The 72089-nt window shown below is 44.6% G+C and overlaps 1 protein-coding gene across 1 annotated transcript; it reads right to left on the minus strand.

Moving 5' to 3' along the window:
- Positions 1-10991: 10991 nt before the first annotated feature.
- On the minus strand, positions 10992-50447 carry CCN4 (cellular communication network factor 4; the record flags this gene model as incomplete). Its single annotated transcript, XM_082014811.1, has 5 exons — positions 10992-11291; positions 11791-11984; positions 13779-14036; positions 17669-17948; positions 50400-50447. 5 exons carry the CDS (start codon positions 50445-50447, stop codon positions 10992-10994), a joined length of 1080 nt encoding a protein of 359 aa, XP_081870937.1.
- Between the last annotated feature and the right edge of the window lie 21642 nt (positions 50448-72089).

Below are 72089 nucleotides of genomic sequence, written 5' to 3' on the forward strand. Positions count from 1 at the left end.
ATTTATAGACCTTCTAATTCATTAGTATTCAAGCCTGTTTTCCTATGTACAATAATATACTACTAAAATAGGCGATTTTAATGTGACTTTGAGACGAACTAAATCTTTAAGCTTTTTTTATTTCATTCTTTTGAGATTTAGTCCCAGTCTTCCTTTCCTTCCCTGCTCCTAGACCCTAAAACCCCCTTAGCCAAATGAGGAAAGGATTTAAATTTAATAAGCAAGGTAGCATTTCCTGTTTGGGATCTTGGGCCAAAGGATTTACCATACCGCAAAAGTTGGTGTAGCTGTAACAAGTAGGGTAGCCATACATGCCAGCAAAGCAGAAACAGCTTGATTTTTCCTTCAGTCAGCTTCTTATCTTTGCAGCTCAAGTTTTTGTGTCCAGCACAATTGTGATAAATTCGGAATTCTGTAAGCGAAGCCAGATCCAGCTGTTCTTTGTCAGGAGAGATGAATAACTGTGGGATGGCATGTAATTAGATACTGTACATTCAACTGCCACTAATTACTAGATTTGAAACTCTTACTGGTGCTGAGAAGTGTATTCCACAAAGTGATGGAGCAGCAACACTGTATCTGTGAAATACAGTGTTTAATGACTGCATAAATGTAGTAATCTGCTGGTTGTGCATCTTTATGTAGCCTCCTGATACCCTGGGTTACTTTCTTCGATGCTAATGGCTTGATACCTTTCCGCCAGTCAGATTTTCATGGTTGGGTGTTCTTAAGTTTGTCCTTCCATAGGTAGCGGGACAGGATTTCCCAAGCTCCAGTGCATACCTGCTGCATTGCAGTCCTCACACAAACAAGAAAACTCAAATGCCGAGCAGTTAAATAGCAAATGTTAATACTTTGGGATTGCTTGTTCAGAAGAACACAGCCCAGGTTACTTTATATTGACTAACTTCAGCTCTTGTGTAGAATATCCATAACGGTTTGTGGGAAGAGCAGACAATTTCCAGAAAGAATAAAGCTATTGTGTAAAGTCTATCAAGAAAAGTTTCTTAATGAAGTATTTGTATTTATTTCAAAACAAATAAATTTGTAACTTTGCAATGTCTGGTGTCTTAATGTTTTACCAAGAGTACAGTAGTCTTTCTCAGTCAGTGTAGTCTTGTCACCCCTTTGTATCAATGGAATCTTTTTTCTATTGCTCGTATCCCTGCCATTCCCTACTTCTGTGCTCACTATTTATACTAAGAAAACACAACACACTTCAGTATTATTACTGGCTATTCAAAGTACTAAAGGATAATTTTGCTCTAACAAATATCTTAAAAAAAAAAAAAAAAAAAAAAAAAAATTGAGCCTCAGTATGGAGTAGTATATATTTGCTGTTTGACATTTTCTTTCTCTCCCTAGATACAGTACTGTCTAGTGCATAGATCTGTGGTCTGTATGCTGACTTCCTCCCTGGGGTTGGTGCCATGCTCGTTGCACCCTTCCTGTTCCCAATCTGATCTGTAAATCCATTGATATGTGTGACATGTGCCTCACCAGTCTCTGGAGGTATTTGGACCTCTTGACTGAAATTGCAAATGCCACTTTGAGTTTCTAGAAGGTGTTCTTTTTGGACCTCTTGCAAGAATCTAACTTCAGAAAAGTAGAGAAGTTTAACCTTTCACAAATAAGTTTTAAAGGCACTCCCCAAATACAAGAGGGAGAGGAATCTAAAGGTGCAGGAAAGAATTAAAATGCTGTTTAAATAGCAGAAATAGTTGTCCTCTTTCACCTTAAGTTTCTGTCTATCTCAATGGTTTCCTGTTAAAAGATTGGGGCTTTTTTGTAACTTAAGCAGTATCTGCCCTTCATGGGGAAGCATCCCTCTGCGGGTTTGGAGGATCCCTTCCGTGTGTTACCAGGGGCTGGGAGCACTGATGCTGCTCAGTGTGGGGGGTGGTTAGGAGATAACGGAGTCTGGTCACTAAAATGTGTCTGCTGTGCTTTCTGCATTGGGACCTTAGTGAGGATGTGATGCTCTTACCTCGTGACTGACTTAACATACTGGGGTTTTCAGGGGTAGGTGGGTTTGTGGCTTTGCTGGAACTCTTTTGGGCTGCTCCTTCCTCCTGTATCTCAAAAAAAACCTGTGATAGGAAAAGGCAAAAGGAAATATTTGGCATGTCTGAGCCAAGGCTCTGCTAGATGTGATGATTCAGCAGCCATGCTTGGCCTGATACCAGCAAAGGGCTTGATTTGGTTAACCACAGCCTCTGCCAGTGCCAGTGGAAAAGGGAGGAACCTGTGCCAACTCATCTTACAAAAGAAGGGCAAAGTTACATTCTTTGCTGAGCTTTTCTGGGAATGGCTAATCATTCCTTCCACAAGGACAGCATGGTGTGCCTGTCGAGCCTAGGCAGTTTATTTTTGTTTAACGGGGAGGAATGCATCCAAGCCTTCTTGCAGCACAAAGGGATCTGCGAACACTTCTGAGCAGCGAGGAGTTGCTAGGACCACTGTAAATGTCAGCTTTGCAACCAAAAGTATTCATTTGGCAAGGAACAGTGTGTACCTGTACGGAAAAGCTGGAGGACAGGACAGAGGAGTGGTGTCTTACCTTTTAGAAGGAGTTAGGACTCTTCTTTCCCTGTAGTACTAGTCTCCTGGCATCTTTAAGTTGTGCTGTAACCGAAGAGATGTAAGTGCCTTGCAGATTTATTAGAAATTTTTATAAAATCCCTTCATAGAGCTTGAAAATGCTGAGTTCTGCATTATTCTTGGAGACAGAATTAGCCTGGATACTGTAGTGTCATTAAACCAGAAACGACGAGCTGACGTTTCATCTTTTTCTCAAAGAATGAATGGCCACCACGGAGCAAGGAGCTCCTGTGGTGTAGAGGCAATTCAGACTGGATAATGGGAGGTTTCCAGAAAATAAACATTTACCCCTCACAGCTTTTGGAGTTATAAAGCATGGAAGAGGTTATAAAGCATGGAAGAGGAGAGAATAGGGTCTCGGGGACCAAAAGGCTTACTAATTGCATTAATGTATCTCAATACCAAATCTTTGCTGTAGCGGTGCTCTTCAAAGCCACTGGTAGAAAGGATGTCATTGCTGAAATCTGAGTTCTTTCCACCTCTGCCGGGGCCTCGACATCTGCTATACAAAAATCTGACTAAACTTCAAGATGGTTTTCCCCCTCCATGCAGAGGAGGACTGGGAGAGGACGTGCCAATACCACGTCGTGGCAGCAGGACTTTTGTGCTGAAGGATGCTGCTTTCCTCTTTAAAAGTCTCTCGAGACTAAACAGCTGGAAACTTTAACCTAGATGTGTTTTGGGGGTTTATGATTAATGTCATGTGTTGCAAGCAATGGACTGAGCTGCAGAGAAAACAGTTTATAGCAAAGCTGCTTATTTTTTCTCTCCAGTGCTAGAATCCTCTTCCTGTCTGTTTTTGCATCTTGGGCAGAGTATCTGTTGCAATCGTCAATGTGCTGGTAGCACGGTCTGTTGTTTCTATCAACGCAACACATCGAACAGTGTCTCGCCAGTGCTGCTTGCAACTCGGTCCTCCCCCTTCCCACATGCTGTCTGCTTTTTTTGCACTATTTTGTACTCTTTCGCGTTCACTGGAACTGAAGGTCTCTCCCGGTCTGCAGATACGAACAGCTGTTTTGATGTGTGGATTTAGTGTTTCCACAGAGCCAAATACAGGCTTTATGTTGATAGCCGATCACTGCTACGCCTAATGTTTAAATAACTGAGGGAAAGGATGTCAGGGTATTTTAAGAGATCAGCCCTTCCCCCGGCCCTTTGTGACAGACAGACACAGCCTCTCCCTGTTTCTATCTATTGCCTCATTAAGGGCTCCATTCATTGTACAAACAACACAGCTGCTGACCAGTGTTGGGGGAAAAAAAGGCTTCTAACTGCAACTGCCAAACAGTCCAATGTCCGTTCCCCGCAACTCAGCATGGGCATCGCTTGCTCACCCAGCACCTCGCCGGGGCTGGAGGAGAGCTGTTATTTGGCTGTGATTAAAGCGGCAGCCCCCCGCCCCACACATCCTGTGTATCTTGGGCGCTGGTGGCTGCGGGGTGCACATCAGGCACCGGATGCAGACATCACTGGGCCCTCCAGGAGAGCCCCAGGGGTGAGCGAGGGGACAGCAGGCAGCTCCTCCTTCCCGAGAGCACCGCCACGGTGAGCCGAGACCCGCAGCGGAACTGGAGAAGGTATCCTTGGGTGACCCGCCACGCTCTGCGATTGCTTGTGGCTGAAGTGGATTATGGTATTGAGGTCAAGGTCAGTGCGCGAAGCGGGCCGGGGGAGGGACGGGCTGTGTGCTGGGCAGTCGCGCTGGGGGAGGGCTGGGGCAGCTCCAGGCGAGGCCCGTGTGAGCGGCGTCGCTCAGAGGAGAGTAAGAGCCGCCACCAGCCTGGACTTTACAGCCCTCGGCCCTCCGTGCGCATACGTGCGTTTGGGCGTACGCGTGCGTGCGCGCAGGTCCCGCGGGGCTCGGCACCCTGCGCACAGCAAGCTGGGCGGGGGGGTGAGGCTGCTGAGCTGCGGGTTTGCCCCACGTGGCAGACCTGGCATCGGCACGGGGCATGGCCAGCCTGCCCGTAGGGCTTGGCAAGGCCGTCCCGAGCAAAGGTGCCGCCCAGCGCCTCGCACATCGACGGGAGGCACGCAGTCAGACACCTTTGCCTTACCTCGGGCCTACACTTCCAGCTGGGAAATTGTCATTTATTGACTGATTGCAATGTGTTTTCATTTATTTTTAATGATAACCAGTGACCAATTCCAAAAAACACTTAGTTTCCTACCACCAGCTGCCAATGTTAAACTTCGATCCGGTGGCGATTCCCTCCCTGCTGCTCATGTTGGCTTGGGGCAGGGCAGATCCTACAGAAGCAGAGCCCAGCACAGGGTCAGCACTTCATTTGGAAAATGCAAAGTCCTTAGGAGATGATGTGTTTCCCAGACTGGTCCAAATGCGGTGGCTGAGAAAGCAGCCAGGAAGCCCTTCCTGCAAGATCGTGAGTTTGGCAGCTGCCACGCGCAAGCAGAAGATGCAGAGGCCAGATGGGACTTCTGGTGCCTGTAGAGGCAGCAGGGAAATGTGCTGCCTTTGCTGACAGCTATCGCCAGAGGCACAGTTGGCTGGAAAGTACTTAAAAATGCAGAGGACTTACCTTCCCAGCAAACAAAAAAAGCACACTGAAGGAGAAGGCTGGGGAGAGGGTGCTTTCTTACCAGGTCATAGAATCATAGAATAGTTTGGGTTGGAAGGGACTTTAAAGGTCATCTAGTCCAACCCCCTGCAATGAGCAGGGACATCTTCAACTCGAGCAGGTTTCTCAGAGCCCCGTCCAGCCTGACTTGGAATGTTCCCAGGGATGGGGCATCTACCTCTCTGGGCAACGTGTGCCAGTGTTTCACCACCCTCATGATGCAAAATTTCTTTCTTGGATCTAGTCAAAATTTGCCCTCTTTTAGTTTAAAACCATTACCCATTGTCCTAGAGGTAATTTTTTTTTTTAGCAGCAGGCCCTGCTAAAAAGTCTGTCCCCATCTTTCTTAGAAGCCCACTTTAGGTACTGGAAGGCTGCAATAAGGGCTCCCCAGAGCCTTCTCTATGTCCCAGTAGCCGTAAGGAAGCCCAGCACAGACCCGTCACCATGCAGGACAGGAGGCCAGTCAAAGTGTTTTAAGTTCCTACTGGGGCAGATAAACTACTTCAGGCTGGAAGGCAAACTTGATTTGTGGGAAAACTCTACAAGTATTTTTTTCCAGAATTAAAGGGCTGAATCCTTACTGGGGTTAGCTCTGAGCATATGTAAGTGCAGGGATATGCAATAATGATTCTTGAATTTAAGTGCTTTTCCCCATATCTTTAATAACCTTGTTTGAACAATTTCTGTCTGTATGGGTGCTGCAAACAGGTTACTCCTGCAGCATCTCAAGAAAGCTGATAAAGAAGTCGTGCTTACGCAGGTTGAATAACACATTCCACTTTGCTCAGAGAATCCAGACAGGCTATCCTATGTCCAGTAAGAGAGCTGGGGGGAAAAAACAGCAACAAATGTAGTGCCAGAAACAGGCCAGCAAACAAGGGCATCTGAGTTGAGGAATACCTGACTTTCCCAAGCTGCCAAAATATTCACACTGAAGGAAGTGCTCTCAGAGCATCCTTTTTTAGCATATTACCGGTACTTTATTTTATTTTTTATGTGTCCTCCAGTTCAGGGCATTGTCACAGATTGTAAATGCACACTTGGACACTGGCCAGGCGAGGAGGTTGGAAAAGGAAAAGAAATGTCAGTGGCAAACATATTTCACCTTCTTTTGCTTGCCTATGCTTCTAAATGAGGTGTCAGTCATAGATTCATTAATAATTTACGCTTATGAGGTTATTTAATATCTTTAAACCATAGCAGCAGCATGACACCTATAAAACCTCACCATGATGCTGTACGAACAAGTAATGTGTTACATGTTACATAGCTGGAGTAACTCAGAGTGACACTGCCAAATCAATCTGTTTTTCCTGTTAATTTTTCAAATATTTCAGCATATGAAGCTTACCAAAATAACTCTGTAGAACTGTTTAAATTGGAAAGTCACAGTTTGAAAAGGTATGTGTATGGATATGTGCAGGTAGTTAATGAGAACACTGTCTCCATCAGCTTAATAAAATGCTTGTCTTAAAACTCCTTCAAAAAAACTGGAAGAAAAAATTCTCAGGGTTTAATTTAGAAGATGACACAGTGGTTCAGAATATTATGGTCTTCTGGAGTATTACATATACACAGCACAATCCTAGTGAGCACATCAAAAATAAATCAACTGCACTACACCCTGTTTGTAGTTGCATGCACACTGAAATGGTGTTTTAAATTCTAGTCAATGCTCCATGCAAAGGCATTTTTAAAAGTTACATGCTTACTTCTTCAGTGAGTGGATAACCTCCTCTCTGGGGCTCCCAAACAAGGCAGCTTGAGCCACCATCCTGAGTTGGGAAAAGTCCCTGCAGAAGGCTAATGGCTACGGTCACTGGAGCTAGGTGGGATCTTGCCATTTGTATCAGCATGAACTGACATTCAAAATCCAATCCTCCATCCTCGTCCCAGCCTACAAGGCCAACAGGATGATTGTCATGAGCAGGATATGTGTTAAACTGTCTCAGCTTAGCCTGGATTACAAAATTGTCACTCCCATCCTTTCTCAAGCCTTTTCCTGGACCACTGCGTCAGAGGGGTCTAGCACCAGCTCGGATCCTGGTATCTTCTCAATGCTATTATTGTTGCTTTCTTGGATGATGGCACCACTTTCAGGTCCCAGCACAGACCTGGGCCCATTGTATGAGACACTTTGCAAATGTACAGTGAGCATCAGTTCCTGCCGGAGGAGTTTTCACTTTCAACAGAGGCAGTGAACAGTAGGGCCTTGTTGTTCTTGCTCTGAAGAACTGGGGAAAAGCCAAGCAAAGGGCTGGAACCATGAAAGCCTTTGTGGCTCTAGATCCTTGATGTATTTAAACAGTAACCACAGAAGTACTTTTGTAAAGATACATGGTTAGCCCAAGTGCGCAGGGAGCTAAGGAACTGAATCTAAAGGCTAGTCTATTGCCTTAGTCCTAGGGCTAATCTTCTTGTAAACATCCATTAAAACAAAAGTTCTCTAATGCACTGCAAACTGCAAGTCAAGTTCACTGGCTACAAGTGTTGCTCTTCCCCTCTCAGTGTCACCAGACACATACGCAGTTGCACAAAGCAGTAGAGCTGAGGCTTGGTTTCCTATAGATTTGTGTCCAGTGTCCCCACAAATCTCCTTTACAGCAGTGTAATAACCACTGCTACCCATCCGTGATGCCTTCAGCTCTCCCTCCTCCATGGCTGTTTGTTTCCAACTGCCACGTTTGTTCAAAATTCCTTAATGCTGCTGTTGTGGCTGGGCCATGCTGCAGACGTGTTGGACATGTTGGCTGCCTGGCAGATGTCTATGGGCTTGGTAGGGGCAATGTGGTGGGCCTCTTCCCTGACCTGCTATTTTATCTTTTTTTTTTTATTTCAGGAATTGCAGTGCTTCTGAGATCTTTACTCTTCTACCTACTTTGTTTGACATTTCCCACAACAGGACTGACTGACAGACAAACAAGTGGTCAGTATGGTTGCATACGCCTTGTTCCCTTAGGAAACCAGGCTAGAAACAGGAACATCTTGGGTGCATTGGGCGAGATCCGTGGTTTCCAGGCATTCACTTCAATAAAAACTGACACGCACTGGAGCTACTGGTCATGCATTAGCTTACAATAGCTTCTTTTATCTCGCAGTGAAAGCTGTGTGTTTCAGCCACTGCAGCATTTGATTACGGTGGTTACAGTGTGAGCTAATTGCAAAGCAAAGCAAGCTTATTAAGTGCCACAGTTTTGGGTATGTGTTCTGATCCTGTTTTCTTGTTTCCTTACGTGTACGTATGAGACAGAGAAAGACTGATTATGCATATAAACCCGCGTTATATATGGGCTGCATTTTGTGCACCACAGGCTGCACCATAGGACTATGTGTATGTAAATATATACATACGTATTAATGGATATGTTCATATATGGTTTTAGGTATAATATTATATACATCATTATATAAATGCATGCATATAATAACTATATGCATACATGTACATGTTTATATATGCATATATGCATGTACGTATATATATGGTATCTTAAGATGGGCAAGAACTAGAACGCAGGTTTCCAAGTCATATTTAAGGGACCTGATTGATTGAGAAAGGTCCTAGTATGGCTTCCCTGCCAAGCGCCTTAATACAAACCATTTCCCCTTTCAGAAGACATTGTCAACTTCTTGGCCAAGGCCTCTTTTTATATGTTTCCCTGCACCTTTTTTCACCAAGTGATGGAGTTTAAAATGTAACATGGTCAGTCTTGCAAGTGCTCGGCTTTCATTTGGGTGGAGGGGAATAGTCAGATGTGACCTCTCCTGTCACATCATCCAGGCCAAAGGCAGTCATGAGGCTGAACCTTGCAAAGTGTTGGTGTCTTCAGGTCCCTTATCACCAGAGGAACAAACCGGAGAGGCGTTTTGCACCTGCACTGGAACGTGCAGGCAGGGATCACTCTTCTTTTCTGACACTGGGGATTTCATGGAAGCTTCAGAAAAGAAATAGTAAAAGCTCTGAATTAAGGAATGATTCAGTTTTATGAAAAATTTATGGGGCAAATCCTTGTATACAAACAAAGATGCTATTGAAGTTAACAGCTTTTGAAAGGATAGCATTTTTCCTAGATGCTTTTACACAGGGATTGCAGTATTTCCAGCCTACTCACAAGAAGCTTTAATTTGTCATAGCCAGAAAGATTTATGTCTCCCGGAAACTAATCTAGCTTCCTCTGGGTTATCAAGATGAAGACAGACAACTTGCCAACTGAAACTAAAGCAAAATAAGTGACTGATTTAAAACAGTTGCATCATCTGAAGTTCAGCCCTGTACTGGTCCAATCTCCAGACCACGTGTCACTCAGCAGTTCTGCTCCGCCACCAGGGATTTTGGAAGTAGGTATTACAGTTCCCCATGCAGAAACACATTTCTACTCCCCCAAGTAAAGCAACAGTGAAAGTGCTATGGTGCATGGGTGCTGCACTAACAATATATGGGAGAAAAAACTGGCTCCATCATCCTTCAGTGATGATAAATTTATTGTCTGGAAAGGAAATGACAGTTGTTTTTTTTTCTCTTAGCTGACATTTGCATGTGAAACCACTTCTGCAGAAAATCTTCACATTGATGTTTACTCTAAGCAGCAGCCCAGTTGCAACTAATGCACCAGAAGCTATGCCAGGGCTTGTCCTCTCCTTCTGCATCTGCTCATCCACAGAGCTGATGGGAAGACTAACACCTGCTTTCTCATTTAGCACGTGTTTCCTTTCCTCTACCGCAGCCATGTAAAACAAAGGTATGTGTCACTGGCAAGGTGGCAGTGGGAGGCAGGACCTGTGTGCTGGTAACACCACAGGGAGGATGAGGAGGCGGCGGTCCCCAGGCACAGACCACACCATTTCTCTGTGAATAAAGGGGCATGTGAGGTGTTGGGTTGATGGTTGGATTTGATGATCTTAAAGGTCTTTTCCAACCTTAGTGATTCTGTGTGATCTCTCACCTCACTCTCTACATTTCATCCTTACAGAGCTAGCCTAGGAGCAATACATAATCCATGGATAAGAGCATCTATCCTGAAAATATGAGCTCTGAGGTGGCCATTTTGGATTCAGAGCATTCAGGTTGTTCAAGATCAGAGCAGGTAGAGAAACTGTGAAAATGTACCTGGCACAAGATATTCCAAGAGACTGAGGTGAGTCCAAGGAGAGCAGGACACAGAGGTTCTTTGACCTAGCCTAGTGCAGTGAGAGGTGGACTCATCACACAGAGATTTCAGGAGAAACAATCTTCTCCTTAGGCTTTTCCCATGAACTGCACCATGGGGTAGGATCTGTCTGAGAGGGGGAGTTCTAGGACTGATCTCAGTGTGACAGAGACTAGAACCTCTGAGGGTCAGCAACATCAAAGACTGAAGTCTAATGTTGAAAATAATAAAACTTATATGCCAATGCTCATTTTCCAGCTTAGACCACATTATTCAAGACATGACGGTAATGATGTCTGAATCTCATGTCTAAGCTATTGACAGCCATACTTTTGCTGTCATACTAGTGTACTATTCTTTCCTTTAGGCAATTAAACCGCTGGCCTAATAAATGGTAGTGCCAACAGGACTGTCATTTAAGTCCTGGAATCTGTGCACAGAGGAATTTCTGGCTGCCATTAATTGATGGAGGTCTATTAGAATTGAAAATCCTGCTTGTTCAAGGCCTCTCCAAAAACAGTGTGGCAAAACAAGGAAATTTAACATCCTAACTCAGGAAAAAAAACAAATTGTACACTGGCAGTAGATGAAGATTCTCCTTTTATTTTAAAACCTCTGTAAAATCAGAGCAATGGGTCAATTCCAGCATTCAGCCAATTTAATTAGCAATTTCAGAGTAATCATGGTAATGAGCCAAGTCAGCAAAGATGTCATTGGGGTTCTTGCAGTTCAGGTTGCAAAAACAAGCATTGATCCGCATGATTTTCCAAGAAAACTCAGTTCCATCTGGGCATTGAAACCTCACTTCAATAGTCTTGGACTTGTAGGGTGTGCAGCACCGGTTGTCTGTGCAGATGCCACAGTATTTGGGTCTATATTGACTTTTGCTCACACATCCTGAGATGGTGTAGTTCATTGGTTCATTGGCCCTGTAGACAGCCAAGCACTTCTTCCCAGGCTAAAACAAAGAACAGAAAAAGAGATAGGTTAATATTCATTGCCAACATAGGTAGGACATACAAAACACCTTCCTAACGTTTAAAGGTTTTTGAAGCTGTTAGGAAATATCTTACAGCCCTGATCTAGAGCATGTGACAGATGTACACGTTTAGACCCAAAAGCTGCAATTAGGATACTTGCAAAATACAGTTCATAGCCATGGCCTGCAGTGCACCATCGCTTTTCCACTAGCCAAGTCACAGGTCTGTCCGGACTAGCAGCAAACACAGTGGACTTGGCTTGTCTTTCCTTGCAATGACATTTTGGCTGGAACTAAAGCTCTCAGGAGAAGGTTTTCATACCAGCATGTGGAAGCACAGGGAGGACACATTTGTGACCTCTGCAGCACAGTAAGTCCATGTAGCAGTGCAGCCCTCAGAGGCCGGAACGCTGCCAAACAAAGGCTGACCCCGTTGTGCAGGCAAAGCTCGAGGGGCATGCGAAGAAGCAGTCCCCACCTTAATGTGCTTGGTTATATCCACCTCGCAGGGCCGCATATTGCACAGGCGGCTTTCCTTCAGCAACCGGCACTGGTCGTTGTCATTGGAAATCCTGGTGGAGATGCCCAGCCCGCAGGTCTTTGAGCAGGGACTCCAGGGTGAGGTGTGAACGATGCAGTTCTTCTGCCAGGCTTCATCCTCTCCCTCATACGCTGCAGAGACAAGATTAACCACAAGTTATTCAGCCAGGGCAGCTTTCCATATTAAACACCCTCTCCCCAGCTCATTACACATTCAGGCCACTAACCCAAATAATTAAATCACAGCGAAGTGGCTCAACGTTCCTGTGAACCTCCTCATGCCACCCCCTTCGCCGCTGACCTACTTGTGTCAGACCCTCCAGTACTGTGAGCGCTTGGGGCCAGGGCTCTTTTCTTTATTTCCCTTCACAGCCTCGCACAAGGGGGTCCTTGTCTGTGCCCCCCAGGTGCTGCCACAATACAAACACTTAATTACAGAAGCCTGTGCCAGCCAGTGCAGAAAAAGGATGAGATCTGATCTCACCATGAAGGTTTATTTCTGAGCCCATTCAATTGATTCCCTGTAGCAGAAGCGGTCAAGCGTCTTTGCTGGATGGCCGAGGGGTTTGGGAAGCAGCCACAGCCTTTCACGGGGAGGAAGAGCAGCTCGAATAGCGCTCAGGGAGCTCGGCAGCCGCTTAAAGAAAGGCTGGGCTCTGTTTTGAAAGCAACCAACAACCCCAGTTCAGGTTTCTCCACAGCCTCAGCCAAACTTCGCACTGGTCTGCAACTCACGGTACAGCCCACAGGCAAAACCCTGATAGAAACTGCTATATTGAGCTTGCTCATTATTATATTTATTATTACATTATTATATTAAATGTAATAAATGCTAATCTGACTTCTACAAGACTTCCACTTATAAAAGTCAGGCAAGGAAAGCTGTGTTATGCCCATTTTAGAACACAGGCCATGAAGACATACGGCAAATTTCAGCAATAGATGTTTTGAATTTAGACCTACCTTACAGTTCAAAGCTACCCTGAACAAAAACTAGAGCTAAACTCTGGTGGTTTTGGCCCACAAAATGGAGACCGAGGCTTTGTTTTGTACAACAAAAATACAGACCAAGGATTGGGAAAAAACACCTTGCCATCAAGGAATCAAAGTCCTGGTTTACAACAAGCATCCTGTCTCCTTGGGCTCTGCTTTGGTGAGATAGTCTAAAATACAGAGCTAATGTGGTTAATGTCACTACATTGCATGACAGGGTGCTATGAGGATAAATTTAAGACATACGGCAAGGTAAGCCCATCTTAAGCATTTGGGACCATGTTTGAGGCAAATAGTACTATCTCCATGCAGTGGGCTATATGATCCTCACTATGAATGTGAGTGTGAGGAAAGAAGATACCTTATGCGATACATAAAATAGGTAGTTCACTAATGTCATCATCCAGAATTGCTAAAAAGCTATACTGACACAAAGACCATTTAGCCCAATTGGCAGTGAAACTTCCACCACAATAACTGTTTTCAAGGTGTTAAGTAAGTTTGGGACTACTGAGATGCAGGGGCTTTAAAATCATACTACAAAAGCAATATAACCCAAACAGAAAGCCTCATTCCCAAACTAAGCTGACCCCATTCTGTTTTCATTCTTTTTTGGGGACGGGGTGGGGAAAGAAAGTAAAAAGGACTTGTGACATCTTCAAAGAGCCAGCAGATATGTGCTTCAAAGGTGACTTTGTCACACAAGCATGTTTGATGAACCTCATATTGCTGCTAAGGAGTTCAAGCCCACCACCAGTGTTTGCATGTCCTGTCCTTCTACATAGGAGTCATGCTGTATAGGAGTCTCTGTGCCTCGTTCACACAAAGACCAGATGCCTGCCGGGTCTGGCAGTACAAGCTGATACCTTGGTTGTAGACTCTGACTTCTGTTGCCCTATGGCAAAGGAGAGGTCCACCTGACTCCTACCATACCTGCAGAGGAGATGTGGCGTGGAGATGTCTTCCTGATTTTCTTGGAGTCATCACAGATCCACTGCTCACAGCACTTCCCTGCCATCTTAATCAGCTTTGGGTTTGGGCACCAGACAAGGGGAGGACGTGAATTTGTGCACATGGGAATACAGCCCACAGCCCCGTTAATGCATGTGCAGTTGTATTTGCAGTTGGGCTGAAATGTCTCCCCATTGTTGTACCTGACTCCATTGAGGACACATCCTACACCAACAATCTCTGAAAGGAAAGAAGAAGAGAGAAAGACACACAGAGCACTGTTAAAATAACGGTAGCAACAAGCAGCGCTGATGTGTTTCGTTACCAAGCTGCTCCCTGGTCTAATGGAGCCAACGCAGAGACACGGCAGTGCTGCGGGGCAATGTGTTCAGCGTGATGCTGAGCCAAATGTGGTTACACCATCTAGGAAACCGTTTTCATTCTGAATCACAGCAAAAAAAAGAATCTTTTAATGTTTCATGGAAAAAAGAAGTTAGAAAAAGTTAGTTTTATCCACAGTTGCTCACATAAAAAATATTTCATGGCATGCTGGTAAAAGATATTTACAGTAGGAGCAATCAAAGTAATTATAACAGATACTGAGTGAAAATTGAGGTTTTCAGGGACATATGAGAGGACTACATAGAGCTGCAAATATGACACAGCTCTTCACAACACCCATACCTGTCTGAAGCAGAAGCGGGAGGACAGCCAAGGTAGCAAAGGAGCACCTAAAAGGGTGCTATGTTTAGGCAACTAGATCCCACACAGTTTATCACAGAACAGTTTTCTTGGAAAATGAAGTAACACATCATAAAGCCATGAAAATTAGTATTTGATGTATACTTTAAAATAAAATTACAAAAAAGCAAGCTTTTTTATTGCCCATGAACAGGAATCACATTGACTCAAAAAGTAGAACCTTTTTTGCTTCAAAGTTATGGACAGTTATTTGGAACAAATGGCAGAAACCTTCTGATGGAAAATTCAAATTTCAGTTTCTTGTTTGGTCACATGGAGGCAGCGTGCACACACCGATTAGGTTGCTTAAGTTTTATGTCTGGTCGGAAATGGAGCTGCAACATCGCTGCTTCAGGGCCAACACAAATTGAAATGCTGGATTAAAATCCTGCAAAGGCTTCCTATTTTTAGAATGGGCTGAATGAAAACATCAAACGCAAATCCCTTCCGCACAAAAATGAGTTGTTGGAATTTGAAGCACAGATCCAGATCTCCAGTTCACGCTCAGATCCAATTTTGATAATGTTTCAGCCTTTGTATTGAAAAAACATCACTCAGTGTTGGAGCTGAGAATTCAGTTAAACTTCTAGGCATGCACAGGGATTATGACAGTTCAAGAAAATGTAGTATTTGCTTGTGTTTTGCTATCAGCACATGCCTCCTGGACTTGTGTTAGCTCAGCAGGTCTCATACAACAAGAGGTTCATCATGAGAACATCCCCAAACGTAGACAACAGGGCTGTTGAATGCCTTCATGCAGAACCTCACTGAGCTTGCATCTAAATTAGGCAATTTGGGAGCACGTACACATTCCTGGCCGCATGTGTACAACACTGGCCTCCCCACCTGGGTGTGTGCTCAGCACCCTGCGGTCTCTGCTTCAGTGCAGAGAAAAGTCAACAATAAAAGAACTGTAGTAGCTCCCAGCAGGCTCCTATCTGGTGTCCAAGTGACCAGATCCTGGGACATACCTCAGCATGCCAGTCTAGATATAGCTCGAATTTCCCACAGTTTCACCCCACTCCCTTTCCCAACACAAGCTCCTAACTCTTTCAGGATCTTTATTTTCCACAAATTATATCGTTTCTGAAGTCTGCAATGCACTGGATTCTCTAGACCTAACTTTTGGCATCCAGCTGCAAAACAAATTCCTCACAGCAGTTAGTCCCCAACACAGGTGTCCTGCTCTTGCCTTCACTCACCCTGCGGTCAGGGTAGTAGCTGGTATATTCAGAGTGGAGCGATGCAGCCTATATATGATCCACTGCACGAGAAAGAATATGTTGGCAGGTCCTGTCATGTGCATCTACCTGGGTGCTGAAAGCAAGGGGAAGACCACAGATTTCTATGGCAGCCAGAGACGCGTCATTTCCTAACCATGGAAGGACCTGCTTCTCATGCCCGTCAGCTGCGCACACCACAATGCCCCTCGCCATATATCTGTAAATGTCACATAAGAGGGGATATATTGTTACGGCAGTAGGGATGTGAAAGTTCAGATTGGGAATCCTTTCAGACCTCACTGGTGAAGCTGGGGATCAATCTTCCTACATCACAGTACTGTTGCCACAGGCATACTGAATGCATGTATCAGACAAAATTAAATACATGTGAAACAATGTGAAGGTCTTTAAAGAGGCCTAGGAAGGCTGGGGTAGCTTTGAGACAACATCCAGCTTGTTTTCCTCTCCCAGTGCAAGACCAGTTGTAACGATGTCATCCTTGACAGATGTTTGTCTAATCTGTTCTTACAGACCTCCCATGAATGCCACAAAGACTCCAGACAATACATTTGAATGATTTCATATCCTCTTTTCTCAACATTTGATCTTTTCTATTCCTGAAAATCGCTGCTTAAGCTTACAGCTCCTTGCACCTTCTCTTGTTATTTTTCCCATATCCTATAAAAATGTGATTAGACTGCATTTTTTGCATGCTTATTTTTTGTGGCTGATCTAATGCAAAGCCAAGTTCATTTATTATTACACTTCCCCCTCTTCTTCTGCTGAGGAACAGTATCATTTCTGTGAGGAACTGCCAGCTACCCTGAACCTCTTTAGTCTTCAGACTTGCCCCTTGTGGAACTTCTGCTGATTTTCTAAGTTTATTGAAGCCCCTTGTCTGCAATCCTTTCTCCTGCCTGTGGATCAGTTATTCTGTCTATTAATTTCACAATCAGCTCTCCTCCAGGTTTCCTTCCACCTTTACATTTTCTATTAGTACCTCATTCATTATTATATCCCAGCCTAGAAGACACTCCTTCTAAATGGCTTTTTCCCATTTATGAATCTAAAGCCATAACAACTATGTTCTAATACCTTGCTAAACAGTCAGCATCCTTTCTGATCAGCTCTCTGTGTGTTTGTACCCATGATCCTTTCCCTTTTAATCATTCCCAGCGTAATGATTTTCAATCATGTATGTGAGATCAGATTCCCCCCATGGTCTGGATCTCAGAACAAGCGAATATATCCTTGACACACAAGACACTACCTCATTTCTTTTTCCTCTTCTTCTTGAATAAAAACATTCCAGTCACATGAATTATGCCACCAAGAGTTTGTTATGACAGGCAGGAAGAAATCCTTCTGCTTCATGGCAGCCAACGTGACTGAAACCATAGTAAGATTAAGGCTCAGACCTCAGTTTGTCACTGAGAAACTTTCCTTGGAGATGACTCATCCCTGACCCTCTTTACAGGATACCAATAGGGATCCGCTATTGGGAATAAGACAAAAGCGTCTCCTTAATGTCATGGTTTTCATGTAGATGCCCATATTGCCTTTAAAGCCAGCTGCATCCTTATCCTTCCTTCATCCCCACCCCACTACAGCACCCCCTTCTGTTATGGGGAATACAGAATCATCTACTTGCAAATATGAAGACCTTCAAATGTTGGTTGCTCCTTGCTCTTGGCTGCAGCCAACTCAAAATCAAGAATTCAGATGTCATTTCTCATCCAGCTAACTGCCCTAAGAATGAAGACAGCTATAAGGAAATGGAAGATGATGAATGGAGGAACTGATGAGCATACAGCCAGGTATCTAATGAGTTAAATCTCAACCACTGCTCAGACCGATGGGAGCTGCCAATGTATATATCTAAGTCAAAAATATATGTACATCACTTACGTGCACATACTCCTATTTCGTACCTAGGTCTGTCTCCACTGTAGTCACAGTACAAGCCCCTGTGGAAATCACAGGTGTCGGCCTCAGTGCAGCTTTCTCCACGCTGCTTGGCACACGTCTTGCAGCAGTCGCAGCCGTCTGTGACCAGGCTGATGCCTACTGAGCACCGAGGTGGGGACTTCGGACACTCGCACGGCCACTTACAGTACTGAGTCCGCGTGTAGGCCTCTGTCGTGGCGGGGATGGTGGGAGTCATGGTGGTGGAGATCTGGGCAATGGCCTACAAACAAAGAAACACAGCTTGGAGAGCATTCTAGAGAAAAGGGGTCGGCAAACCCTGTGGTGATTAGTCCTCATTTAAAATCTCCTCAGGTCTAAAGAGACTGCAAGGAAACCAAAGAATAAACATCAAAGAGCCATGGAAAAGGAGCAGTCACTGCTCTCTTATAAACCCCTTCAGATACCAGCTGAGGGCAAATGCTCTGCATCTTGGACTAGAACCCAAGCCTCATAGCCTCAGCCTGTTGGTACTCGGCATTTTTCAGACCTCTCCTCCCTAAACAGAGCTCTCTCCATGTAGGGACACAGGCACACATGTCAAGACCTCTCTGATACATGAGAAGAAGCTGTGACATGTCTTCAGTCTGTGTCACCCTGTGGTGCTTGGCCCTGGCAGAGGTTTGTGCCAACTGATAGCTGTTGTGCGTGTTCATTGAGAGATGGCACAAAGGCAGCAGTGCCCTTCAAGTCACCGAGCGCAATAAAGGTCATTGTGTTGTGGTGTGAAAGCATGTGACATGTGGCCTTGTTTGGTCTCGTCTTCCTCAGGTTTATTCACATTTATGTGGGTCTTGCGACCAAAACATGGGACCCCATAAATCCACAAGGGGACTGGGAGCAGGCCTGTGAGCCCACCACCCTCACAGACATCCAGTCATGAACCTCTGTGTTGTGACAATGATCTGAAACCCACAGGTCTAGCACACTATCATGGACCTCATGAGGATGTCTTGGCCATTTTGTTTCTTCTTGCAATACCACTAATACCACAACAGCTGCCACCTTACAATGTCCCAGTCCTTTGACTTGAATAGAGATGGATTAGAGACAGGAAAAGATATTCTCTGAAACGAAAATCTGCCTAACGGTATGTGAATGTCTTCATAAACAAGTTCACCCACCTCTGTTTGAAAAATGTTTTGCTTTTCTCCACTGCTATAACACAACACACATGCAGTTCAGCTCCCTGGAAAATTCCCAGTCCCAAGCAATGAAGCTACACTATGGCTATAACATTTTTTTAAAATTAAATAATAATAAAAGGGTTTTGGTTTTTTTTGTTTGTGTTTTTTTTTTAAGTCATGCATGGAAATGCATGCAAGCACTCTGACAAACACCCTTATCCATCATTCACAGTGTCCAAACTACCACACAAGCAGAAATGCTCTCTGGGAATCCTAAAGTAGTCATGAGACTCTTAGGTCTGTCTGTTGCCTGCGATGGGCTCTTCCAGGTCTCATACTGTAGTTCCTATGATGTTGCCCTGGCTCACACAGTCAAACAATTGGAATATTTCTTCAATGATTTTCCACCTATGCCTTTTGGCACATGCTTCTGTTCTACATGGAGTTACTGTGGCACCTATAAGTTGGATAAGTGCAAACGAAGCTTCATAAAGTTCGTGTGTATTGGGTTTGTGTGGCAAGGTTTTGGTAGTGGAGGAGCTGCAGGGGTGGCTTCTGTGAGAAGCTGCCAGAAGCTTCCCCCATGTCCAACAGAGCCAGTGCCAGCCGGTTCCAAGATGGACCCACCGCTGGCCAAGGCCAAGCCCAAGCCCATCAGCAACGGTGGCAGCACCTCTGGGGAAATGGAGTTAAGAAGGGGGTAAAAAAAATGGCAGGCAGCAATTACAGCTGGAGAGAGGAGTGAGAATATGTGAAACAATAAGGGGAGGACACTGCCAAGTTTTCATTTCCTGATGTCCATTCCTTGGCAAACAAGAAAAAAAACCCTGCAAATTCATTCAAAATCTGCTAATCAGATAAAAAAAAATCTGATCAAGGTAAATCAAGGTAGGAAAGAGATTTCGTGTAATGCAGTGATGTTACTCCAGTAGACACGTTCAGGTCACTGTTACTGAGATAATGGAATGCTGGTGTACCTTAGCTCATAGCAAAACCCACAGAGGACAGAGGTTCATTGCCTTCTGTACTCTCCAGTCCCTGCAGAGCAAACTCAGGATGGCATTGAATACACCAGCCATGCTTGTGGTGCAGGAAGGGTGCAAACCAACCTGGTGACAAAGCAAAGATGTGCATTTTCTACCAGGATCACTGCACAGAAAACCCGAGTTGCACATGGGGGTCAAGAAGGGCACAGTAGCTCAGGCACAGAAACAAATGGGGTTATTCACAAGCTGTCAACATCAGCCAGATCATGGCCTTGCACATGAGGTCCAGAAGCCCTTGCTGGTGACAAGATGTGAGGGCTGAAAACAATAAGTGTGTAATGCTAGAAAGTTCAGACAAGGAGTCAAGGTCTAGAAATTACTGAGGCAATCCCATCCATTCCTGGCTACTTTGTACTGTACTATATATTCCCCAGTGTTTTGTCCTCTTTACAGTTTCAGATGTCTCAGACAAAAGGCTTTCCCCCATCTCTCCATGAAGAAAATGCTCCAACCAAAGGCTTTGTGGGGAAGTGCATTCCCAAGAATTGCAAGCCCACAGCCTATGAGCTATCCATCAGGATACCTCTGAAAAGCCCCTTTGTCGTCTTCTACAGCTTCCTTGCTAGCAGAATCAAATTGTATTGAAGTACATTTCTAAACCTGCTACTGCTGTATCTGAAGGTGTATTTAAGTATCTTAGTAATTAGTTACCCTGTATTTAGAACACTAAATTGTTAACACATTGCTAATCACTGCCAAATAAGCAATGTGTTTGCTCTGGGCATAATTCCCAGTTCCATTAAGGCCCCCTTTACAAACAGCTGGCCTTAAAGTTGGCTTAAAATCACATTTAAACTTATGTTTAAACTAGAACATACCAATATAATTTACTCTGACTTTAAGGCTCCTTGATGCTGCCAAAGTTGTTAAAAGAGGAACATTCAGATCAATGAAAAGCCCTGGCCTTTTAATAGTATTATTTTTCATTCCACTCACAATAATTTAAGTAGGTGCAATAGTCTTTCACTTGAGAAGAGAGGCCTCTTCAAGTGCAATAAACCTATTTACTTTGTTGCTGATCATTAAAAACGTGCTTAATAATCAAATCCAGATACACAGACAAAAGTCACACAGCTATTTAAAGAGCTCATTGCCATGGCCCAACCCTGTAAGTAAATCCATTCACAGTCCCTCGTTTCTATTGTCAACATGAGCAAGCAAACAGCTTCCACCCTGTGTAGATATGAAAGTGTCTGTGGATCAACACACGTAGCAAAGAGGAAACCTGCTAGTCCTATGGTTTTAGTTAATATGTGAAGGACTGAGGCTGAATTCTTGTGAAGGACTGGGTAGCTGGGAGACATTTGGTGGCTTGTGATAGACAGGAGTTTAGAGTAAATTATTTAGCAGCCTTTCCCCTAGGTCTAAAGCCTGAGTTGGCCAAGGAAGCTTTTCAAGTATCCTTAGAGTGACTAGCTGTTGTACTTCTTGGACATGCTGGCTGAAATGTCCAGTGGTAAGGCTGAGTAAGCCATGGGAAGGACACTCAGTGTGGCCTACATCAGCATCTTCAAACAATCAGTGTGGACAGGCATCAACATACTATGAGTTCCTTATTTTACAAATAGGGAAGGCATGGAGAGATGGAAGCGGCATCATGTCCTAGGCTCCATCGGCACCCAACCAAAACCCAACCTTTGGAAACTGCTGTCCACTGGACACTAGAACAAGTGCACAAACTGTACAGCTTCCAGTCCCTCCTCCTCTCCCTCCCTAAGTCCCTTTAGCGCTGTATATGTAGCTTTACTACAGGAGAAACAGTTCTGTATATTTATAAAAGTCTTGGCTTTTGCTTTTCCAGGGTCAGCTGCCATCACTGGAATATCTAAATCTCTTTGGAAAAGTCATTCAGCCCTACTACTTCAACGTCCCAGAATATTTTGGGATATAGACACTTCCTTATTAATAGGTATGATAGTTAAGACATCATGAGGAATGCTTTATAAATACCACAATAAAAACAACTCTTTCCATGGGTGCTATCAAGAGGAAATCATATGGTAATGGCCATCCTTAACTAGAAACAAACAAACAGACAAACAAACGAGCAAAAAAACCCCCTCATGTAAGTTAAGGTTTCAGCAATTGTGTCTTAGGTACAATATAACATATAGGAGGACAATGGTTTTGTAAGAAATCCAAAATGAGAGTGAAGAGGAACTTAACACCAAAAAGTACAGTGGTGGGGATTTGACAAGTGTATTTTAAATGTCAGAAAGATAAAAGAATGTTCCTGTTAGAAAATTAATTTTTTCCAGGTACTGGTAATTAACTTGTTTTGTGTAATTACTCTTCAATCTTGAGGTCTGCAGATTTGTTATCTTGGATGCTAAGGAGAAAATATTCTACCACAAGTTATTCATGAGCTCTAATTTTGCTGCTTTTTGAGGTGCAAGCCCATGCTCATTTAAACAACATGAAGCCTTTCTCACTTTGCCATGGCTGATAACTCTCTATTAAAGTTGTTCCTGATTTATGCTTGGCAAGCTCCAAAATTACTTTCTTTTTGCACCTGCAGAGAATGATATTTCACTTGCAACAATTTCCAGCTCATTTCTGTGTTCACATCCAAGAGGAGAGCAGGAAAAAATGCCTCACTGCCTGCCATGGCCACAAACTCAGTATTTTTAATAACCATGAGTTTTACTATCCAAGTGGGATCGAGTGCACCCTCAGCAAGTTTGCAGATGACACCAAGCTCAGTGGTGCGGTTGACATGCCTGAGAGATGGGATGCCATCCAGAGGGACTTGGACAAGCTCGAGAAGTGGGTCCGTGTGAACCTCATGAGGTTCAACAAGGCCAAGTGCAGGGTCCTGCACCTGGGTCAGGGCAACCCCCAGTATCAGTACAGACTGGGGGATGAAGGGATGGAGAGCAGCTCTGCCAAGAAGGACTTGGGGATACTGGTGGATGAAAAGCTGGACATGAGCCAGCAATGGGCACTTGCAGCCCAGAAGGCCAGCTACATCCTAGGCTGCATCCAAAGCAGCGTGGCCAGCAGGTCGAAGGAGGGGATTCTGCCCCTCTGCTCTGCTCTGGTGAGAACCCATGTGGAGTCCTGTTTCCAGCTCTGGAGCTCTCAGCACGGGAAAGACATGGACCTGTTGGAGCGGGTCCAGAGGAGGGCCACTAAAATGATCAGAGGGATGGAGCACCTCTTGTCTGAGGACAGGCTGAGAGAGTTGGCGCTGTTCAGCCTGGAGAAGAGAAAGGTCTGGGGAGTCCTTATTGCGGCCTTCCTGTACTTAAAGGGGGCTTATAAGAAAGGTGGGGACAGAGTTTTTAGCAGGGACTGTTGCGATAGGACAAGGTGTAATGGTTTTAAAGTAAAAGAGCGTAGATCTAGAGCAGATGTAAGGAAGAAATTTTTCCCAATAAGGGTGGTGAAACCCTGGCACAGGTTGCCCAGAGAGGTGGTAGATGCCCCATCCCTGGAAACATTCAAGGTCAGATTGGACAGGGCTCTGAGCAACCTGACCTAGCTGAAGATGTCCCTGCTTATTGCAGGGAGGTTGGACTAGATGACCTTTAAAGGTCCCTTCCAACTCAAACCGTTCTATGATTCTATGATTCTAAGTCTGAAAGATACAGAATGGATAGCAGCATTTTAGCAGCATATTCTACCTACTGGCAAAGTATATTTTCAATTTGTTGGAAAATACTGTAATTGTAAGTTTGTTTCAGTTGTGAAAACTGGTAAGACCAAGCTGTGGTGTTGAAATTACTGTACACCGTCCAAATTGCAAGCCAGACAGATAATAGCAGACTTTTACATAATGCATGAGGAAATCTCCAGCTTGGCTTTTAAGCAGCAAAAGACAAGATGCATTGCAATGTATTCCTTTGCTTCGAGTTTTTACAAGTGTTTAAAAATACATGCATGTGTATTGATTTCACTATTTCAGTGCTGCAAGATCTTACTCTTAAAACCTTTTTCTTTCAAGTATTTTTCTCATCATGATGAGCTGTGTGAAAGTAGGGAGAAGATACCCATGTTCTTCCTCTCTAGTTTATCGATGGGAAAAAGTCCAGAAAGGACGGTAACCTCTAAATTCAGTTCCTCTGGCTATTGGCAGGGCTGGGGAAGTGGTTATGAGAAGTTGGTAGATAGAGATCTGCTCAAACCATAGTACCTTGTCACCTCCTGCTGTTTTCTCCTTGGTGGTAATTTGCTCTGAAAGAAGGACTTTTGAGCTCACTCTTAGCTGCACAAGCTGTGTTTTGCACCCCATGCCATTGGGTGGACTCCTTTTAATTTCCCACAGCAGAACACATTAAAGGGCTATTTTTAACCTACATTTCTGATACTGCCTTTCTGAGCAAATGCCAGATGTCACTGATGGAGGAATGTGATGTGATCTGGATTATCGTCTGTCCTCCATCTCTGACACATTCACAAGAGAAAAGGGTCAGCAAGGAAATCTTTATTAAAATGTCCTCCTTACTACCATGCGATCAAATCAGCTGATTTGCAGACTGACCCAACCATCCTTACCGGTGAGAGTTCGTGCACTGAGGCCTGACAGTATCAGCCTGTCACTGTTTAGAAAGAACTCCAGACTTTGCAGTTTGCTGTCCTAAACAGAGACACTGAAGTTAAAACCACAACTTTAAGCAGACACCTGGGGATACAGCTCCCAGGACTGGGCTGTGCATTTGTACTGTCCCTCTGCCAGACAATGCATCTGCTTTCTGCTGCTTCCACCTACTGGCTGAACTATTTAGACATCACAAGCAGAAACGCCTGTAGAGCCAGCTCCATCACCACGTACTGCCCTAAATGCTCTCACAAACTACAATAATTTTTAGAAGCACCCCAGGAGACTCACATCCACATTCAGAGAGTTGTGAACATCCTCATACCAACCTGATGTAGTGTCGTTCCCAGGGGAACAGAGTGGCTGGAGCTTAATAAAGGAGTGAAAGCGGAAAAACAAAATGAAATATAAATAATCTATTCAATAAAGCCACACACCCTTCCATCCCTCAGTTGCATCTCTAGGCAAGCACAGAGATTGCTCAGTTTCATCCCAGAACAGAGAGAGGTTAACAACCCATAAAGCATGTCAGAGAGATGAGCACATTAACAATGAAAAACAGGACCAGGCTTACATCAGTGGGCCTAAACCAGGCCCTCAAGGCAGAAGTTTGTTCCTTGATCTTGCTCAGTCGGAACTTCTGAGCTGAATATTGCTGAATATATGCATTATTATTACACCCAAAACAGATGGGTCGACAAAGAGCCAGTTCTTACAGCAAGGTCAGCAGTAACCACAGTACCACCAGGACCTCCTCACTGTTACACTCTTGCTACAAATCCCTGAGTCCCCATAAATGCTCATAAACTATCACAAGGTAATACTAGTGACGAGTTAGCTAGCATCAGGACAGAGATACAAATCAGATTCCACAGGACACATGAAGGTAGGAGGAAAATATGATTATTCGGGGCTCCGCTTCCCCAGAGAACGCATGAGCTTCTAGATATCTCATTAAAATTGATCCCAGACATGAAATCTCCAGAACATATTGTAAAATAACAGACTGTGAACCCAGAAAATATAAGACAGTTTTATAGATGTCAGGTGCCAGCTGGATTTATTCTTGCTGTGTACTGTAGGCTGTGCAGAAAGGAGTGTTCTGAATGAAGCAGAAAAGGCAAAAGCCTAAGAAAATAAAGTATCTGCAGTGAGTTAACCAACAATATTTCTGTGGATCTATCACTGATAAACAATTAACTTTCTATTACATTATTTTGGGAAATATATCTGTGGGAAGAATGTAGGCAGATGTTTGGAATAGTCTTTTCTGTCTCAGTTTAGACAATTAGAGAGTAAAGACTACATACAATCATGTCTTGCCAAAATATTGCTTACACTGGCAAAGTCAGCTGTACTGGCTTTGCATGGCCAGGTTTTGGTAGCGGTGGGAGGTGCAGGGGTGGCTTCTGTGAGAAGCTGCCAGAAGCTTCCCCCATGTGCAACAGAGCCAGTGCGAGCCGGCTACAAGATGGACCCACCGCTGGCCAAGGCCGAGACGATCAGCAATGATGGCAGTGCCTCTGGGAGAGCAGAGTTGAGAAGGGGAAAAGACCCCTGTGCAACTGCAGCCGGAGAGAGGAGTGAGAATGTGTGAGAGGAGCAGCCCTGCAGCCCCCGGCCCAGAGCAGGAGGGGCAGGAGGGCTCCAGGCGCCGGAGCAGAGGGTTCCCGGCAGCCCCTGGGGAAGCCCACGGGGAGGCCGGCTGTGCCCCTGCGGCCATGGAGCTCCACGGGGGAGCAGATCTGCACCCGCACCCGGGGAGGGCCCCACGCCGGAGCAGGGGGATGCCCAAAGGAGGCCGTGACCCCGTGGGCAGCCCGCGCTGGGGCCGGCTCCTGGCAGGGCCTGTGGCCCCGTGGGGAGAGAGAGGAGCCCCGGCTGGAGCAGGTTTGCTGGCAGGACCTGGGACCCTGCGGGGGCCAGGCTGGAGCAGCCTGTTCCTGAAGGACGGCACCCGTGGGGGGACCCAGGCTGGAGAAGCTCGTGAAGAACTGCAGCCCGTGGGAAGGACTCACGCTGGAGAAGTCCGTGGAGGACGGTCTCCCGTGGGAGGGACCCCAGGCTGGAGCAGGGCAGAGGGTGAGGAGTCCTCCCCCTGAGGAGGAAGGAGCGGCAGAGACAGCGTGTGATGGACTGACCACAACCCCCATTCCCCGTCCCCCTGCGCCGCTCGGGGGGAGGAGGGAGAGAAATGGGGAGTGAAGTTGAGCCCGGGAAGAAGGGAGGGGTGGGGGGAAGGGGTTTTAAGATTTGGGTTTAGTTCTCATTATCCTTCTCTGATTTGATTGGCAATAAATTAAATTGATTTCCCCAAGTCGAGTCTGTGTTGCCAGTGACGGTAATCGCTGACTGATCTCCCTGTCCTTATCTCCACCCATGAGCTTCTTGTTATATTCTCTCCCCCTTGAGAGGACTCTCTTCAGTTGAGAAGGGGAGTGATAGAGTAGCTTTGGTGCGCATGTGGCATCTAGCCAAGGTCAACCCACCACATCAGTGTGGCCTCACATTTTCTTCACATTTTTCCATGGAGTATTCAGGGAGAAAGGACTTCTTTGTTAGAAAGCAACTTGATGTTTCATAAGTGTCGTCCCAGTAAGAGCAGCCCTCGTTTAGAATAGGGTGACTGTCCCAGTTTCAGCCAGGATAGAGCTGGTTTTCTTCACAGAAGCCAGTGTGAGGCTGTGTTTTGGATTTGGGATGAGAAACTGTTGATAACGTGCTGATGTTTTGGGTTGTTGCTGAGCAGCCAAGGACAGTCCAGCTTCTTGTGCTGGGCTGCCAGCGAGCAGGCTGGGGGTGCACGGGGAGCTGGGAGGGGACACAGCCGGGACAGCTGACCCAGGCTGGCCAAAGAGATATTCCCTACCATCCGACGTCATGCCCAGTACATAAACTGGAGTTGGCCGGGGGGCGGAAATTGCTGCTCGGGGATGGGTGATCGATCACCAGGTGGTGAGCAATCTCTGTATTGGGCATCACTTGTTCTTGTACATTCCTTTGTTGGTATTATTATTGTTATCATTGTTTCCTTCTCTCTTGCTGTTCTATTAAACTGTTTTTATCTCAACCCATGAGGTTTTTTTTCTAATTCTCTCTCCCGTCCCACTGAGGGAGGGAGAGTGAATGAGCGGCTGCGTGATGCTTAGTTGCCGGCTGGGGCTAAACCACCACAGTGACCTAAAAATGTGTGGACATCATTAACAAATTGACATTGCCATGGCAGACTCCACTAATCAGGATATTAAACAGCATAGTTTCTGTGCTCTAAGAACATTTTAATGTCTTGTCCTGCACATGTTCGGTTTGTACAGCTAATGAGTTCATTCAATGAAACTAGCTCAAACTAGCGTTTGAAATGTAACAGGGACCATCTGGAGGAGCAATGGAGAAACTTCTCTGGAAGGGACAAGTTAACAGATTTCAATTTTAGGAAAACAGAGAGCAGAACAAATGAGAGTGCATTTGGACCATCCAAAGTCATAGGGTTACAGATCATCCAAGGTCATAGGATTACAAACCATCCTAAAACCGTATAGAACAAGATGTTGACATATGAGCCACAAGCTGGCTAACAAAAGCAGTATCACAGTTCCAGCTCCCCGACAAGATCAAACTGCTTTGGCAGAGATTTTACTTTGCACTTAGCCATGTTTTACATTTGCTTATCTCCTGTGTTTCAGTCATAGCCTTGAAATCAAAGGGAAGATACCTTCTGTCCTCTTACTGCCTTGGGACATTCTGTCCCAAGCTGGGCAAAAAAATAAAGTAAGTAAAACTAAGAAGCTCCACTTATTATTCTTTTTCCTATAGCAAGAATAGCACAGTTTTTTTAAAAAACATTTTGGTTTTTGAAACAGAAATCTGCATTTTCAAGTGTCAAAAATTTTCTGTTTCTGTTCCAGTTCAGCACATTTTGACTTAAAACAATTTACCATTTAAAAATTTAATTGTTATTTAAATTCTCAAATCTGAAATATTTTTCTTGACCTAGTATCTGTACTTCCCTAGAGTTGCTGATAAACTGATGAAGCTCTGTGTCTCTATTTACTTTAAATAGCAATTTTCCTCCCATGTCAAGTTTCCACTGCTGTTTCCCCCTAGCTTTGGCTTTCCGAGTTGACCACTTCATTTTCCAACTGCCGAAGTGTCTTCCTCCTTGAAATCCATACTAGGGGCTAGTTACTTGCTCTCATTTTGACAGTGTTTAATAGTTTGTTTGGTCAGAATACAGACAAGAATCTGGTCTTGGTGAGTTCTCAATAGATTCATTCACTGTCTGGACTACAGTTTTGAGCCCTCACTTTAAATGGGATATCAAGGAATTGGAAGTCCAGAGAAGGGCAACCAAGATTGTCAGAGACCTAAAGACCATGACCCAAGACAAGATGCTGTGGCAGCTGGGCTTGGGTAGTCTGGCAAAGAGGCTAATAGCTGATCTGGTACCAGTCCACTCTTCTCAGTGGTAGCAGAGGGTAGCATACTCATGGGCTGCCACCACAAAATGTAGTTGGGGAGGCTTAGTCTGAACATCAGGAAGGCAACTTCTTCACCAGGAGAGCTGTGCAGCACCTGGACAAGTCACCTGGGGAGGCTCTGAATTCTCCATCCTCAGTTTTTGGATTAAAGACCTCCAGAGGGCACTGACAGCCAGTGCATCTGGCAGCCTGTGATTGCACACCGTGCCAAAACCACATGTGGAATATGCTCATAAAGCCAAACGACCATCAGGATGCCTATGTCAGTTCAGTCCTGCGTTGTACCACCTGAAGTCTGGTTCTGGTACAGAGAACAAAAAACTAATCTTCTTGTGAAATGGTGCATTTAATGCAGGCAAAAGAAAGAACTTTATTTTGCAGGTCCATCCCTTCTCATATCATGAGTACAGCCAAAAATGCTATTTGACAACTAATTGTTATTTTATCTTATAACAGGAAATGTACCAGAAGTCTGGTTTTGTATCTGGAAAATTTCAAGATAATAGAAGGAAAGAGAAGCTGCTGCTACTGCTGCTCTAGTGGCCCCTTTGGAATACGTGGCATGTGGGGATTCATCAAAAAAAACTGTAACCATCATTTAATGTAGTGTTGTATCATTATATCAAAGGCCCCTCAAGATTCTCAATGAAAGATGAGCAGTAAGGTTGCATTACTACATCCCTGTGGTTATGGAGGAACAATGGAGAAAAGTCTCCAGAAGGGACAAGTTAACAGATTTCAATTTTAGGAAAACAGAGAGCAGAACAAATGAGAGTGCATTTGGACCATCCAAGGTCATAGGGTTATGGACCATCCAGGGTCATAGGATTACAAACCATTCTAAAAAGTAAAAAACAGATGGAGTCTACAACTTGTTTGAATAAATAGCAGCATTTCCAGGTAAAGAGTGCCACTGTGAAAGGATATTTTTGTGGCAAGCATGGCAAATTTTGGTAACTGTAGCTTATGGTATTTCATGAGGTCTGTTAGACAGAAAATGCAGATGGAAGACATATAGGTCAGCAACATCCTTAGGACCAACAGAAGATACTAGACCTTTGCACACTCTAGGAGGACCTCTCTTATGAAGAAAGGCTGAGAGAGTTGGGGTTGTTCAGCCTGGAGAAGAGAAGGCTCTGGGGAGACCTTACTGCGGCCTTCCTATACTTAAAGATGGGGACAGACTTTTTAGCAGGGCCTGTAGCGATAGGACAAGGGGTAGTGGTTTTAAACTAAGAGAGGGCAGATTCAGACTAGAGGTAAGGAAGAAATTTTTGACAATGAAGGCAGAGAAACACTGGCACAGGTTGCCCAGAGAGGTGGTAGATGCCCCATCCCTGGCAACATTCCAGGTCAGGTTGGATGGAGCTCTGAGCAACCTGCTCGAGTTGAAGATGTCCCTGCTCATTGCAGGGGGAGGGGACTAGATGACCTTTGAAGGTCCTTTCCAACCCAAACTATTCTATCTTTCTATGATTCTATGATTCTATGAAGTTAATTCAGAGTCTGATTGCAGGACACTAGCACCCAGTTTGAAGCGATATATGTTATTTTACCATTTTTCAGGCACAATAAGTGAAAAAGTTTCTTGTAGCATCTGAAGTGAGGTACCTCTGTGTGTCCAGAGAGATCAGTAAAGCAGCATCTGTACATTTGAAGCAAAGGCATCCACATCAACATCTGCCACAGCCTGGTCATCTGATCTGGGTATAGGCTGGCCATACTTCTGTAAGGAAAGCAGCTTTTCTTCACAGAATCACAGAATTCAGATTTCCAGCCAGAGTCTGACTAGTGCCTGAGACTGTTTCTAGAAAACCAAATGAGGAAACCACCAAAACCCAGAGTTGGAGAGGGGTATCATCAGACTCTGTTGCTGTGTTGTGCTTGCAAGGGCAAGTCTTGTGCCTTGATCTCCACCTCTGTGCATGGCCCAGCTTAGCTCTATTGCACTTCTTGCTCCATCCTCCCTTTCTCTTCCCACTACAGAGGCAGCCTGAGTGCATGGGGACAGCTTCTCTGTTTCAGCAGTGAGGATGTGGAGCAATCAAATGTGACCCCTTCTTTCTTTCTCTTGGACTGTGACACTTATTCGTGTGCCAAGTGACAAAGAAGAGCAGCAGTACATAGAGTTCACAAATGATGAGAGGACATTAGAAGAGAACTTTTGGTCCAAAAGAGGAGAAAGTATTACCAGGAACATGGGAAGGCGAAGAACCTGCAGAATTCACCACTGGATAAAATCTCACTCGACGAAGATCAACTCCAATTCAATCCAGAGAGAATAGGAACAAGATATTAAGTGAAGGTTGAGAAATGCAGAACCTCCCTCACAGCCTCCAGAAACCCCATTGACCTTTGGTTAACATTTATTATAATATCACTGTACTCAGAGGTCTCGTGATACTTTTGCAACTGTATCGTGAAAAATTCATCTGGTATCACCCACCATGAGATCCCCTGAGAATAAACAGATAAACTTCCAATGATCACAGACCACTGCTTATTGCATTGAACTTCCCATACCGAGAAACATCTGTGCAAGAGTCTACTAAATCACTGGTGCCCACTGCATGCAGATAGAAAGGAGTACACGGTGTACCAGACAGTGGAAAACAAATTCCTGTGATTGGAACAGATGACATGGAGTTATTGGTAATGTTATGGCAAATACAGAGAGTTTAGTTTTCTTTTATAAGGCTATGGCAGTGTAAAGGAACCTTAACCTCTGTATATGAAAATCAGACTGTTTTCTAAAAAATCTGAGGATACTAAGTAAATGGGTTTGATTACACTAAATTGGACAGATATAGGGAAGACTGAAGAGATGGCAAGAGCTGCACCCCTCCTCATCAGCAACTGTGCATAGAGTGCAAAGTCCAACAGGAAAAAACTCAAGGGGGTAAAGGAAGTATCTATGGTGTTAAAAACTTCTTGAGCTAGGAACAGTATTATTTAAATTAAGGAAGAGAAACAGGAGTTAAGATGATGGGATGCATCCAGACAGCAAGAGTTTGGGCTGATGTTCTGCCAGGCACCTGGGAATCTCTGAAAACAGGTCCGTAGGGGTGCTAAGATACGTGGGAAGTGAATGAGGGTTGTTGTTATCACACTGACGGTGCCGAGGCAAAAGAGACTCACATAGTCAGGAGACAAACCACAAAACCTCCCTGCAAGTTAAAATCATACGAAATGGTTAAGGCAGGGTGGGGGGCAACCACGAACATGAAATAAGCAGAGTACCCATGATGTTGTCACGAAGAGGAAAAGGGAACTGGACCCCTTCTACCTCCTCCCCCATCAAACTCTACGGGCATCTCATCACATCGGCAGCAGGACAGAAACAGAAGCTGTAGCCTACGCTACCTTCAACAGTCAAGTTTTCTGTCTGCACTATATATGTAAGTCCTTTCTGCCTCTTTCAAAATCTTAGAGAATATTCCCATTACGTTTGTCTGAGTGCTATAAACTGATTCACAGAAATAGACAGGTATCCAAATAATCTACTTCAGGTTCAGGGATCTGAAGGAAAGTATAAAACAATACACAGCACAGAGCAGATGCTGCTTTAAATCATCACTTCCTCAAGGAATCGAAGTATTGAATTCCCTGGGGACACATTATCTTCTTAATCTGTTTTCCTCCTAAAGCTGATATCACACTTTTAGCCATATCACAGGGTACCAATTTCAAACAACTGCCTCTTAAAATCCCCTCAACAGATTTAATTACACATTTTGTCACTGTGTTTTAGAATGTGCCAAAAAGGATCTCAAAAAGGAAACTGAAGTCCTTTGCAACACTGATATCTGATGTCTAAAAAGAGGAGCAAGCAGCAGAATGTTAAGCATACCCTTTGAGCATTTTTATTTCTGACTCAAAAAAACAAAATGCACAGAACAGGAATACACACACAAAAGAAGACTGAAGACTTTTAAATAAACCCAGTAAATTCCATAGAAATGTAGCTGCAAGTTCTGGATGAATTCAGATGACAGGACCACTCAGAACATGGCTGGAAGTGAGTCTGTGCCCATGCACCCCAGGGTAGACAGCAAGCCAGAAACTTGGTGAGCCATAAGCTACAGAAATGATGAATTGCTGTAATCTCATATTAGAAGTTAAAGTGAGATCAGCGCAAATGACCTTGCCAAATTTACAGCGAGATCATTTAGCAGGTGTGGGGTGATTATCTAGAGGCTTTCTTTTCCCAAGCTTTGCTGAGCTTATCTGCCCCAAATCACTGGAATAAGCCCAGCCTAACTGAAGGAACTTACTAGCTCAACATGTGAAGCAGAGACATTATTTGCTGCCAAAACATGTATACAAAGACCCTTCACACAGATGATATTGGAGATCATAAGGGCTAAAGCTATGAGGGTGGAAGAAACCAGTAAATAAATCTGGACTCTGTTAACTTTTCTAGTTGATAGTCAAGACCCTGAAGTAGATTGGAGCACAGGCTTTGGAAGCAGAAAGGAGGAGACCGTAAATTGAGTACACTCGATGTACTCATCATGGGATGTACCAGATCCAGGACACTCCTGTGCTGGGGATTTTATCATCTGTTACAAGAGACAAGCCTGCCCAAATAGTTTATAGTCTACCAAAAGGAGAAGGGTGGAATGAAGCATCCTCCTTGACATCTGGGAAACTGAGATCTAGTGATATTCTCACCCAGCTGCTCAGCTCAATCTCAGTGGTAGGCAGGTGTGCAATGCCCTGCAGTATCTGAGCCTAAGGGATGTGCAAAAGGACATCGGAAGTCCACGAATGGAATGCCATGTCGTATGAAAATAATCCTTTAAAGCTGGCACCAATCTGGCGTAAATAATTTCTTCATGAGAGACTCTAACCTACCTGGGGTTCACATTAGAAATCAACATCACCACTGCTTTGAGTCAAATGAAAAAATAATGAAGTAATTCCAAAGAGGGCATGGAAAACTATTATGTGTTTTTATTTTATGATTAATTTTCTGAAAGCTGCCATTAACTTCACCTGAGCTACAGGCCCAACCAACCAACAAACAAACCAATCTCCACTTCTTCCTTAAGAATGGAAAAAAAAATGCTGTTTTCAAGATAAGTCAGGAGGAGAAATTTTTGGAGTATACAGCCGCTTGAGCGTCAATTCATCCCATTAAAGGCAGAAAAAGAACTTTTTTTCTTCTCAGTGAATGTAGAAGCTATTCAGTTCTTACACAACCAGGAGGATATTTGACCAGCTTTCCCCCAGAAAAGGAAAGAAAGTAAAAAGCCCTCTCACAAGACATACTCACTTCTGTTTATCACGGAACATAGCTGGGCAGAGGAAATCAGTTTTGATTGGGACCTGAAGGTGCCAATGTAGTAAGACATAGTTACAAATAAGACTACTATAACGAGCCAATGTAAGCAGCTTGCATTTAACAGGAGTTACTTTAAGAGAAGAGAAGTTCATTTCTGATGGAGGCCACATAGGCACACGGGTATTGCACATGGATGCATCTTGTTCATTCTCACAGCCACTGCAAAGGATAAATGGCGGCCAGAACAGCATGACTAGAATATGAATGCCTTAAAAGAATATTGATGCTAATGAAAGTCAGATGATTTGCACAGTCAAATTAATTTAGAGCTAGTCAACAAATAAAAACCACTGGCAATCAAGTGCACATGCACAATGGCTCCAAAACTGTCCCTGAGCAGATCACCAGCTCACTGTCCAGTGTTGTAAAAGAATGCAGATTTGGTTATAAGCAGCTACCACATTTGCAGGACACTCAGCAGATCAGTGGGATCTTTTGCGCTGGTGAGATTATGTGTAAAAGGCCCTACTCTCCTCAGCTCCTCCATGCAACTAGCAGTGCTCGAGGCTGCTGGATGCGAACGCTGGGCCCCTCTCTGCTGACAGCAGAGGAGGAGATCATTGCACTGACTACACAAGAGACTCAAAAACGACTCTAGATAAAATGCCTAACTTTAGGGCTGCTAAAGGTAGAGAAGGTGAACTCTAGATTGGAGGAGTAGGGCATGACTTCCCTATCTGAACTCGGTTTTTAGCCTCTCTGTGTCTGTGGAAAGGGGATGGTAACACTTCTTTTGCTACAAGAAACAAACCCTGAAGATTGTGAGCTGCCCAGCCCACGGAGGAACATGCAGCTGCCATCAAAGGAGATGGCAGCCAGAGAATAAGGGTAAGGCGGATCCCAGGAGAGTTCCTCTATGAAGATGTCAGTATGGATAGGGAGAGGTAGGAAAGCCAGAGCTGCTAAAAGGGCTATAGGTCCATGGCTATGCTGGTGATGTGCCCGGGAAGAAGAAATTTCTATCCACTCACCCATAGAAAAATCAGTATTCAGCTTGTAGCACATGAATTTTGCTGGATATGACTATCAGAGATATGTGGAGAACTACAAATGCAGGATGGGACCACAGCAACTTAAACCCATCTACTTTATCAAAGTTTCTCCATTTTGTTCACATAAAAAGAGTGATTATCTGACACCAGCATATTCCTCAGCCTGGATATACTTGCAGCTCCACACCAATAGCAGAGAGGTTTTGCTCAGGATGCCACAGCCAGACACAGCCAGGTTACCACCAACGGGTGTGATACCACTGATGCTACCAATTAAAGTAGCCATGCAACACCAGAATGAAAACAGACACAGGTGTGATGAAGATTTTATTCCAGTATGAAGGGCTGAAATACCCTTGACATATAGTTTATGCAAAGCTAAAGTCCAGTACACACTTTCTCATCTCATGCAATTAAAAATTCTGTTTACTGGGATTGGTACATTGGTCTTCTGCTGACGCCCTTGCCAGGGAATTTATTGCCTGAATTTGAATTACTGTGAATTAAACTTAGAAGGTTTAATGACTTTCCCCTCCATGAACACAACACCAGAAAGTGGTGTTGCAAAGGAGAAAGGTGTTTTCATTAAAAGCAAGAGGAAATCCTGTTCTTTTTGAATAAAGTGTTAAACCACAACAGGACGTAAAATGTGTGGGGATGTGTGAAAAAAAGAAGAAAAAAAAAAGGCTGTTCTGGACAGGCACCAGACGGGAAATTTACTTTAAATAGAGAAACTGGTGATGCTGAAGCAATCCAACTGCAAGATTTGAAGGGTTAAACTGTTTACTGAGCCATCTAGTAGGAAACACACAGCTGTATCAACAGGAAAGTGGAATCTGGAGTCAGAAGCACATTTTTTAAATTGTCCTTTTCTTCCTCAAATCTACCAAGGAGATTAACAATTGAGATTTAATACAAAAAAGAAAGACCTTGACTGTCCAAGTTCTGCAGCAACCAAGTACAGAGAGGAGAGAGAGCAGGCTCCAGTGTGCTGGCAGCCAGACGGCACTTATCAGCAATAGCATCCACTTTCCAGGCCACCAGGAAGAAATAAAGCCCATTCAAGGTTCAAGGAAGTCTCACACGATGGGAATTTACTGGCTTGAGGATGACTGCCAGGCCCTAAGGTCAAGCTGAGCCACAAGCAGCCAAAACACTGTGGACCAGACCTCCCATGACTGTCCATCTCTCAACAAACACCCCCACATTTTGCTTGGTCTCCAGGTCACTTTTCTCCTCTCTCCCCCACTCTCCTTGGCTGATTAACCCTATGAAGTTATAATTTTGATTTCCTATTTCTCCATTTAGAAAGCCAAGCTCACAGCCTCAGGAGTGTCCGAGTCTCATTGGTTTCAATTTGGATTCAGACACAAAGTAGAGAAAAATAAAGAGAAAGTAGAACACATGTATGGATGTGATCTTAGGCTCCTGACTCTACAGAGAGGTCCCATTAGCTTTCCAAGAAAACCATTGAATTCAGCATTTTATTTGTAAGACATAAGGGTTGTTTTTTTCCCCCTCTCTGTTTCTGTTACAGAAACTATCTGTTAACGTACTGTGTAAGCCTGGGACAATGTTCATTGTCTGAAACCCCTCTGGCTCATCAGAACAATGGAAAAAGGCAGGAAATGCATTTGGCTTTATCAGAAGGTGAGAAAAAAAATGTGAGTTTTGCTACCCACATGGCACTTGGGGTATCCTTCCCACTTGGGCTCTTTTATTGGGAAAAACACAAACACACAAGCAAACAAGCCTTTTACAAAGAGACTGATGCAAAATGTGAAGGAACAGTATTTTTTTTCCAAATACACTCATTTTGTAAGCCAACAGCAAATAATTTCAAGCCTGCTACAAACTGCACTGTGGTTGAGATGAGTTTAGGGCTGACCCTTGGGGATCAGGGTCTCATACCCCATATTCAGAGAGCCCACAACCATTAACTTCCCAAACCAGAAGGGAACAGATACTGCCTGCTTTTTTAGTGGCTTTTCAGAAGAGGATGACTTGGTTTTACATTCACTCTTCTATGTTTTCATCTTATTTTTCATCTTTAAGAGTGATTTAGATCCATATCCCATTTTTTTTTTCAGGTGATTACCCGACTCAGCGTAAATGTCACTGTATCATTTCATACAGTAATGTTAATGGCATCAGATATTCCATATAGGTAGCAGTTTGGCAAAAAATGAATGAAAACTATAGGGAGTGTACATCACTTAAGCTTTAATAGCATTAAAAAGAAATAAGATGACAGCAAAAAATTATGAGGTGAAAAGATACAAAAAAGCATTGGGACTTTCCACAGGCAGAGACTGAAAAGCCAGGGCAACTCCTAGGAAGCAGCAGGTACATTCATAACATTAAGATCATTTGGAATGACGACTATTCAAATACCTCATATAGATTTATTAAACATTGGTGAGAAGGGAATAAAAGAACGTTTATTCTAAAGCAGTGCTGCTTCAGCACCAAACCGGGGTTCATGTGGAGGTTCCCATCCACAGGTGCCCTGAGATCTTCTCTGCAGCTCTGAATTTAAGAGAAGTTTCTTTTTAATATTTTGGCTACTTGATGGCATTCTTTAAAGAAAACCTTAAATTCAGATTCAAAATATTCACCTTGATGCTCTCTCACAGTCTTCAAGTTTCCTTACCTTACTGCGGACAATTTCTGTACATTTTGCCTGTGTTGGTCTGGATTCCCGTGGAGCACCACATTTAAAATGCTAGAGACCTGGCATGAGAAGGATTGTCCTTTTGGCTGCTAGCTCATGGCTAAGAACATAATTCTTTCCTTTTCTGAAAATCGGCAGGGCTTGGCCCAGAATATTTGGCTTGCAAAATTTGGATAAAGTTGGTTAAGCCCTCATGTAAGCTGAGGGCCATTGCATTGCAACACAGTTTTACAGCAGGTATTTGCCCATCTGCTGCTCTGGAGCCTCATATCAAGAGGAGGCTACCTGAGGCTGTGGGTGCATGGGCAACTGGGTCACTGGTCCTAGTTTAACTGCCTTGGCCAGCCCCACACTGTAGCCCTGAGAAACAGTCTGTCCTCGATGCTGACAGGATAACAACATGGGTTCTCTCACTCACGTTTTAGCTGCCCATAAGCGGTGGTTGATCAGAGCATCAAGGATAAGGAGCCAGCAGGATCGCAGGGAGAGACAGCCAAGGGGAGCTTGCAGAAAAGACCACCCATGTAAGTCCCCCATGTGAGGCTTGAAAGATGGGCTGATGCAAACAACTTTTCTAAGGCACATTTGCTTTTTTAGCTAGAACTGCTACAGGGCAGACTGATGGCTACAGACAGCATCTTGCACCACGTGGTGTGAAAAAGGAGGAGGGGATGGTGATGAGCCTCTGAACAGGGGGAACAGGCTGTTCCTGAAGAACTGGCCCAGAAACAGCAAAAAGCAAACTCGGGCGATGGGAAGGAGGAAGCTCAGAAGAGGTTGGAGCTAGCTCTAGGCCAGCCTGGGCTTTGCACTACAAACATTATTCCAGACATGCTTGAAGCTCACGCCCTGTTTTAATACGCAACAGAAAGCCCCCAAAAAAATCTGTATCTTCCCTCCCACCCAAAATGAAAGCTGACGCATTGCAAATGAGAAAGGACGAAAAAAGAGAGAGGCCCTTGGCTTTTACAAGCCTTTTGGGACAAAACTATTGCTTTCAAATTAAATACAGTGGAAACTACAAGCAAGGAAATGAGAACACATCCTGGCACAAATTCATGAAGAAAAAAGAAAAGGAGTGAAGTTATTAGTATAGGAAAATTATGTATTGTCCTGGAGAATCATAGAATCATGGAATACTTTGGGTTGAAAGGGACTTCTAAAGATTATCTAGTCCGACCCCCCTGCAGTGAGTAGGGACATCTTCAACTCAAGCAGGTTGCTCAGAGCCCCGTCCAACCTGACCCTGAATGTTTCCAGGGATGGGGCATCTACTACCTCTCTGGGCAACCTGTGCCAGGGTTTCACCACCCTCACTGGGAAACATTTCTTCCTTAAGTCTAGTTAAAATCTACCCTCTCTTAGTTTAAAACCATTACCCCTTGTCCTATCGCTACAGGCCCTGCTAAAAAGGACAAGAATGAATCCTCCTGCCTCTGAAGTCAGTGGAAACAGAACTGAAATTCAGGTCTTGGTAGAAAAGATGCCCGAGAATGAACCTAAAATAACTGGTGCAAGCAGTAAATGTGAAGGCTGATAAACTCGGAGGTATCAGCTCTCTGGATGGGAAGGCACACATGGCACTTGCAAGAGCAAGCAGATCATGTCACCTTCTGCTTCTAGGAGGGATTTCTTGTGGTGGAAAGCAGCACCTTTCATGAGGAGAAAATTATTGAATAACCCTGTTTTAATCTGGGGCCCAAGAGGTAAAGTGACTGTCCCAAAGGCAGACAGGATGTCTGTGGCAGAGCCAAAAATAGCACTTAGATTTCTTGTTCCTACACTGTAACCATACCATGATCCCTCCTCCTACACACAGCTAATAAACTAAGTTGTTTAGTTCTTACTGGATGCAAAAAAGACATTGTTCCACTGAGCAGACTCTCAGGTGCTGTCAATTCAGCAGTCAGTTTCTTAGAGTTTTGTTTCAACCATCACATGCACCTGGATGCCCCAAGAGGGCAAGACTCTTTCAACTCTCCAACACCTTCAAATCCAACAGATCAGCGGTGATCAGTGGTTTATAACATGATGCATCTGTGCAAAGTGATGAATGAGTCCTTCACACATGATGACTCTTGCTTGCGTGCTGCTATGATACCTGCTTGGGCCCAGGTCTAAACCAAGCAGGTGACAAAATTCCCGTTTCTGACCCAGAGTCCTGCTGACACCATGCATGGCATCAAAAAAAAACCCCAAAAACCAACAAAGTCTTGCTCAGGTCAGGGTATTTCTGCAGCTCTGCCACAGCCCACTGACACCGGGAGTCCTGCACCCTGGCACTGAAGCGCTTTGGCAGGTCACAAGGAGAAAGCATCTTAGACTTCATGCCCATCAACACTCGCATGCCTCCCAAAAACCACACCATGCAAACTCTGCCACGTCCCCACCCTAAACAATCCCAAATGGGAAAGTGGCAATATCTCGGCCCTTAAACAGTTAACGACGCTGTGTTCATACATAGCGGAGGACATCAGCTATGTGCTTTGTCTCCAGGAGGAAAAGGATTAATTTCTAATGATACGGGTACTGACATTTTTGCTTGTCTCTGAATAACTGGTGTTGGCTGCAGGTAGCCCACAGCAAGCCCCGCAGGCGTGGGAGCTGTGGGCAGAGCCCACCCGCAGGCACGGGTTTGGTCTCCGAAATCGCTGACACGCGAGGGCAGTGTTGGTGCACAAATGAGAGGTCTGTGGTGCTGCCCAGCAGCCCTGCACAGCACCCTGCTGCTTCCGAGCATCCTCCCAGGCCAAGGCTGCTCCACGGACACGATTTGTGCCAGAAAAAACACATTTGGGAAGCATATGGGGAGGGAGGTGTTAAGCCAAAATTTCCAATAAGGTGTTAATGCCAATATCTCCACAGCTCCCGCTTCAGAGGTAGTTTTTCTAAGAAAGCTTCCCCTATATGTTACAGAGTGAATGGTAGAACCAGGATCAATACCTTTACGGTCATATAGTCATATGGGAATGGGACAAATGCAATTCTTCAATTATTCCTCTATAAATTGCTACAGCCATCTAGGATGCAGAGGTTTTAAAGGCTTCTCAACTGTGCTGCCGTCATATCCATTTATTCCTGTAATCAAATACTCCAGCCTCCCAGATGATACTCCAGAAAGTATTTTAATATAGCTGGGGGAAAAAAAAATAACAGTCAAAAATATTACACAAACACCTCCTTAAGTGCAAAAAGACTGCCTATATGATACACACGGAATAATTGACGCAAAACATAAAAATGTGGGATGTGGGTATATGCATAAATGTTTTATATATATGTATATGTAAATCACACAGAATTAAGCATATCATCTAAAAACAGCAGAAGCATCTTATATGAGCCTGAAACCAGGCACGTAATGCATCGTTTCACCACAAACTCAGGAGCTCACCCACACCCAAGCAGCTTTGGAGGGAGAGGAATTCACCAGCCGGCACGAGCAGAATCGCACCACCTCTTTGGGGAACCCCAGGGCACCGAGGAAGCTAAGTACAGGTTTTGATGCAAAATCTGGAAAATTAGGTCAAGTGATCCCCAGAAATCCACTACCTCATAGTCATCAGCTTGCAGCTTCTCTGACCTTTATGTATTTTTTAAACGTAATTTTAACAATGTACACTTGTCACTCTAATAAAACAGTGACAATTAATAGCGAATGATCTCCGTAAATGAACTGCAGTGTTAAATAGCAGGGATCTCATTATATATTTAACTACAGTAATTGCAATGCCTAAGGTCAAATGCGGAAGAAAAACTCAAAGAAAGAAGCCAACTGAATTTGCCCTCATATGCTTACATCAATGTATATCAGCCCACACACAGATGCTGTGGGTATGACCTGGTCCTCCAAGACCAAGATCCAGCAGGAAATATTGCCGGCAGTGCTTATAAATAAATCACCTGCTGAACGGCCAAGCTAGTTAATGGAACCTGGATATTTTCCTAATTAATTTTCCACCTTTTTTCCTCATAAAAATGTAACCAAAGAGTTTTACAGTGTAATCCATTTGCAGGTTCTCAGCACTGGCTGCAGTTTTTGTGGTTTGGTTCTTCCTTGCTAAACAGCTAAAATGACCCAGCTGCTACTCTAAATAAAACCAGGGAATTAGTAGCCTGCGGGCAGCCAAGTACATGCGCCAGCCATTCGGAGGAGCACTTAATTTCCCCCATATGAATTTTGATGTCTCTGCCTTCTTATCAACCCAGATACAGCAGGTTCCCTTTGTCACAGCAGATACAAGCTGGTGATGATAAATGTGAGCTATAGCCTGCTTGGTCATCACACACATCCAGGAATATTTTGGTGGACTTCAAACCCAGAAAGGAGGATCCACCTGTCCAAAAAACACAGATGCAGAGTGACCTCTTGCACCACAAATACGAGAATGCCAAGGAGAGCATTTGTCAGGCATGGCAGTGGCAATGACACAAGTGTTTAGAGCACTGTCAGGAGATGCTTTAAGGTAGTAATGGCACTTCTTTGGGAAGTTGCCGGTCTCTCTGCAGAGCCCCGGTACATTAGTTGTCTGCCCAGTGTGAGAAGGCTGGCCCCTTCGTGGAGTAAAACAAATTCACCAGAGTCACTGCTTCAGGTGGTTAATGTTGTCCCCCAAAGGCACCAAACTGGCTTTCAGCAAAGCCATGGTCCCTTCTTTTCTCTATAATCTTGCTTTCAGAGGCCAAGCATATGTATATGGAGATGAGGAAACTTCAGCAAGAGAAAGAAACAATTCCCCACTCATCTTCTTGTCTCTTGTTACTCAAAATGCTTCACCAAAAAGGAAAGCAAGATGGTAATCTGAAAAGCTGGTAGAGCATGGAAAGGAATTGAAACTTTTAAACCACTCAGAAATTAAAGTTTGAGTTGCATTCGTAAATTTTAGAAAGGGGAAAGTGCTACTGTGCACGTGGAGCTAAAAAATTGTTACCTTCTAAAAAAAAAAAAAAAAAGACTAAATCCCTGAGTCATCCAGAGCAATTTTGGTCAAAGTTGTTAAGTCTATGTGGGTTGCACTATTCCTGGTGGCGCGCAGCAAGTTTTGTGTCAGGTATTGCACAGAGTTGCTTACTACTACCGTGTCTTTCCTGTGTTCTTTCCACTACATACAGATACTATATATATTAGTTCCATGTTTCTAAATCTAATGTAGCTACTAACTCAGTCAAGCTAGACAGTTGCATGCTAGAGATGTAATAATAAAACTAGTGCCTCATATCCACCTGGAAGCCTTTCATTGGAGATTATTTCAGTATGCTATGAAGGGAAAGGATAGGTTCCCATTAAGATGAGTAGAAGGAGTTTGGTTTAGCTCTAAGAAAAAGGTGTAAAAGTAGCCAAAGCATTACAGGTATTGAGAGTTCTGTTCATCTGAGCGTCAATGAAATGTTGGGCCAAGTGACCTTGCTATGCTTGCTATGCTGTCCCATCACCAAACATGAGACATTTTTTCTTATAATTCCTTCCGAGTCTGCAAGGCAAGCTCTTAGGAGAAGGTCCTTTTGCAGGGCTGGAATTGCTCCATGACAGCAAAGACCTAACTGTGCACGTGTCCAGCAACATCAGGACCCAGGTGACTCACAACCCTCCATGGATGATGCATCTGCAAATACCTCTCAGGTTTCCTTTTGGGCTCATCGCATGCCATCCTGGAGTTCATGAAAATTGGCCTTCCAGCGTGCTCATCTCTCATTTGCTTTATAGGTTAAGTGGAATGACAGACCCAGACTAATAAAACAGAAGAACAACGTGGGAGCTATTGAGAAAGAGAAGAGAAACACAGAGATGACCACACAGTCCTGGAATGCATTACCAACCCAAGTATTAGAAATTAATTACTTAAGTTGTGCTGCAAAGCTTAGCCTAAGTGTTATCTTCTTCCAAAGCTGTTTCAGCCTAAAGGCTCTCCTTTCCTTCCCCATCCACAAGAAGAATTACTTGTAGTGCAGAGCCAGCTGCTGGCACCCACAGGGATAAAAATGCTTTTTCTTCCTTCTACTTTCCCACACCTAACCCAGACACAAGAATTACAAGTCAAAGCCCATCATGAGTCTATTAGAAGGCATAAGGGATTAAGAGGACTCCAGAAGCTTCACCCAGGATGCCAAAATAAGCAGCAGCCAAGAGGAAAATACATATGGTTTCAGTATGGATGGAATAAACAACAGAGGCACCAGTGGAGGTACCTCCCAGAGCTGGGAGACCAGCAATGGGAGGCTGAAGGTAACTCATCTCAGGATGCAGCAAACCCTGGGTGGGACAAAACTTGGAGTGGTGAGAAATTGGATCTGCATTCTTGGTGGACATCAGAACACAGAAAGAAAACAAATGGGTAGACTTTGTTTGGGCCCATCCCTGCCAAGCTGACAGCTGTCAGTCAAAGTTTCTCTTTAATAGAAACAGAAAATTCTACTTTTAACATAAGCACCCTAAGAATGAGGATGGTTGAGCTCTATTATAAGAAAACAATGAACATCTTAATCCAGGGTGCCCACCTGCATCTCCTGGTCACAAATATGAAAGAGTGAGGAAACCTTACCCTGCTTTCTGGTCCAGAACGCAAGACACTGTCAGGCTTGATACTCAAATGTATCTTCAGCTGAAGCTGTGGGTGTTCAGCTTTTGCTAGGCCACAGCTGCCAGTGTTTCTTTTTGTTTAAAACAGCTTCTTTTCCATTCATGCATGAGAGCCAGGGCTGTCCAGACAGGAATGCTCAAGACCCCACTGGGACACTGAGGCCATCCAAAAAGAGCAGTTCTCAGTAAGCTGAGCACTGGCAAGATGCTAAAGCAACTCTTAACATCCCAACGTGGGAGCCCAGAGCTTCTGAAGAAATAAGTCAAATGTCCCATGTGGGTATGGAGGACTTCTGAAATTTTTTACCAGTGCCTTTTCCTATCACCTGGGGGAAGGCAGGAGAAGCTAAACATGCAGAACTCTTTCAACAGACAGACACCCAGCATAATCATGTAAATCTTACACTTTCGCTAAAATCCACAGCTATCATTTTTAACTAATGCCCTCCCTGGAGAAGTCCTGCTAGCAAAGTATTCACACTGCAGGCAGGACTGCTGCAGCGTGAAATGGGGACAGGACCTGCCCGAGGGGACACAAACAGGCAGTGGCACAACTGTGAGGGGGGCGAGGAAGCCAAGTCCTGTCCCCGGCTCTGTCTTGGTTAACGCCAGCAATGAGACTGTTCCACGCTGACAGCTGATGGCTATCAAAGCAATTCAGATACTGATAAGAGAAGTTATGAAGAAAATGCATAAAAGCCTGCTGCTCTCAGCCAAAACTCTCTGTGTATTTAGGAGGCATCTTCACTTCATCAGAAACAGACTTGGGTCTGAAGCTCTGATCCATATGAAACACATTTGGTGCTACCTTCATGATGATGCCTTGGCAATAATTTCATTCTGCAGGTGAACTTGTGAGGGGGGACAGCCAAATAAAAGACCAGTTTTGGGAAAGCCCCATGTATGACATAGACATTGGGGATTATGTCTACCAACTTTGAGCCACGAGATACCCATTTACATAGATGAATCTTCAGCTGCTATAACCAGAGTAATTTTAAATGACATCTACAATTTATGGAAGTGTAGGATAGGAGCCCTTCTAAAGGGAAGTATATGAAGCCTGTCTCTGGTAACCAGATGCTGTCAAGCAATAAGGAATGATGGGAAGGTTAGAGGGACAAGATACACCAACTTTGAACCTACAATGCCTAAGATTATCTGTGCATCATTAATCCATGTTGCAAGCCTGTAGCCTTCCGTTAAGAAGCACTCAATAGATAAACCTCAGCTCATCTTCCCTCCGGAGCCACGGGAGTTTTGCAAGCAAGAATAAAGGTGTCTGGAACCATTAGCATTAGACTACATATGAGCTGCTAGCAAAGCAAATAGATAAATTAATAAATCAATCCATAGCTTTTCCTTTTTTTTCTTTTCTTTTTTTTTTTTTTTTAGTTCATGTTTGGTCAGAATGTGGTTTTGCCTGGAAGAGCCCAAAGAAACGTAATCATTTTTTCCTGCCACCAAATCCAAACATTTTACAAATTAAATTATTGGCCTCACAGCTGTGTCAATAAATCTTATAAAAAGGAGAAGGAAAAAATGCACATTATGGTTCTCAAACCACTCTCCACACAGCCTGAGGTAGCCCTGAACTTGGGTCATTATCAGTGACTATCTAGCGAAATCAATGCTCACAAAGGAGATGGTACCTATATAAAATTGTCTTCAAACTTCTGTCTGCTTTCTTCCGCACACTAAAGCCAAAAGGCTGGTGCTTGTGTGCTGTGACCACCATCACATCAAAGAAAAGTGTTGACACCTGCCTACTAGTTGATGCTATTTGCTCTTTGACCCATTGCTTACCAGCACCATCAAAGGAAAAGTCTGCAGGTTTGCATTCACCTCTTATCCACCCACCACCCATTCCTCCACTTCAAATATTTTAGAAACCTCCAATGCCGTTCTTCTTCCTATATAATCACCTTTACTGACTTTCTACAAAGTGCAGAATTGCTTTTCTAATCATCACCCTGTTTGGGATATTTTGTCACATTTGAACACGGGGTCTCATATCTGCTGAGTCATCAGGACTAGGAACTGAAGATCCTGGCTCTGATTCCTCACTGTGCAGCACTGAAAAAGGCCAACGCACCCAGCCTTAAAGTCCCTGCTGCAGAAATGACTCTGGCACTGAGGAATCTCAGCCTAGTTGATTAGACCTGGGCTCCCATGGTCTCTGTCCTTATATTTATGAAAAAAAAATTAAGAAATGTTTGAAAACTCATGTCTGAAATTCCAGCTATGCCCAGCTATTTTTCTCCTCCCAAGTCACAGGAGTTTTGCAGGCAAGAATAAAGGTTAGCATTAGACTACATATGACCTACTAACAAAGCGATAGATAAATTAATAAATCAATCTGTAGCTTTTTCTTTTTTCTTTTTTTTTTTGTTACACACACGTAACTGCCTGTGCAGTTATGCCCTAATAAAAAACCTTGTCGATAAAGCTGCTTAAGAAGTCAGTAACTGCCTGTAGCTTAATACACTACTAGGGGACGGGGGATACTCCTGCAGAACCTGATAGCTGCCTTCTGAAACACCCTTTGAGACCTGCCTGACCTTCCCATATTCATAGAATCATAGAATACCAGGTTGGAAGTGACTTCAGGGATCATCTGGTCCAAACTTTCTTGGCAAAAACTCTGCCTTTCTCCCTGGAACAGGTATATATATTCCAGTTATTTTCCAGATAGTCAACCTTTTTCTCAGTGGAGCACCTTCTTCTGTCCATATTTCCACATATGTGAAGAGTGACAAGTCGTCAGGGAGACCACAGGGCTTTGGCTGTGCACAGTGACCTGCCTGATGCTACCACTCCATGGATGCCTCTGCAGTGTTGTCAAGATCTTTGTTACTGTTGTGATGGTGCCACCAAAGATGCAACACAATAGACAATGAGGTGGGGTGGTGTCAGAGCTTTACAGCACTCATCTGTAAAGTATCTCACCTGTGTGAGATAGTTGAGATAAGTCTCAGGAGCAGAGTGGCCATGCCAGCTAAGTATTCATGATATGCCACTCCAATTGCAATATCCCTTGTTCCTTCATACATCCTCCCCTTAAGCAGACCAAACTAACCCAGCTCTTCTCCTAAAAGACCTTTAAGTATTACATAGACTAATACTGCCTCCCTGTTGCTCTCCCCAGCCCCTCTCATCGCTCCATGCTATATGTTCTTTTCATCCCTGTTTCCCCACTCCTTTTTGTATGCCAGAGAGAAATCTGCCCTTCATCAGCCTACCAACCCCCCATCACATCCCCGTTCAGGTGTGGAGAAGACCCACAGAAAACCAGTTCATTACTGGGGAGATATTGTCCCTACTCAATGGTTTCTAAGCACAATCTTGTAAGGTCCATCTCCGCAGGTGTGTTCGGAAGGTGACAGTGCCCCTGGGATGCTCCAGAGAGACACAGCTTACAATCACAGAATCATAGAATAGTTTGGGTTGGAAGGGACCTGTAACGGTCATCTAGTCCAACGTCCCCGCAATGAACAGGGACATCTTCAACTCAAGCAGGTGGCTCAGAGCCCCATCCAACCTGACCTTGAATGTTTCCAGGGATGGGGCATCTACACAGGGCAACCTGTGCCAGTGTTTCCAGCTTCACCTGCTCCATTCAATGAAGAGCTTGAACTGAAACAATTGAATCCCAGGACTCTTTTTAGGCTATTTTTGATAGTGTTTCAAACTTTTTTAGCTACTCTTTAGACCAAGCATGCTACCAGCAATATTTGGATTGCACTCAGTTCCTCAGCCCCACGGCAGGCACATCTGTCTGCATGCACTCCCACATACTTTCATGCTACAGCAGCTTTTTTTTACAAACAGCTTTGACAGCAAGGGAACCCAGGACAACCACCGTAAAATTCCCAAGGCTCACACAGATCTCCTCCAGTAACACGGGGAGAGGGGCAGGGAGGGGAGTCCCCCCTCCCTCTGTGTGACTTGTTACTTGCTCAACAAAAATAAAAATTAATTCTTACCTCAGAGACCCCAAGGGGTGCACTTTGTTTCTGTGGTGTTAGTTTTGTGTTTTGTGTTGTATTTTTTTTCTAGAAGAGGCACCGTTATCAGACCATCTCTGCACTCATGCAGGACTTATCGCTTTGCCATCTGCCTTCACACAGGTGCTTCTTGGTGGGCCACACCACGCGTGCTACTTTCATGCTTTAAGACCTCGCTTTATCTCGCAACACACAAGCCAACCCCTGATGCCAGCAGCCCTGCAAAGCCAAATCCCCCCGCCGTGCCGAGCAGTTGATGTTACCCCCCCAGAGCAGAAGCGGTGCTCAGACACATCGTGTCTGGCTGAGGGAATGCCCCAACCTCAAGCCGGGTAGCCCAAACAAGGGTCTACAAGGAACTACCACCACCTTGGTGCTATCTCTTACTTCTCACCCCATTGCTAGCTACTGGGTGAAGAGCGGGAAATTGTCTCCTGAGTCAGTGAGACAGGGAGGCATTCAGATCTTCACGTCCCCCTCCTGAAGAAAGGAGAGTTGAAAATTAGCTAAGGGAGCATATCTGAGCACAGGTGAGCTCACATCTGTAGCACTTGGTGACTGACAGTGAGGAGACTCAAAAAACCCCTTCAATACTAGTCAGTCAGTCTTTGGCAAAACCCAGTCAAGGCAAAACAGAGATGATGTCCACTGAGTCCCTAGGTTCCACTTCTCTTTCGGGGTCCCCAGGGCTCCCCAAGCCCTGAGCCCAGCGTTGCCTCCGGGGATGGGGATGAGGGACACGGCAGAGTCCCATCTCAGCCCCTCTCCCGCTGGGGCCAGGTGCTGCCCGCACCCACCGCCTCCCTGCCGTGACCGCCACCTTGCCCACACCACAGCTCGCGGCAGACAGCTCTCCCCGCGGGGGGCTGGAAAGGCAAAGCAAAACGCCCTCACCCACCTGGAGTGAGTGGCTTTCCCGTACAGGGTTTCCCAAAGAGGAGGGGAAGGGAAGCAGCTGCTGCCTGCGCGGACCGGGCAGCTACGAGAGATCTGGGGAGGGGGAGAAAAAACCCCTCCTGTGCCGGCCCCGAGGCAGCGCCGGCAGCCGCACACCTGCGGGGCCGCCCGGCTCCGTCCCTGCTCCGGGCCCGGCTCCGGTCCCGCCGCCCGTGGGCACCGCCGGCCGACGGGGACCTGCCCCCTTCCCCCCGCGCCCTCGGCCGGGCTGCCTGGGGCAGGAACGGGTGACCGGTTCTTCCTTCTTTTGCTCCACAATACGAATAGCAGCAATAAAAGGGGAGGGGGGGGGGGGGGAGGAGGGAAGAGAGAAAGAGAGAAAAAACCCACAGCAACAACAAAAAAAACCCAGACTCCACTCTACAGTTTTCTGTGCACATCCACATGGATGCTGAGCAGAGGTGGACTCAACTCAGAGACACTTCTGCATATTTCCTTTCCTTTCCTTTTTCCTTTCCCCTTTCCTTTCCCCTTTCCTTTCCCCTTTCCTTTCCCCTTTCCTTTCCCCTTTCCTTTCTCCTTTCCTTTCCCCTTTCCTTTCCCCTTTCCTTTCCCCTTTCCTTTCCCCTTTCCTTTCCCCTTTCCTTTCCTTTCCTTTCCTTTCCTTTCCTTTCCTTTCCTTTCCTTTCCTTTCCTTTCCTTTCCTTTCCTTTCCTTTCCTTTCCTTTCCTTTCCTTTCCTTTCCTTTCCTTTCCTTTCCTTTCCTTTCCTTTCCTTTCCTTTCCTTTCCTTTCCTTTCCTTTCCTTTCCTTTCCTTTCCTTTCCTTTCCTTTCCCCACAGCTCACCTTTCCCTCCTTGCTCTCCCACTTCCCCAAAGCTCACCGCTGCTCACCTTCCCACATTCACCGCACTCCTCTCCCAGCCCACCGTGCACTAAACCCAAGTGTGTCAGCAGAAGACGAGTCTCTCCTGCGGTTTCCAAACTCACCTGCAAAATGCTGCTTGTTGCTAGAATCCAGGGCAAAAGCCACCTCATCCCTGGAAGCCGGGATTAAATGCATTGATTGAACCCAGATTTAGAGCCGTTTTGAACAAAAACACCACTTTGGGGAATGCAGAGCAATCCTGAACTAGCAACCCAGCCTAGGCACTCTGCCTTTTTCTCTTGGCTCTTTGGGGATTTTATTAAAGACAGATCTGACGTCAGGGTGAAGGACAAGCCCTGCATTTTTCCTCTGGAGAAACTTTTCCTGCCTTCACTTCTTCATTTTTCTGTGAGATGTTGTCCCACCTCCTGCATTTCAGTGTATTGCCGTTAGCCAAAGGGCTCTTAAAGGGAAAGCTGCAGCGTCGTGGTCCATCACACCGCAATTTTAGCGCAGCACCAAAGTGCTTGGAGCTCATGCCTCATGTTGCTCCTGGCATTCAGACTCTTGCAACTTAGCTAGTATGGCGAGAAACGTTTGATCTGGCTTTACCGATTGTGATTAATGAGCTGACATGTATACAAATATGCACGGATGTTTGATTTATTTAAGCTTTAAAAAAGGGTGGCTTCATTTGAAGTGCAGAAGGACATTTGTCCTGTGAGCGCACCCCATGGGAGGCAGTCTGCCGGCTCCCTCGGGACCCCCGTCTTCACAGAGCAACCCACACGGGAAAGGAAAGGTAGGGCACGCTATCCCCTGCCATGCTACACATCCCTTCCATGATTTTGGTGGAGTGCATCAGAGAATGCCCAGTTACACTTCTATCCTGTGCTGGCAGTGGGCATAACAAATATTGCCCAGGTACACGGGAGTGCAAACCCCACCCTGAGCAGAGCTCAGCTCTGATCACCTGTATCCCTGTTAATGCATACCCTGATTTTAGCTGGGTATACACACCTCTGATGTGTTTTTCTCTTTTTACCTAGGCACAGGCACAGTTTTCTCCCTCAGCCTTCTAAATCCAAATTTGAAAGAATTTAGTCTCTTTCATCCTTAAACTGAAATAGAATAGTATAAGGAAAATGAGTGCTTGCAAAGGGAAGAAAAATCTTGTTAAACAGCTTTACAGGTCTTAAACCCGAGAAAGAGTTGAGACATATTCAAGGTAGATTTAAAAGTAGGCAAACCCTCCTGCTTGATGTGGCAGTGTGGGCAGTGGTGGTTGCGTGAACACTCTGATGGCCAAACTAGAACTGAGATGGTGCCTTAACCTCTACTCAGCCTCGCCTCCCTCCTGTAACTCAGGTGTGCCAGGTCAGGTTGGGGACAGCCACCGCCAGCCCCACCAGCAGCCACCCCAGCCCTCCAGGGAGCCGGCGCTGTGGTGGGTTTGCTCCCCGGGCACAGCTGGATGCTCAAGACTGGGTCTGACGGCGGGCGGGAGGGGAGAGCGAGGAAGCTGTGCCCCAGTAATGCGTGTTCTCGCAGTGACTTTCACCCCTTCATGCTGTGTGATGTGACATGGGAGGGTTAATGGTTTTTCACCAGCTGTACGAGGGAGCTCTAAAAGGACCACACTTTTTTGTGACAATCTGGACACCCGGCTGCCCTGGGAAACGATTCAGCCAGAGCTTGCTGCAAACCAGAGGAAGTGCCACCTTCTGTCTTCCCCTTCCAGCATCCTCACCGCTACCGCAACCCCTTCCCAGGATATACCACCCTGAAGACATTACAGGCTGGGAGATGGAGGGATGGAGAGCAGCCCTGATGAGAAGGACTTGGGGGTGCTGGTGGATGAAAAGATGGACATGAGCCAGCAATGGGTGCTCACAGCCCAGAAAGCCAACCGTATCTTAGTCTGCATCCAAAGCAGCGTGGCCAGCAGGGCGAGGGAGGGGATTCTGCCCCTCTGCTCTGCTCTGGTGAGACCCCACCTGGAGTCCTGCATCCAGCTCTGGAGACCTCAGCACAGGAAAGACATGGACCTGTTGGAGTGGGTCCAGAGGAGGCCACAAAAGTGATCTGAGGGATGGAACAGCTCTGCTGTGAGGACAGGCTGAGAGAGTTGGGGTTGTTCAGTCTGGAGAAGGCTCCGGGGAGACCTTCTTGCAGCCTTCCAGTACCTAAAGGGAGCTTCTAAGAAAGATGGGGACAGACATTTTAGCAGGGCCTGTAGCGATAGGACAAGGGGTAATGGTTTTAAACTAGAAGAGGGGAGATTTAGGTTAGATATAAGGAAGAAATTTTTTATAATGAGAGCAGTGAAACACTGGCACAGGTTGCCCAGAGAGGTGGTAGATGCCCCATCCCTGGGAACATTCAGGGTCAGGTTGGACGGGGCTCTGAGCAACCTGATCAAGTTGAAGATGTCCCTGCTCATTGCAGGGGGGGGCTGGACTAGATGACCTTTCAAGGTCCCTTCCAACCCTAAGGTTCTATGATTCTGTAATTCTAAGACCAGGTTGGGGATTGTATTTTCTGTCAAGTTCCTCCAGGACTGTTTCTGTTCTCCTTCCTCTGTGTCCTTCCCTCTCTTTCTTCACTTCCTCCTCTGCTCAATCATTCCACCTCTATTTCAATATTTCTTTCTCACCCCTCTCTGTCACCAGCACACATCCTTCCTCGTACACCAGCAATACTCAGTCACAGGGATTGTCTTTCTGTGCTGAGGAATCTAGAAAGAAGCCTGCTATCTTCATGTCACCTGGGTGGTGTTTGTCTGCAGGTGGCTGCCACTCAGTGCCTGACTTCAGGGTCCAAATCCCTGAATATTTTGTGAAGGAAGGACCATTTTGACAGTGCAGTTCCCCTGACCTAAGTGAGAGAGCCTCTTAAAAATAAGTGAAACTAGATGGATTAGCCTAGGGTAATAGGCTCAGGTGTAAAGTGAGTGTCTAACACCTCACACAAGTCATACTTGCTGGCTTGGAGCTGAAGGGACCGTGCTAGCAGGCCTAGCAAAAGTAGCTTTGCAAATGGAATAGGAACAACCGTTCAAAGCTCCTGGGTTATCAGACTCCAAAACCAAGGGAAAGAACACTTCATAAATGACACCAGAAATGGCAATGTGTTGGTTTTGGTTTTTTTCCCCAAAAGAGTTGGTTATCTCATTCTCTTTTGAGTATTTCCCCTGCATATTTCATTCCCCTCAGTGAATTCCTTAGCTAAAGCTGTGGTCAAGTGTGTCAGCGAGGTTGGAGCCTTTGAGATGTGGACATCTGGCTGCTTACAGCTCCACAGCTCATCTCATGTTGGTCATGGAAGTTTGTCATGTGGCGACCATAAGCCAGACACTCTGTCTTAGCTTGCATGAGACAGGGATCGAGGATTGGGCCTGCAGCTTCAGGGCAGGGATGCTGAGACTTCCATCTGCCTCAGCAGCTTTTCTGATAGCGATTCCTGTGTGGATACAGCACATCGGTGCACTTACAGGTGTGATGGGGTGTAAGGTTATTTCATTAAGTCTCAAATGACAGGGACATTTAGGCTCTTGTTTGACTCAGTGATGGCAGCAGCTCACACCTTGGCTTCTGCTTCTGGGGGTCTCAGCTCTCCCTAAAGATGACAGTGCTAAAAGAGATCATTGCAATCCCGTCTCACCCTAGCCTAATTCTGGGGAGTCTTGTACTGACTCCAGTAAATGGAGGCTCTAAAGACACTTCTCTGTCTAGTTCAAAGATTTAAAATCAATTTAAGGTCTTCAAATGATGGAAAAATCCACTTCATGTTTTAGTGAGCTCAGTTAGATTCACTATTAAAAGTTTGTGCCGTATTTTAAGTCTGAGTTTGCTAGTTTCATCTTTCTGCCAATGTCTGCTTGGCTGATGAGAATTCAGCACCTTCTTCCAACATATAAATATACAAGGGTTGAATAAATCACCACCGACTCTTCAATAAAACAAGGAAGCCATGTTGCTTTTAAGTCTCAGTGTCCAATTGGTTTTCCGGACCTTGAAGCAATTTTATAGTTTTAATGACTTTTTTCACTTTACCTTTCACCTTCCATGGACATTACGTCTGTGAATACAACTATCCATCACTGCAGTCACGTCATCCATAGTGAACTGGAAACAGGTAGCATGCCCCAGTGCAAACTAGTTCTGATTCTGTTAGCCTAACAATTTAATACCTCTCCTTCCTCAATATGTCCCTTAGGCCTCTCGGCCACATAAACAGGTTTCTCAACTTGACTCCATTTTACAGTCTTTTTAGACTAAATAAACTGGGAAATGGATTGATTTATTTTATGCTCTTTGATTTACCTGACACATTTACTGAGGACTGTAGCTGGCCAAAGAACACACAGACTGCTAAGAACAGAAAGAGGGTTCAAGGAGGATGGATGCTGCCCTTGCTTGCAAATGTGTGGCAGGAATAGCTCCTTGCCTGTAGTGGATTTACCCTGTAATAAGTGAGATCAGAGTCTGCCTACAAGTCCAAGGGAAAAAAGAGCACCTTGGAATTTCCTGACTCATAAAAGGTAAAGGCTGAGTCATGAATCTGGCTTTTAAACAAGCCAAACAAGTAGCTGTGTTAGTTTTCTACCAGGGTGCCCTTGTTTCTGCCTTTCTCCACACCAGGGTGGTGGAAGAGACACCCCTTCCATGCAAGATTTACCTGCTGAATAGTGGAGGCTCCACTGGGGCTGCAATCAGCAGGAAGGCTGGGGACCTCACCCACTTCAGGAGGCACACACTGGAACGGAAAGGGAGGTGGGGGAGTCAAACTGCCCCATCTATTATTGTTGTTGTTGCTATTACTACTTAGGTGATGGGAAGGAGAGTTAGATCAGCCGGGTCCTCTGAAATATCAAAGAAGCTTTAGAAACAAGAGTATGAAAACATCTGGTTTAGCTAACTCTTGATAACATCAAACACCTGAGCACTCAGCCAGCCCCACTTCAAGACAGGTGAATATCTCATTTCCACAGTTATTGGCCTTCGCGGATGAGACTTGACACCACAGAGTGCAAGAAGCTGTAATACAGCAGGAGGACTCACTCTTTTGCTGTCTAAACAGGCTTTCCAAAGAAGATGGATGGGAATCACAATATGGACAGAGAGACAAAAGCTCCTTTGCTCCTGTTCAGTCTTGCATCCCTGGTACCATAATGCAGAAGGTACCAGCAATGAGATAATGTGCTAAATCCACCGCTGGATTCCCTCAGTCCCTTAAAAAATGCCAGGTGAAGTGAGGTACCTTGAAATGGTACTCAGCCCAGGTTTCCTTTACGAAGTATGCACAGTGCTTGTGGCTTGCACTCCCTGTGCTAGCATACTTGTAAGGCTGATAATACATCCAAAAGATTAAAAAAAAATCAGGTAGTTCAAGTAAACCAGCCTGACTGTCAGCACTCCAGGACTGAACAATTATTTCTCCAAAGAGCTGGTATAAATCAGATCCACTGCTACGGGTGAAGCCTGAGCTAAGTCTGAAAAATGGAACCTTCCGTATTTAATTCATTCATGCATCCAAACCATTTATAGTCGAGTGAGAATACTGCCTTTGGGGAGACATGACTGTGGTTTCATCCCACATAAATAGACTCAGATTTATTAGGACAGGTCTTCAGCTGGTGTCAATCTGTGCGACCCTGTTGATTTCAACAGTATTAATCTGGCTGACAGCGGCTGAGCTGTTCCAATGTGAGTGGAAAACATGAGGGCTTGAATGACAGTAGCAAAAAAACAAGCCATTAAAATGCTAGTTTCTGTAAGTTCCCATTAAAAAAAAAAAAAAGTAGAACTTTTTATTAATTTACAAACATGTATTATATTAGATTTTCAATTCTTGATGCCGGTAACTTCAGATACTGTATTTTCTTCATTGTCCTCAAAAGCCATGGCCTGACTATTCTGTTCATCTATCCTTAAATTCTCATAATTTCCTGTTGGACATTTATGTGGCCATTATGTGGGCAAAGACAGATATTCTGATGGTTTTGAACCAATACCAGGCATTCATGACAGCAGCAACAGTACTCTGGGGTATCCAGTGTTTTTCCTGAGCAATTGTCTGTTTCACTATCTGCGCTCAAAAAACATCAGTTTCTTAATTAAAGCTTTTAAACAGAACTTAGAAAAAAACAAGAATAAAAACAACAATCCACCACACAAGTAAGATGCCAAGCTCTGAGAATAATTAGTAACCAAAATGAACAAGCCACAGAGAATCAGGAACCTGCCAGAAATATGAACAAACTCTGATAAAACCTTGCTGTAGAAAAGTAGTCTTCTACAAATAAAAATTTACATAACATTTGCTAACCAATAAAGGAAGCTGGATTAATAACACATATTGAGTCTGAGCCTCAGCTGGTGTAAAAATGAAGTCCTTGGAGTTGCATTGATTTGTGGCATTCACGGGTGCAATGCATTATTCATAAAAATTAGTTCAACTGTTTGAACAAATGTGGGATGTGCAGGGGAGGAATTAACCTTTGAGTTTACCTCCTGAAGATGTTTTTCTTGATGCACATGAAAAGAGAGGAAAATATATTGACTAATAAACTATGAAAGGATGAAAGGATGAAGAATCCCAACAAAAACACACATTCCTGAAGCAGCAGTCTGCTCCCTTTGTAGGTTGGCCTGCTTTGTATCATGGTCTCCTTGACAAGTAATTTTATGGCACACCCCAAAAAATGACTTCACCCACTGTGGATAATGTGCACACCCTGGTATTTCTATTCTCTAGATCAGTGACCATGGAATTACACAACTATTCATTCATCTGGACCCTTTTTTCCTCCTGCTAGTGCAGCGATATTCTCCAGTCTCTGTGATGGAATTGGCTACACAAGGAGGGAAACCTCTTTCTGCTGGAAATTCACTGTGGCCAGTGTCATTGCTCCCAGTTGGGTCTAGGTAAGACTGGAATGAGATTTGACCCTTTCAATCACACACTGAGGCTTCCCAGCCCTGGAAATATGTCAGTGAATTTGCAAGGTTGGGTTAGATTATACATATCTTTGGTTGGAGAAAAAAAAAAAAAACCAAAACGAAACCAATGAAATTGCATTAAGTATAAAAGAATGAAGGCTATGAAACAACCATCTTCTATCTCAGATGGGCTTGTTTTTCTGCTGGAAAGTAGATCTAGCCTTCTAGCACATGTGTTGTTTTTAAAATATTTTTTTAATTAACTCAGACAAATATTTTTTTTTTCATATTAAAGAAAATAAGAAGGAAACATTATGAGATGTTTAGAAAAGTTTTGAATAGATACCCAAGACATCAAACCTGTTTGAAACATGATGTATTCGAGCACTAGTTTTCCCTCTATGGCCCGAGTATCCAAATTCTGCATTCTAACTGTGGTAACATTTTATTCAAAGTTTCCTTTGGTATTTGGTTAGTAAACGTTTCTCTTTCAACAGAGCTACTTTCAGTCTCTGTTTCCTGGGGAAACAGAGCTTATGCAATCGCTTTGTAAGTGTTCATGTCTGTCTGTCTGTGTCCCTTTGCAGTAATTTTTTAGCCTCTTGGCCGAAATCAAGCCAAACTTGACAAAAAAGATGTATCTCACCAACAATCATATTCCTGCACATTTTGTGAAAGGAGGCAACGAGGAAGAAGAGAGAGGCCATAGGAGTATGACACCTTTGGGAAAAGTGGAGTGTTTACTCAGGCGCTATTAGACTCCAGAGAAGCCACACAGCTGAGACCTCTCAGACGGCCGACTGCAGGAAAACATCTTCAGCTGGAGTTTGTAGGCAGCCACCAGACACAAATCTGTGGGGAAAGCGGCTTTATTGATGTAGTGCTCACAAAAATACCGCTACTTTAGGCACACATAGTCCACATGCTCTCATGTTCTCATCTTTTTATTATTTTTTTCTTGCAAGCAGTACTTTAAGCTTCCTCTCCTCCCAGCCCATGCCAGTATTTTTCCTGAGTTTAGTCTCAGTTACAAAAGCAAAAAGGGTGAAAACAAAGGTATCCACTTTCACACTATCACCTTAGGAAGTAAAATATTAAGTCTGCCATGAATTCTTCCCGGAACTCTTTCAAAGAGCAAAGATACAGTCACCTTAAGAAGGTGAATAAAAGCGAGGGTCTGATATGAGCTGTATTAGAGGAGACCTCAGCAGAAGGGAACTATGGAGAGCATTCAGGATATGTGTGTTGTTATTACCACTGATAATTGCATCTGAAGCATCTAAAAAAGATTATAAGATAACAAAGTACTTTTCCATGGCCTGGAGGGTGTTCACCACAATGTCTGCTAGCGTTTGTTATCAGTTTTACAAAATTGGGAGCATTATGATGTAGTTTCCTGATTTCATTTGGAGCACCGCTGCCAACTCAAAAGACACAGTCCCCAGGCACAGAAAGAGAATGGGGCATGGGAGGTGGTGTATCATACCTGGGCTGCCAGAGCAAGTCACTGCTCCAAGCTCTGCTGTTGTGGTCAATGTCCACCTTGCTCCATGCCTAGTGAGATAAAAGTTTCCACCCTCTCCTGGATTGAAGGGACCACAAAGAATAATCACTATTTCCTTCTGGGCTTCTTTTTCCTTCTTCTTCCTCTTGTCAGCATTTCGGAGCAGATGGGATGCTATAGACTTGTATTCAACCTGAGAAAAAAAGAACAAGGGCCTGAGCCCACACACTCAGGGCAAAAGTTGGTGGAGGCCCAACAGTTGATGTCTACCTTGATCCAGCAAATGCTTTCTTTCTTCATAAAGTAATAAAATGGTTTCACAGGTTCTGACAGTGCTTCTTTCCCTTTAACATAGCTTTGGTCCATCCCCCTTTAATCATGCCTAAAATTGTTGAGTCCCTGAGGAACCGCTGGGCTGCACGTGTTCAGCCAGGACAGGCTTCCCAAAGGGAATCTGGACAAGGAGGACATGTTTTGGGACATTGTGGGAGAGAGGCACAGCACAGGAGTGGGGAAGGAAAAGAAGAAAATCCCAGCATGGGATCCACAGCATCACGCTAGTTATTCCTGATTTTAAGTATTGGAAAAATACATAAAGGGTAAGACCTGCATCCCCCACAATTAGCCAAAATTTTGGCCAGCATCTTTTTTTTTTTTAAAAAGAAAAGCTAAAAGTGCAACCTGTACATCCATCAGCCCTGAAAAATATCCAATTTCACTGAGATGGTTGCACCTATTATGTGTAAGTTGGAACTCAATTTGACATTAGTAGCACCGTTAGAAGCCAAAAATTAAAACTCTTCACCATGTTCCACAAAGTCATTTTCTGTCCTCACACAGTCATAATAGCCACTCCTTACTTGACAAAAGAGAAGTTTATTGACTTAAAGTCCACAAGGGACCAGCTTGACTTTGGATGTCACAGGTCAAGGACTTTGGGGGCTGATTCCAATGGATCAAAGGGCCTTTCTTACTCTCTTCCTGCTCCAGAAGCTTTTTTGATTTAGTTGTTCCTTTCCACTGGTCACAAGGTGTAGTCTTTACATTTGCAGATCTAAGGACTGTTGTTTAGGGCCTATCATAACACAGTTTCAATTCCCGAATAGAGCATTCAAGCTGCAATACAGTGGGAACTATTTCAGCTGTAATGAAGCCACGCCTCTGATCCCATAGGGTCCTTCAGCTCCGTACAGGCTGGCTTCCATTACTCCTACTCACTCTGACTCCTTGACCTCCATTTGGTCCATCACAACGTGACCCACACATCTCAGATTGTCCTTTGCGCCATCCCACAGAAACACCTCTCGGAACAAGTGCTCAGTTTTAAAGCAGGAAACTGGAATTTCAAGCAAAAGTGGTTGCTTCTGACCATTATGTTCTAGCTTAATTTGGCAAGCAATTTCTGCTGCCTTTTCAGACTTATCTGCTTGCTTTTTTAGTCTCAAATGCATTTCTCTGGCACGACAGCCCTGGTTCATGGTGGCAGCCCTTGAGGGACTGGCTGGCTGCACCCCCAGCACCTCACAGAGTAGGATTTATCATGGAGCCAGGAAAACCCAGAGCTCGCTCCCATGACTGAGACACCACAACGCCCTTTGGGGGTAGATAGTTTCCTTTGTTTTCAGTTACTTCAGGTTGTTGCAGGCCATGAAGGCGAAGGGTTTCCCAGGAAAGCCACCCTTCTCTTTGCACAGCGGGGACTCTTATCTTCGTTTTGTGTCACCTCCCAGAGGCACCTTAGGAATAAAAATCTCTGACCCATTTGAGGCCTCAAGGTGGCTGCTGAGACTACAAGTAAGGTGGCCAGTTTAGGAGAACGTTCACGTGTTAAAAGCCTCTTGGCTTTATTTATTCACCATGTGTTGGGTCAGGGTCCTTGAAATGTGCCTGGGGAAAGTGTCTGCCTAGGTGATGGAGAGGGCCTGCATCCCTCAGGATACCAGTGATGGAGTGCAGCTCCTGGCAAAGGGCCTCCTTGGGTGGAAGCTATCACAACCTCTCTCCTGCCTCAGGACCCCAGGCTTATTGTTTTTTGGAGCAAGGAAGGGCCTGGGCTGAGAGCAAGGCCAAGGCACTGAGCCCCTCGTGAGCAGACTCAGAGCTGAAGAAGGAAAATGGGAGAGGGAGTGAGGCAAGGTATACGTCCGAGGCACAGTCAGAGGGCTGGAAGAGACTCAAAGAGTCCTCTCATATCTCCCCTGCCCCAAGGCACAAACTGCATTAACTAAACTCTTCCTGACAGATGTTTGTCTAACATTGTCTTCGGGGAGCAAGACTGCTTCCCTCTACCCACCCTGCAGCAGCCTATTCCAGGCCTTCACTGTGCTCAGAGTTAGGGAGTTAAGCCTGATGTCTCCCTTAAATCTTCCTTGCTGCAGTGTAAGTCCACTGTTCTTTGGGTTCACTGGAGTAATTATTTATTTCCTCTTCACTGCAGCAATTAACCAGTTTCAGGACAATAAACATATCTCCACTGCATCTTTCTCTCCTTCCCGAGTTGTCCCACTCTTTGCTCAGTCATCATAATTCCTTGCTCTCCCTGTAATCGTTGAGGTGCTCAAAACCAGGACTAGCACTGGGACTAGACAGAGACCTCCTGTTTATATGTCCTAGAGTTCACTTACTTCCCACTTACTTCTTCCAGTCCTGTAATCCCTAGATTACTTCTGCAAGAAGCCACCTATTCCCACCACACTGGTTGCTCCTGCTGAGATGAATGACTGCCAAGCCAGAACAGGCAGTCACCTGAATGGCCACAACCCTGTTATTAGCACCTGGGGAAGCAAGTCTGGTCGCCACTGCAGCAGGAGAGAGAGGATGTCTGCAACACCAGTTAAATCTGCTGGGATAAAATGGTTGATACTAGCAACAAAATCTCAGCAGCAGCAATAACCACTCTCAGATATGCCCTGGCAGAACCAGTAACCTGCAGGGCTTTACTTCTCTCCTCCCTGTTATTTCCCCTGTGTTAGTTTTCCTATGGCATATGCATGTCAATCCTGTTCCTTCATCCTTAGGGGGGAAAAAAAAATCAGTGTTGTTGATACAACTGAGCAACCTGAGCCAACCCCATGCCTACTGTTATCCTGAACTCCTTTATGAAGCATTTCAGGGGATCTCTGTGGGACTTTTTCTTTTCAAACCTTGACATGTAGCATCAGCAGATGTAGCTTCTATGTGCTGCTGCCCAAGACAGGAAGACTTTGAAAGACCCCAGTCTTCAACCGACTCCAGCTATTTCTCTAGGGCAAGAGAGCAGCACGGATAACCCCCACTGAGGATAATTCCTACCAAATAGCCATCCACACCACAGGATATAATCTGGGCTATATTCCCATCTCACTTGAGCAAATTTCATGTGAGATAGTGTCAAAAGTCTTACTACAGTCAAGATCAAATAACACCACAGCAACTTCATCATCTTCTCGGCACATATTCTGTCTCCATATCCTTAAGATCTCTTAGAAATCTAGTGTTCTTTTAATCATGATTTTTTTTAACCAACATCTGCTTGGTGTTGCTAAGTTCCTTCTGATCTTCAAAGTGTTCAAAAAATGGTCTGTTCCACTTGCTTCAACATTTTTCTACGTGTTGAAAGTATGCTGATTGGTTGATAACTCACTAGCTCTTCTTTTCCTCCACATCAGTAGACCCATGTCTGCCCTCTTCTCTCTCTCTCAGGTCTCACATATCCTTCAAGATAGTGGCTAGCCAGTTCTCTGATTTAAACAGAAAAAAACCGTGTCTTTTCAAAGAACTCCTTTAGACTGTCTTTTGTTTATTGTAGATTGAATTCTGCCTTCCCACTCATTGGTGTTAGCGTGTTAGTCATTGGCTCATAGCAGTTTTAGTGAAAGGCATTAACCACTTCAGCCCTCCAGGCACTATTAGCTTTCCTTTCGCACAAGTGGAGGACCAGCTTCTTCCTTCATCTTCCTCTCTGTTGAAATATTAATAGACAGCTCTTTGTTACTTTTCATGTCCCTTGCTAGTTGTATTTCATTCTGTGCTTTTGCCTTTATGATTTTGTTCCTACATGCTCCAGCAATTCTTTTTATGCATCTTTAGCAAACTGACCTAGTTTCCACTTCTTGCATGTCCTCATAGACCATCTGTCTGATGCATGTGATTTCCAGCAGTTACCAGTACAGGCTACATTTTACCTCCAGTCTGGAGTTCGGGGGAACTGGGATTCTCTACCAACTCATTTTCACCAGGATGAGGTTACTAACAAGAAATACTGTAGGGTCATTGCTTCTGTGAGTGAAACGCAGAGTAACCTCAGTGTTGCATTGGGTTGGAGAAGCGGATGCCTAAGAAAGGGTTGTGCCATCCAGTCACAAAAGGTATCAACCCTCTGTATTCAATTATCAATGTTTCTTAACTACACACTCTCCTTGAAAATTGGGGCATGGGAAATCTGAAAAGGAATAGGGCATTAAATGGTCTCAGACATACAGTAATGTGCATGAATCCTCTGTCAGCTTTTCTTAAAAGTTCTGCTCTAGAAGTCAAAATGGCAGCACATCTGCACTAACAAGCCCAAAGCCTGCATTTCTTTTCCCATCTCCCCTGTAAGCATTCCTGGGAGCCACAAGTGCTTATTGAGGGATAGCTGTTTCCACTGTACTTTCCTGTGGAGAAGCATGGTAAAGAAAGTGCTGGAGTAAATTATCTGTTGTTTGAGTTATTGTCATGAATGATAAAACAGATTCTTTATATGCATGAACTTTTCATGATCTTGAGCTGCAGGCTGGCTAGATAATGTGAAATCCTATTACAGCATGAAACAAGGAGCTGTAGTGAGCATAAAAGTCCAAAATCTAGCTCCTGGTGATGCAGTTTTTTCCACAGTTTATCCTTTAAACCACACACGTGCTAGTCCTTGCACAGCCAGCAGCATTTCTGTACCCATTCTTAGCTGGAAGTGAGACTTTTGGCAAATTATTTGGAAAACTCCATAAAATATATACTCCTGTTTCCCCAGCTAATGCTAAGACCAGTGCCCCTCAGTGTGCTCAGGGTCTCTGGAAGGTTTCTGGGCATGATTGTTTCTGTTGCCTTCTCCCAGGTGAGAACGTTTATTCTTACACCTACCATTAGCATGCCCTAGGCTTTGCAAGAGAAAATGCATCAAAACCCTTTGCACTGCCCCAGAGACACAAAGCAGCTATAAAGCTAGCTAAAACAGTTAATTGCTCTGCTTCCCCAAGGCAACATAAAGGAGCTGGAGTACCCTGGAGAATCTGGCATTTACAGAGTAGTTTCTGTTATATGAAAAGCATAACCCTTAAAATCATAGACATAATGCTCAAAGGGAATTTAGGGCACCATATAGTCCAACTTTTCACATCGAGCTGGGTGCAAGGTTAAGAGGCAGATTACAACCAATGATGTTTGCTTACTCCCTTTTTAAAACTGAAGGTGATTACACAGTATATTTCTGGAGACTGATTTGTACCTGCACACGCAGGATGGCTGGGGTGTCAGAAGAGATTTGTGCACCAAATCCTCAGTCTATTCTTTCTGTTTGCTGTGCAATTTTCATACCTACTGTAGACTGGCTGACAGGAACCAGCACTGGAGATAGTAGTAGAACTCCTTTCTCCCAGTAGCCCCTGGGACTTGAACCAGGACTCACAAACTTTTGGGCTTGCCACCATATGAAAGATTATAACCCCACACTTCAGAACCAGGCAAAGCCTTCCTCCAGCTGTGTTGTTGGGAAGAGAACAATGCCCCATTGACAGCTGCCTCTCCAGTGGGCTTGAGCACATGTAGCAGAGCTGAATATCCCCAGCATGCTGTATGTGTTGATCTCAGATCAACTCTAGATTATGTGACTGCCTATTCTCTCTTTATAAACAGAATGAAATGTGATGGAGTTTTGGTATAAATGACTGGTTGTGAGTAATTCCTTGCAGCAATTCCTTGCATTTACCCTACTAATCATGAGTTTAGGGAAATGCTGCTTGAAAGATGTGGTAATGACTTGGAGCCCAGTACAAGCAGTAAAAAATTGCTCTGTTTTAGGAAATATTGTCATTATCCCATAAATATGGTATATCTGCATAGTCTCTGCCTTAGCACATATGGAACACGGAGAGGAAATTATATTACATCATCACGTTGTCATGTGTTGTTGGCAGGAATTCTGGGAGCTATTCCTTAACTCCATGTTCAGATGAGAGGAGAAAGGGAACGCTACTGATTGGCTCTCCATTGACCATAAAGGGAGCCTGGGTTTGTTTGGTCACGTATAGACTGCTTACAGAGATATGCAGTATGTGATGTCAAACCCACTCACTGACTTCCGTGGAAATCTGCAGGATTCACTCTTCCATGGAACTAGATGTTTTTTGGTTGGGGTTTGTTTGGGTTTTTGTCAGTAGGAAATTTGCTACATGGTGGAAACATATCACTGATGGATATGCAATGCCAAATGCATACATGGGGTCTGAGGCACCAGTCATGTTTGACATGCTAAATTGCTACCATTAAAAGAAAAAAATGGGTCAAAAAGATCAAAGTGGGGGAACTCTCATATATCCTGCTTCATAATCCTTTATTAAAAAGTGAGATGTTCTTACACATAATAATGCAATGGGCTCTGAAATCTCTGTACAGTAACATATAGGTATATCTTGTACGTTACCAGAGGCTCAAAGCAGGGCCATTTTTAGAGGATTTAAGATGACCTTTCTTGTTTCCTGTGAATTGCAAGTCACAGACTATCACCCAGTTGCCTGCAATCAGCTCATGCTAAAGGATTATCCCGAAAAGCATACAGCCATGGCTGGAAACAGCAGGAGACTGAGCTGCCACCACTCCTCCTGCTGATTTGTTCCAGTGATCTAATCAGTCTCCCTTTGGAGAGACTGGCAGACCTTGCCTCTGCCTTAAGGTTGTCTCATTTTAACTGCTAGCTATTGTTTCCTATGCAACTTCTCTTACTTTGTATTTTCTCCATGCCTCCAAGAGGCACTTCATTCTTCTTACCTAGTAACTTACAAAAGCCAAATTTTCTAATAATTTACTTATATGGTTGTGAGATATTTTCTTGCATCTTTCTTAGTTTTTTTATGCAGCTTTTTTCTGCTTCCTATACAATTCCCTGTACTAGACCCCTTTAAAAACATGGTTATCAGGCCAAGATGCAGTACTCCAGTACACATCACTGCTACAAACCCTGGTAGAAATCACATCCCTTCTCTTCCTCACTGCCCTCCTCTGTGTATGTCTGATGATCACATCAGTGATGTGATTTCCCCCAGCATAATTCTTAAAGTTAAAATTCACCTATGTATCCAGTATCATCTTTAGGTCTGCTTTGATCTGTGCTTCTAGGGTGCAGGTGCCGCCTTTATTCAATTGCATTTAGTTTGAGTGCATCTAATTTACAAAATGTTTCATCATCTTTTTATTATTGTCTAGTCACAGAATAATTTACCAGTTTGCCAATCTTTATGTCATTGGGAAACTCTAGATTCAACCCCAAAGCTGCTGATAAAAACTTGGAAGGTTTTGGACCAATCTCTGTGAAATCCAGTAGAAGATCTATTGCTTGATAAAATCTAGTTACTAAAAAATACATGGATAGTTGTCAGTTAAGTGGCTCATTGATCCATTAAAAATGTGTTTCGATACATTTATCTTGGGCATACTTTATCTTATTTGATTTAGAATATTATGTGGTACTAAAAGTCTAAAATATCTAGAGTATGTTCAAGCTATGCAGTCTCCTTAAAGTCTCGTATGCAGTCAGTTCACTGCCATATGCAAAATATCAGTTTTGTTAGATAAGAGCTATTTTTATATTAACATGTCATTAATGGTCATTAATTGTAGTCCTAGCCTTTAACCTCATTCTTGATTTATGAACATGCCCCTTCCTGATACAAATGGCTGGTTGGCTTTCAGCCTATCTTTGCATTGTCTTGTTTGTCCTCAGCAAATATTGGCAGAGAATTAACATTTTTCCAGTCGTTTGTAATTTCCCCAGTATTGTGAGATTAAAAGGAAACATCAGGGAACCAGAGACTGCATCAGCTTCTTTTTAAGATGCCTGAGTCGAAGTTATCCAGGCCTGCTGGTTTCAAAAAGAGTTGTTTCATGTTCTCTGAACCACTAAAGGTTCAGAAAGTAGTTTATCATCCTCATGTGATCTTAGTGTATCATCCTGCTTGTTCCCAAATACAGACGAGAAGCACGCTACCTTTATTGTTACTAGCATTTAATTTGTTCCTGATACACTTAAAAAGCCTCTCTTTCTTCCTGTCTTTGGCCTTTCAAACTCTGCATAGTGTGTGATGTCTTCTGCTTCGCTAATCACTACCTAATTAGAGAGAAATCACAATGTTTTCTTCTCTTATTTTTACATTGTTTCAATTCATTGCCTTTACTTGCCAACTGCACTTTTAATTAAATCTAGTGTGTTTTTCTTTTCTTATGATCTGACACAATCTTCATAAGTTAAAGCCATAGAATCATATAATAGTTTGTGTTGGAAGGGACCTTCCGAGTTCATCTAGTCCAACCCCCCTGCAATGAGCAGAGACATCTTCAACTCGAGCACATTGCTCAGAGCCCCATCCAACCTGACCTGGAATGTTGCCAGGGATGGGGCATCTACCACCTCTCTGGGCAACCTGTGCCAGTGTTTCACCACCCTCATTGAGAAAAATTTCTTCCTTAGATCCTGTCAAAATCTACTCTCTTTTAGTTTAAAACCATTACCCCTTGTCCCACTACAACAGGCCTTGCTAAAAAGTTTGTCCTCATTTTTCTTATAAGCCCCCCTTAAGTACTGGAAGGCTGTGATAAGGTCTCCCTGGAGCATTCTCTTCTCCAGGCTGAACAACCCCAACTCTCTCAGCCTGTCCTCAGACAAGAGGTGTTCTATCCCTCTGGTAATTTTGGTGGGCTCCTCTGGACCCACTCCAACAGGTCCATGACTTTCCTTTGCTGAGGGCTCCAGAGCTGGAGGCAGGACTCCAGGTGGGGTCTAACCAGAGTGGAGTTGAGGGGCAGAATCCCCTCCCTTGACCTGCTGGCCACATTTCTTTGGATGCAGCCCAGGGTATGGTTGACCTTCTGGGCTGCGAGCACACATTGCTGGCTCATGTCCAGCTTTTCATCCACCAGTACCCCCGAGTCCTTCTCGGCAGGGTCAAAGGGCTGCTCTCAATCCCTTCATCTCCCAGGACCCTGCACTTGGCCTTGTTGAACCTCATGAGGTTCACATGGGCCCATGCCTCAAGCTTTTCCAGGTCCCTCTGGATGGCATCCCATGGCTCAAGCGTGTCAACCACACCGCTCAGCTTGGTGTCATCTGCAAACTTGCTGAGGGTGCACTCGATCCCACTATGTCATTGATGAAGACATTAAAAAGTACTGGTCCCTGTATGGACCCCTGAGGGACACCGCTCGTCACCAATCTCTATCTGGACATTGAGCCAGTGACCACCACACTCTGGATGTGATCATTCAACAAGTTCCTCATCCACCCAACCATCCATCCATCAAATCCATCTCTCTCCAATTTACAGAGAAAGATGTTGTGGGGGACCATGTCAAAGGCCTGACAGAAGTCCAGATAGACAACATCTGTAGCTCTTCCCTTGTCCACTGATGTGGTCACTCCATGCTAGAAGGCCACTACATTGGTCAGGCAGGACTTGCCCTTGGTGAAGCCATGCTGCCTGTCTCGAATCACCTCTCTGTCCTCCATGTGCCTTAGCATAGCTTCTAGGAGGATCTGTTCCATGATCTTCCCAGGCACAGAGGTGAGGCTGACAAGTCGGTAGTTCCCAGGGTCCTCCTTGCTACTAGTCTCTTTAAAAATGGGTACGATGTTTCCCTTTTTCCAGTCTCCACGGACTTCACCTGACTGCCAGACTTTTCCAATATCATGGAGAGAGGCTTGGCAACTACGTCAGCCAATTCCCTCAGGACTCTGGGATGCATCTCGTCAGGTCCCATAGATTTGTGTATGTTCAGGTTCCTCAGGTGGTCTCGAACCTGATCTTCTCTTGCGGTGGGAGGGACTTTGCTCCTCCAGTCCCTGTCTTGCAGGCGATCCCCTGGAGGGGTGTGGGAAGAGACACTGCAAAGAGACAGGCAAAGTCATTCAATATCTCAGCCGCCTTCTCATTCGTTGTTACCAGTCTGTCAGCCTTGCTCATCAAGGGGGGTACGCTTTCTTTGGCCTTTCTTTCCTGGCTGACATACCTGTAGAGGCCCTTATTATTCCTTACATCCCTTGCCAAGTTCAGCTCCAGCTATGCCTTGGCCCTCCTGACCCCATCCCTACACAACCGGGCAGCGTCCCTGTACTCATCCCAGGGTACCTGTCCCTGCTTCCACTGCCTGTGCATTTCCTTCTTGCCCTTGAGTTTGCCCAGCAGGTCTTGACTCAGCCATGCTGGCCTCTTGCCTTCCTTTCCTGATTTCTTACACCTGGGGATCGAGAGCTCTTGCACCCTGTGGAAAGCATCCTTAAAGATCTGCCAGCTCTGTTCTGCTCCCTTGTCCATGAGAGCAGTTTCCCAGAGAGTCCTGTTGACCAACTCCCTGAAGATCTGGAAGTTTGCTTTCCTAAAATTCAGGGTCCTGACTTTACTCTTTGCCTGCCCCATATCCCTCAGGACTGTAAACTCCACCTGTGCATGATCACTGCAGCTCAGGCTGCCTCCATCACCAATTAGCTCACTTTTGTTCGTTACCAGCAGGTCCAGTATCACATCCCCTCTGGATGTTCAATTGTTATTCCTGATAACTCTTACTTTTCTTTCTTTTAGTGCATTTAGTTGCGTTTTTGGTTGCAAGACACAAGCTTATAGGTAAACCGCACTGCTTCCATTTCTGCTACGGGCAATGCTGAACAAGTGATAAATAGAATTTGAAACTTCAGCAGGAGAGTCCCAGCATAAAGACACATCTTAGCGCTGGGCATCAAAAAAATAACAATTAAAAAAAAAAATCAGTTCAAGTAATTTATTGGTGATTTTCTTAAAGCATCTATCTGAGGGCATCAGAGCAGTACACAAGGCATCATTTTGATTAACGGGAGAATTAAAGCATTGGCTGACCTCTGCCACTGCCTGGCTGTGTGACCACTGTCAACTTTTTCTCTTTACTTGTCCTTTGAATATGAACATGCAACAATAAATAAATTGTATAGTAAATATCTATGCCCAAGAAGAGTTCAGTGGAATTTGCAGATGCAGTCACAAATCTGGTGTTCCTGACTGTCTGCAAGCTTAACTTGCAATGAAACAGTTTTCTTCAGCATATTTCCTCTTGTCTGTTTGCTTTTTTTTTAATATGCTGTTTCCCATGGATTAGTTTTTTTTTACTGAGGGAAGAAAGTAGCTTTCTTTTCATACATTCCTGTTTGTTTGCTTGCTTTTTTAATATGCCGCTCCCATGGATTTCTCCTTTTTTGTGGTAAGTGGAGAATCCCACAATGTATTGCATCAGTCTCTGCTCTATGCACCAGCAGCACAGCTTGAACCACGTCTTGAGCGCTGCAGCAGAGAGCAGAGATAGAGCTAATATTAACCACTCGCAGGAAGCATCTATCGGCCACAGCCAGCCAGGTGTTGAGAAGCGCTGCGCTGCTGAGGCTGATGTGGTAGCCACAGGTGAGTTTACAGAGAGATCTTGTCTTTATCTTTTTGCCTCCTGCTTTTATGTCTCTGAACTACTGCCAGTGTGTTTTTACTGGTGGGGGCCCTGCTGTGTAGAGTATGCATATATGTAGCCATACATTCATGCTCCAGTATCGTAGCAGGCTCACAGAGTTTTCCTGAGAATCACCCATGACAGAAAAATGCTGATTTTTATGACTAAATGCAGCTCAAATGAATATGTCTGGAATTCCACACAAAGAAAGAAAAAGGCAAATCTCTAGACTCTAGACTTCCTTGCAGTGAAATTTCAAAGGCCAGCAGATAGCAAGGCTCTTCTTGCATTTCTCAAAATGATTAGAATAATTCAGGAAGTCTGACAAACGACTCTGTATCTCTCCCTGAGTTATGACAAGGTCAAGGTAAATATTATGTCTTATGCTGCATCACCATTATGGCTGTTGCTGAGCACATTGTGACCTACCAGCTGTGAAGGCAATGCAGGAGACACAGGGATCAGAGGAGGGAAAGATAATTTACCCCCTGGAAGCTACTGAAATATGTGGAAGATTCCTTTACAGATGATGGGATTACTCCTGGCAGGGCACGTTCTCCTCTGTAAAGCAATCACTGGCTCATCTTTTGAGGGCTGAGTGACACCAGCTGTGCTCTTCTTCTCTGGAACACTTTAGTAAACGATTAGAAAATGTCATTTTTGTAGTCATTCAAATTAATTACAGATTGAACATTTGTATAGGAAACTTAAACTCATGGCTGCATTGGCGGAGGAAGTTGCTAAGCCACTATCCATCATATGTGAGAAGTTGTGGCCGTCCAGTGAAGTTCCCACTGACTGGAAAAGGGGAAACATAACACTCAGTTTTAAAAAGGGAAAAAAAGAAGACCCAGGGAACTACAGGTCTCACCTCTGTGCCCAGCAAGATCATGGAGCAGATCCTCCTGGAATCTATGCTAAGGCACATGGAAAATAAAGAGGCTGTTGGTGACGGCCAACATGGCTTCACTAAGGGCAAATCATGCCTGACAAATTTGGTGGCCTTCTACAACAGGGTTACAGTGTTGATGGATAAGGGATGAGCGACATCATCTACCTGGACTTGTGCAAAGCATTTGACACTGTCCTGCACAACATCCTTCTCTAAGTTGGAGAGACATGGACTTGATGGATGGACCACTCAGTGGATACGGAATTGGTTGCATGGTAGCGCACAAAGAGTTGCGGTCAATGGCTCGATGTCCAAGTGGAGACCAGTGATAAGTGGCATTCCTCAGGAGTTGGTTTTGGGACCAGTGGTGTTTAACATCTTTATCGGCGACATGGATGGTGGTATTGAGTGCACCCTCAGCAAGTTTGCTGACAACACCAAGCTGTGTGGTGTGGTCAATATGCTTGAGGGAAGGGATGCCATCCAGAGGCATCTTGACAGGCTTGAGAGGTGGGTCCGTGTAAACCTCATGAAGGTCCTCCACATGGGTCAGGGCAATCCCAACCACAAATACAGGCTGGGCAGAGAATGGATTGAAAGAAGCACTGAGAGAAGACTTGCGGGTGTTGGTTGATGAGAAGCTCAACATGACTCGGCAATGTACGCTTGCAGCCCAGAAAACCATCCATTTCCTGGGCTGTAACAAAAGCAGTGTGGCCAGCAGGTCGAGGGAGGGAATTCTGCCCCTCTACTCTGCTCTGGTGAGACCCCACCTGGAGTGCAGCAT

Source organism: Phaethon aethereus (assembly GCF_964289735.1).
Source record: "Phaethon aethereus genome assembly, chromosome: 2".
In the NCBI taxonomy this organism is placed as follows: Eukaryota; Metazoa; Chordata; class Aves; order Phaethontiformes; family Phaethontidae; genus Phaethon; species Phaethon aethereus.